Raw genomic sequence first — 72,089 nt, 5'->3', positions numbered from 1 at the left:
TAAATGAAATAATTTTTAGAATTAATTTTAAATTTTGAAATTGTTAGAGTTAAATAATTGTAATAAAACCCATGTATTAATAATGAATTATTGTCTGATAAATTTAATAGAATGTTTAAATTATTAATTTTAACGTACATAATTTAATTTCATATGACATCATCTTCATCGCGGAGTAGGGTTTTAAATCCTGACCTAGAGGATGGTTTATTATTGAGGTATTAGTCTGTTCATGTATCAAAGCATATTTGAGATGAACGTGACCACCTAATTCTAAAGGTGAGAAGAAGTCATTTCATACCGGCTGACATGGAAGAGGTTTCAGTGGAGATACTTCCTCATCTTACCTTAGCTGGATTTGTTGGGATAGCTCAGTTGGCATATTTTCCTATTGACCGACATCTTATTACAACCTTGGTAGAAAGATGGAGGCTAGAGACTCATACCTTCCACATGCCTCATGGAGAGTGTACTATAACTCTTCAGGACATTGCTATTCAAATAGGGCTTCGTATAGATGGAAAAACAGTCATTGCAGCTGTTGGAGGTAATAAGGCACAAATTATGGAGGACTTGCTTGGTATTAGGCCACATGATGATGCATTTGCAGGGGCAGTTTGAAGTTGAGTTGGTGAGACCAACAATTTACACATGTTGCAATGCATAATGATAATGAACTTCAGCTTACTCGTTTTGCTAGAACTTATATTCTGAGGTTAATAGGTGGTTTCATATTGACCGATCATTCCTCTAGTAGGGTCCCAGTTAGTTACCTTCCATTGCTTGAGGATTTTACTATCACAGGAGAGTACAATTGGGGAGTTGCAGCATTGGCATTTCTATACCGAGAGTTATGCATGTTGACCAATATTAAGCATTCTGGTATTGGAAGATTAACCCCACTACTTATGATGTGGGCATGGGATAGGTTTCCATTTTTACAGCCTAATAATCCTTTCCACACACGACTGGATCTTCCTTACGGTGCACGGTATATTTTGAATTATTGTATATGTAATTTATGAATTATTTTTCAAACATATGTTGTTGCTTTTGACTCCACCACAAAAAAAAATTGATGTTTCCTCATGGCATAATGTTTTATAGCCATTCTTACATCTTCTTTAGTATCAAATAGTTGTCCAACATATAATGCATCTCCTTCCTTCCATGATTGCACTTCATTCATTTCAAGAAAATCTAATTCTTGATTAGGGTATTCCCAATTAATATGACTGTAATGTGGGGTTATATTTCAAAAGGGTAATGTAGTTTCTGCATTACAACAATTCATTTGTCAAATTTATACCATTTATAACAATTTATACATTACTACAAATATAAGTTCTAAAAACATATCTTTAAAATCACTACCTAAAATCATACTTCCATGTTGTTGTTACGGTAAACTAACTCTTACAATACCCTCCATATTGATCATTGAATCATAATCATCATCTGTCTCAGTATCAGAAAAATCATTTAATGAAATATCTTCTTCATCTTCATCTTCATCTGTGCATTGTAAACTTATATTATTAATAGCATTTGCAGCATCAATTTTAAAAATTTTTAAATTATTAAATTCATATTACCTTCTCTTGGTGCATAATCATCATAATCATCACTTTCATGAAGTTGTGAGAATGATAAATTAACTTCTAATGGATGTGCCACAAAAGAAGATGTTTCACCTACCGCAACATCCACATATATCTCAACTACATTCCTAGGATGTGGTTGTTGACATGCACTTATTATGCAATCTATGTCTTCATTGTCACATACATCTAGAGTTGTATGATATCGACCATTTGTCCCAACTAAAATTCTAGAAATTAATCTAGAAATTATGTGACAACTTGACAATTTCAGTTTTGTGTGGATCTTCCGTTTAAACATCTCAAGTGTGATCCCACGTTCTCTATCTTAATCATCTTTTTTTTCCCTTCAAAAATTATACCCCCATTTCCTTTATATATTCTACCATTTGAATATAATATAACAATAATTTTATTCATCTTGCATTAAAAATAAGCCAAGCTTATTTATAAATTAATTTATAATATAACAATATATTTTTAAATTCATTTGTAATTACAAATATTTAAATATTTAATTTTTAACATTATATGTTATCTGCCTTTTTCCAACATAACAACAAAAATTAAATTACAACATTAACACTTAAAAGCCATTAAAAATATAAATTAAATATTATTATTCAAAATAAAATTTCTACATAACTATTAAAAATAAATTATATATTCATAATAGTTAAAATCTAACTTGATTACTCAATAGTTATTATTTCTTGTCCAACTCCACACTGTTATTCCTTCCCCAGTTCCACAGTGCTCTTCCTTCCCCAGTCACTTGTATTTCTTTGAGCTTCATCGTAGTATTTATATACACATTCTAATTTGGACAAAGGAATGTATCAAAATTTTTATCTACTGGTCGCATTAAAATCGTCTCTGTTATGGACGACATTTAAATCGTCCAAGATATAACGACACTAGTTCCTGGGACGACAAGTGTCACCATCACGTTAGTGTCGACTCAAACAGGGACGACACTGTCACATCAGCACATGTATCATCCCTCTTTTGGACGACTTTATTACTATCGGTTCATAACGAGACGACACTCTGCACCTGTGTCGTCCCTGTGCTAAACGACTCTACTGTCACGTGACCATCAAACTCCAGACATAGAATTGGTTTGCATGCATGCCTATTTTTGTATTTTGTTTTCAAATTAACCTCAAAAGGGCAAAAAAAACCCAAAATAACATGTATAGCTAACAAGAGTTTTAGAGGGGAGGAGCGAGGAGATTGTATTTTCAGTTTAAAGAAGTATATTTTAATTTTTAAAAATTTTAAATTAAAGATATAAAATGATAAGTTAGCATATATAATTTATTAGTTAATTATTTATCATCGTGACTATTATATAGTTTTGTTAATTTTAAATTAACAAATTATCTTATCCTCTCTTGGTCTCTAAAACTTGTCTCTCAATCTACCTCTTGTCAAAAGTTCTAGCAGGTAATTAATTTTAATTTATCAGTGTTAGATGTTATTAGATAGAATTAGACTTATAAAAGGCCTTTGTTGGCTAAAAGTAAGATTAAACCATATTAATATAGACAATTCAAGATGACAGTCTACGAAATTGTGAAGTGAGCACAAAGTCGCTCAATAACAATGTCAAGTACAAGACACATGCAATCTTTTGGTTACATAGGCTCAGTTAGGTAGGTATGTCTTGCACTCGAAGGTCGTAACAGGACAATAAAATGGGTTAAAAAAATATCTTTTAAAAATAAAATATTTTTTAAAAATCAGAAATTTTTTTATTAAAGTTTATTTTAAGAAAATTTTATTTTTTTTATAAAAATAATATGGTCTTTAAAATAAAAAATATGAGTTTAGAAGTCATTTACGTGTAGATAATATATTGACACTTTATAACGTCCATTCGAATAAAAGTTACCTTAAATTAATTATAAAAATTTATTTTAATTTTTAAAATATTTACTTTAATTACTACTTATTTTATTAATTTTTAGAAAAACAAAATTCATTTATTGAAATATTAAGTAGCAGCTTAAGAAAGAGAAAAGTTATTTTAAAAATTGTTTTGACTTGATAAGTCTGATTCTATGTAATGAAAAATTCAAAGTTACGTAGTTTTATCATAAAAATTATAAAATTAATTGATTAAAATTATATTTATTTTAAAATTAAAATTATTTTTTACAAGATTGTGACATTTAGAATATAATAAAATGTAGTTATATATGTATTCTACGATTAATAATATAGAAGGTAAAGAGAGATCACATAATTATATCATAAATTATTATAAAAAGAGTGTACTAGTTAAGGCGATGTATTTAATTTTATATAAAAAAATTTAAATATGTATTTTAAATTCAAATTTGATACTAAAGATATTTAAGAAAACATATACTATACATAAGTTTCTTACGACTTATTCGTTGGCAATGTAGATAGCACATCAATGTCACAAAATATTGTATGATAAAATAGAGAAATAAATTAAAGTAATCAAATACTTAGTTATTTAATTTATCAAAATTAAAAAATTTAATTTAAAAAGATTTAGTATAAAATTATTTGTCTAGCATGAAAAGAGAAATACTTAAAATATATATTTAAGTTAATTAGTACATATAATTATTTAATTAAAAAAAATAAAATATTATTGGATAAGTTTGTAATGCATAAGATCTAAAGTAATATTAATATACAAATGTCTTAACAATTTAAAAAGCGTAAAAGTAGAGAGACTACACATAATATCGTTACAAATTGTTACATTAAACTAATTCTTGTTTAATTCAACAAATCAATTAATAATTTGATAATTAAAGAAAAATATCTAAACAATCATATTTTGATTAGTTAAAAATATTTGTTTAATTAATTAAATTTGAAGTATAATAGATTTTATTATGTAAGATCTAGGTAATGAAGATACATGTATGTCTTGTTAATTTATAATACATAATGGTAAAAAAATTATGCGTTAATATTATAAATTAATGTAATATGATATTATTTATTTATTTAATATAAAAATATAATTTATTTGTTATCAATATTTTGAAATTATGCAATACAATAAAAGATAATTATGTTAAAAAAAACAAACAACACACAAATGAATAGAATGCAAACAATGAAATAACATAAAAATATAGCGAGAATAAATATAATACGATTGAAAGAATAAAAATTTATATTATGGTTAAATCAATTTTAATAATCTCTTATTATTATCATTTTAATAATTATTACTTAAAAAAATCAATAAATAAAATTCAAAGTTAGTGTATGACAATCTAGAAATTCAGTCTCTTGAGTGTCATGTCAAATAAAATAATATTATATTATTAAAAAAATATAACAAAATTGAGAAATTCTTTATTTCTTCTTTCAAAAGCAACTCTTTGTAAATTTTTCTTTTGTATCATTTACTATTCTAAACAAATATTTATTAGTGGACAAAGATAAGGCAAAAGAAATACCTAGAACAATAATGCATTTTTCTTTTCTTTTTTCTTCTCATTTTTTATATCTTTTCCTTCTCCTTTTCTTTTTCATTTTTCTATTCTCTTATTATACTCTTTCTCACTCACCTTCTTAGACATTTTTTGTATTTTTATCTTTTCCTTAGGTCTCTGATTCTTCAAAGTTTCCTTTCTTTTTCTTGCAAAGAAATTTTCTCCTCTTAGAATCTTGTTAATGCTTTTAAATTTTGTGTTTTTTCTTTGAATATGTCATTTCTCTATTTATGTTAGTCACATTTTCACATTTAGGATTTCATAGAAGGTCAAATTTTTGAGTTTTTTCTTCTTCTCATGTATGAAACCAACATAACTTTAAGAGTTTCTTTATCAACAATGTTTATTTTCTATTTCTTGAAATTAAATATGAGATTCCCTTGTTTATTTAGATTGAGTCTTTTAAAAAAAAAAACAAAATTGTTTTATTTTTCTTTTTGGTAAAATAGAATCAGAAGATACAAATATTTTTTGTGTTGGGGGAAGGGAAAAAATTTATTCACAATTGTCCTTCTTTATTCAATTCTTATCAAATAATATGCACGAATGAGTTTCATATTAGAATGATAAGAATTGAGTAAAGATGTAAATCAATTTTGTTTGAGAATGACAATATATGCAAAAACAAGCGTAGCAAACACTTAGTTGTGGAAAAGACAACATGAGAGGCTGTCAGAAGCTAGTTAGATTCTGAACTTTGAAAGAAGAGTGAGGGAGACCAGTTCGTTTATGTGTCTTTGACAATAAAATGAAAAGGAGCCCAGTAGGTTTTGGACCTTTGGTAAAACAATAGGGAGCCAGTTAGGTTCTAAACTTTTAACGATAAAATAAAAGGGCGAGATTGGTCAGGTTCTAGACTTTGATAGAAAAGTGAAATACGTTAGTTAAGTTCTAGACTTTGACAAAAAATGTAAATGTGTCAGTGTGGTTCTAGCCTTTGACAGAAAATGCAAAGAGATGTTGACAAGAAAGGTAAAGAAAGTCAGTTAGGTCCTAGACTTAACAGAAAATAAAAAGATATTTCAATTTCTAAATTTTGATAAAAGGTAAAGTAACGAGTTAGATCGTGAGTTTAGATTGAAAATAAAAGTTGTAAGGCAGATACTAATTTTAAATTAAACTTCAAATGGTGACCATAGGTAAAAATAATTGCATGCTAATGTAATGAGGTGATTGCACAAACTAAATGAATGTTAACACTTGGAATGAAGTTATTGCATGATGACATCAAATGCTGTGATGAAACTTATTAAATCAAAACAAATTTTTCTTTTTTATTTCAAAGACTCGAATTTCTAAATCTTTTAGAACAAACACATCAAGACTCATGAATGAGTAAGGTTTTGGTCTAGATGAATTCTTTTATGGAATTCAATCCATATCAAAACAAACACTTCACGACTACTGCTTATTTTTTAGTTGTCATGCGGGGTCAACTTTTTCTGGCATGCATTTATCAAGAAACTCATCAGACTTCTCGTAAATTTTTAAACTTATTATTGTAATTGTATTTTCTTATTATTATTTTAACAATTAACATATTTTTTAGTATATAATTACTAAAATGACAATAGAATAATTGGTTAATGCTATTGAATAGTTTTAGTGAATAAATTAGGAAGGTGGTGTACATACTGAATGAAAGGTAACAAAAGCCAAGAGACAACTATTTGAAAAAATGGGATCCCTATAATAGAGAAAACATGATTAATTTACAAATAAGACTTACGACATAAATAATGAAAAAAATAAATATATCCAACAAATGATTAGAATAACTACAAAAATAGTGAAGTATCATGCCACTTAAGTGATGCTTTCCAGATGAAAAATGCTACTTGATAAGCCTATATTTTGAAACGTTTTTATTATCCATATATTTATGTTTACCCTTTATTTTAATTGAGTTTTACGCCGATTCATATATATTGTCAAAACCAGGCAGTGACAACAGTATGACAAAAACGTTTTAGAAATTAGTAGAGTTGCCACCAAAGTTTATCAAAGAAAACTTTGGAAAAACTTAAAATTTTATCTTTGAAACAGAATGAGTTCAAAAGTCATTTATGTATAGAGAAGATATTGGCATCCTACAATGTTCGTTCAAATAATGATTACCTTAAATTCATTATGCAAATTTATTACAATTTTGAAAAGTATTTATTTAACCCTTAAAAAATAAACGTTACTATTTTTATTTCAAAGAAAGAAAATTTATTTATTTGGATATTAAGTTATATCTTAAAAAAGAAAAAAACTTAAAGTTATTTTGACTCGACATATATGATTCCGCTCCTACGTATCCAGGTGTAATAGAGAACTCAAAGTCACGCAATTTTATATAAAAAAATTATAGAATTATTTTATTAATTAGAGATTTATAAGGTTTTAAAAGAGTTTGTTTTAAAATTAGTTATATATTTTTTAAATAAGAAATAAAGACTATTTATATATTTTGGGATACAAGATAGTGTAGTTATATATGTTATCCTACGATAAACAATTCGAAAGGCGAAACAAAATCACACATTCATATTGTAAGTCGTTGTAAAAAGTGTGGTAATTAAGATCAAATATTTTAATTTACGAAAAATAATTTTTAATATATAATTTAATTAAAAAATTTAATATTGAAGAAATTTAATGCAGCGTAAGCTTTACATAAATATTTCATGACTTATTCGTCGACTAAAGGTAATGTAAATCGCACATTTATGTCGCAAAACATTATATAATAAAATGAAGTATACTTAAATAATCAAATTTTTGGTTATTTAATTTATTAAAGTTGGAAACATTATTTAAAAATTTTCAAATATGAAATTAGTTGTATTTAAATAAAAAAATATTTACAGATAACATATTAATATATTTAAATTGTTTAGTAAAGATAGATGTTTGATTAAAGGAAGTTGAAATATATTTTTAACAAGTTTGCATTGTGAGAGATTAAGATAGCATTTGGTTGCAAGACAGAGATACTGAGACAGAGACATGAAGACATGTATATTATGTTTCACTAGTGTCTTGCTGGAGAGACAAAGACACAAAGGACACGCGGGATACAAATTTGAAGGACACCAGTGTATCTCCTGAGAAAAGGGATACTGGTGTTTCTGTTCCAGAGACGCAGAAGGTAAACTTTTAAAATAAAAAATACCCGAATTTTTAAAAGTTGCATAATTTTTAAAAATTACATAGACTACCCTTATAATTTTCATATTCAAACACAATACAAGACGCAATACATCACATTCTGTTCTCACTTCCAAACATAGTACATAGACACAAATATTAGTGTCTTTGTCTTTCATTATCTCAGTTTCTCTGTCTCCAGCGTCTAGGGATGGTATCTAAATGCTACCTAAGATAACAGTATACGAAAGTCTCAACGATTTAAAACGTACAAAGATAGAGACGCTACACAATGACGTTATAGACATATGAATTAAATTAGTTAATAAATTAATTTTTTAATTATTTATTAATTAAGAGCAGAATTTTTTTAAAATATTTAGATTAATCAATGTATAAATTACTATATCAACAAGATTATTATTATCGTTAAATTAATTAATAAATCGATCATTAGGTTATTAAAATAAAAAGATTTGAAAGTATACAATTTAGAAAGGTAAAATATTTAGTAAAATATTATTTAACTTAATGAATTTTTATTGCATGAAGTTAATCGTAACGCGGGTATACATTAACTTTAATGATTTATAATACATAAAAGCAGATATGCTACACGTTAACATCATAAATCATTGCATTAATTAAATAAATCAATTTTAATTTTATAAGAATATGACATATTTTGATTAACTAATAAGATGAGATAAATAAAAGAAATAAAAAAATTTAATTGATTAACATATTATATAATTAAATAGACACGCATGTTGTTTTATTTTCAGAATAAATTTTTATATTATTTGATAATATGAGTGAAAAATATTTTCAGACATATATTAAATTAAATAAATATATAATTTATTAATTTTCGAAGTAAGATCTTTGTTTTAATACATTAATAGTGAAGACACATAAGATAACATATTTATACATATGTCTCGATAATCGATAACGAATAAAGGTAGAGTAGATATATAATAGTGTTATTAACTGCTGCATTAATAAAGTAATTTTAATTTAATTTAAAAATTAATATTTAAATAGAGAAATATTTTAGATTAATTAATAAAATAATTGCCTAGTTAATTAGAATTAAAACATGATAAATTATATTATTTGTGAAAGACCAATGGTAGTGTGGGTACATACAGATCTTGCCAATTTATAACATAAATGGATAGAGAAGTTATCGTCAATGTTATAAATTGATATAAATATTTTATTATCTACTTAATCATCTATCTATCATATATATAAAAAATTACTAAAGATGAAATACAAGAAAGTAAAACATGAACATAAAAATTAAAATATATCAACATTCTACAAAGATAATGATGCTGAAAAAATAAATAACCAAGATAAAAAAATAAAATAAAAAAACTAAGTACATACAATGCAATAACACAAGAATGAAAGTTACAATTTAATTTTAATGTTACTGCATAGTTTAATGAAAGAAATAAATTTTGTAAATAAAAATTAAAAGACAAATATAACGTGATTAAGATAATAATTACTAATATTAGGTTTTAATCAATTTTAATTTTTTTTTTGTTGATATCATCATTTATAAAGAAACAAATATAAAGATATTAACTAAATGATGTTTGAAAAAAATAAAAATAAAAACTAAATAAATAACTAAAAATAAAAAATGAAAATATCAAGATAAAATTTATATAAGAGTGAATGCATCATTTAATTTTAGTGGATTAATAAAATTTATTTATTTAAAATTCTTATTTTATATATATATATATATATATATATATATATAATTAGTTTAACAACATTCAAGATATAAAGATAAATTAAACAAAAAAAATGCAATCTTTTTTGTATCATTGGACTAGAGTAATGCAAAGCCCATAAACTAAACCTTTTTTTTTTTTATGTATATTTTGGATTGGGTACAGGAGCCCAATATAGCTTCCTATTATTTTTGAGGAAATTGACCTAGACTTTCTGAAAAATAAAGCAATAAATAGATGGTTTAAGAGCGGCGGTTGGGGCCTTGCAACGACAGGTGTCTGGTGATGGTAGCTCACCTGGGGTGTGGTGGTTGCAGTGGCGGTTTCCAATCTTTGTTGTTCTGGTGTCCCTCTCTGTTTTTAGGTTCCTCCCCTCTCTTGAGTGCTCTTTTTTTTTTTTATCTCCTTCTTTGTTTTGGTTTTGAATCATTTGTTTGTTTATTTTTTTGCCTTTGATTCATGCCCTTTCATCTCAGTTCATACACGATATTCCTTTTTTGTGTAACTTCAATCCTGGGTAGATGTTTGCAGGCGGTGTGGGCTTGCTTGCTCCTCATTTCATGGAGCCCCCTTTTCTTTTTGCATTATTTAATTAAAATAAGGAAGAAAAAAAATGTGTATTCACATTTGTCCCTCTTTACTTTGTTCTTATCAAGTAATATGTATGAACAAGTTCTTATTATTATTTTAACAATTAACATGTTTTTTTTAGTATATAATTACTGAAATGATAATAGAATAATTGGTTAATGCTATTGAATAGTTTGAGTAAACAAATTAGGGAGGTGGTGTACATACTAAATGAAAGGTAACAAAAGCCAAGAGACAAATATTTGAAAAAAATGGGATCACTAAAATAGAGAAAACATGATTAATTTACAAATAAGACTTACGACATAAGCAATAAAAAAAAAATATATCAAACAAATGATTAGAATAACTACAAAAATAGTGAAGTATCATGTCACTTAAGTGATGTCTTCCTGATGAAAAGTGCTTTTGATAAGCCTACATTTTGGAATATTTTTATAATCTATATATTTATGTTTATCCTTTATTTTAATTGAGTTTTACGATGATTCATATATATATATATATATATATATATATATATTGTGTAGTTTATCATAAAAAGGCCACAGTTGGATTTTTGGGTCTAAATTGGTTGAAAAATAAACCTTCGCAGCAGTTAGCACGCTCAGACCCTAACATCTAACATAGGGATGCTTTGAGCCTATGCACAACCATGTATATGGACTTACATGGTAGTGTTTACCTGCGGTTATCTCAACTTTTAAGGTTTTCAAACCCTATTAAAGGAGTCTCACGAATAGTAACTAAGGCACATTTGATTACATCTTTGAATACATTTTTCCATCTCATATTTCTCACATCTCTCTCAATTGAATCTTTGACATATTCTTGCGGAGTTTAGAATTTCAAGCGATCGTACTTGATGTGAATACCAATTTTTATATTTTCAGAATGGCTTCCAAATTTTTTTAATTTATAAAAATAAAATAAAATTATTTTACAGAAAAATGGAAAATTTTGAAAAAAAGGGAGAGACCAGTTCATGGAAATGGTATAGTGCAGTTTGAGACCCTAATTTCAAAACCGACTAAATGCATGAAAAAACAAAGGCTCAGATTTTGGCATTTTGTATAAACCCTAAAGGAACCCAGTATAAAATCTCAAGCAAGAGACCTGGTGAAGGGGTTTTTTTTTTTCTTTTGGAAGAAAGAAAGCCAAAGATTTCAGAAGAAGAGAAAAAAAGGAGATCGAAGCTGAGGAGAAAGGAGAACAAAACACTTAACTGAGAAGGAAGAGGGAAGAAGACGCACCGGCTATACATCATTCTCTGTTCTTGCTCGAAAATATTTTCCAACGGGTATATCAGGCAAGGTATTATGTCCATTCTTAACTCATGACCAGATGGTATGTTTCGAGTTTTTTTTTTTGCAATGTAAAACATGAATAGAAGGTGAATGACAGAAACAAAAGCTCACGGGTCCTTTATTATTATATAGTTTTTTATAAAAAAAGTTAGAAATGTTTAATGTATTTCAATATCCTAGGAGCATTTATGAAGGTCTTTAGTTTTACGTAATCGATTTCATTAAAGTTATGATTATTTTATTAGTTTAAATGGTTGATTGGAAGTGTTGATACGAAACGTGTTCAGATTCATGGTCTCTTGCTAGATTTGCAGAGTTATGGATTTTATAATCAAATCATTCCTTTTTTTTAATTTATTTTGTGCCTTTGTTTTTATTCCATTATTATTATATGTTTGTTTTGTGGTGCAGCAAACTAGCATTAGATTAGGAAAAGATATTTACATTAGGATAGTTGCTGGATTAGATCTGAACATTTTCTTTACTTTTTAATTATTTTTGTGTTCTATTTCTTCATTATTATTGTTATATTTATTTCTTTTATTACTTTGAAACATTGAATTCATCCAATTAAATCAAACAATAGGTAAATAAATTATTTATGTAAAATAAATAGGTAAAGTAATGTGAGAATAAAAATTCTCATAGTGATTTTTGTATTATTGCTTAAATTCATATATTCATGTATTTGTGAATTGTTTGTTTTTTAGTATTATTATATTAATATTAGAAGATAGATGTAACTTAATTTTGAATCAATATTTTGACCTCTTACTTCATATAAATAAATTACATCTTAAATTTATTTTACAATGAATGAATAAATAATATATGTTTGCATTAATTTATAACATTAGCGTGTAGCTTCTCTATCGTCGTATGTTATAAATTAATAAAGTCTATGTGTACCTACGTTACTGAGACTTTAGACAATATTAATTTATTATATGTTATTAAAATTTAATTATCTTAATAATCAATCAAAATCTATTCTCTATAATTACTATTTTACTAATCAATCAATTTAAATAGAATTTATTTTATTAATACAATGATTTATAATGCTAATGTGTAGCGACTCTACCTTTATGCATTATAAATTATTAGAACTTATGTGTACCAACGTTACCTTAGGTTCTATACAATATAAATTTATCAAACAAAGTTTTAATTTTTTTTTTATTAAATATTTTTTAATCAATTCAAATTTATTTATTTATTTCTTTAAATGAAATTAATTTCATATTTTAAAATTTCTTGAATCATATTTCTAATTTTGATAAATTAAATAACAAATCATTTATCCATTTTTATTATATTATATAATTTTTTATAACATCGATGTGTGATTTACATTACCTTCATTGTCCAAAAAATTATAAGAGATTAATGTATAGCTTACGCTATCTTTAATTCTCTTTCAACATTAATCATAATTAAAATTTAAATTCAAATATTTTATTTACGAATAAATTTTTTTTAACGATTTGCAATATAGTTGTGTGATCTTCCTTCCCTTTCTGTATTGTTTTCTCGTAGGGTACATGTATAACTGCATTATCTTGTATCCTAAACATTATAATTTTACGAAAATGATTTTAATTTTAAAATAAATTTTTCTTTTACTAAACTTAATTATAATCAACTAATTTTATAATTTTTAGATAGAACTACGTGGCTTTGAGTTTCTCATTGCACCTGGGATACGTAGGAGCGGGAACCGAACCCGTCAAGTCAAAATAATTTTTAAAATAACCTTAATAATATTTCAATAAATAATATTTCTTCTTCTAAAATAAAATAATTAATGTTTAGGGGTTAAATAAATATTTTTCAAAATTAGAATGAATTTGCACAATTGATTTTAGGTAACCGTTTTTTAAACAGACGTTGTAGGGTGCTAATACCTTCCCTACACGTAAATGACTCACGAACTCATTTTTGGTTTCAAAGATTGTATTATATTTAAGTTTTTCCAAGGTTTTTCTTAAAATAAACTTTGCTGGTGACTCCTCTGATATATTTAAAAAAGTTTTTCGCCGTACTGTTGCGACCGCCTGGTTGCGACACTTGACAATCAGAAACTTATCTCATCCCTAACACTCGGGAACATTCTAATTTGCTATTTCTTTTTAGCTGTGACTTTGTTCATGTTTGTTTTAGTTTTTTTTTCCTTTAGTATAAGTAACTAAGTTCATAACTAGGGCTATGAGAAATCTTGTTGATAAATTTATGAGATTTTAAAGTTTGAATCTAAGTTTGATTTCCGTTCGTGGTTAATGTTTATCCTATTGTGCATAAATAAATTATATGTTGTAAACTAACCACTCATAATGTAACCCTAATTAATTATATCGTTAGGCGACCGTACTTCGATTAGTTAATAGATCTATAGGATAAAATAAGACAAAGGATTAAGTGACCAAACCAATCTTTATCTTCCAATCATTATTAAATTAACAAGGTCATAGATGTTATTTCGAGTTTTCAACTCACCAGGTTGTTCTAACTTTTACTTAAGTCGCCCTTTTGAATTTTAAACTTAGTGAGCTATTTTCTTTTCTTTTTTTCTTTTTTTTTTCTTTTTTGTTTTAAGCATAATAATTTTTTTTACAGTTTCAGAATTGATAGGGTTTAGAGGAAGTTTTTTCACCATGTGCAGTAGTCCTTCATAATTTGGAGACCACTTATCATGATAATCTTTATGTATTAGTAAAATCTTTTTGAGCATCATGTCTCCTTCATTAAATTCTCATGGACAAACCTTTTTGTTAAAAGTCTTCTTGATCCTTCTTTAGTATAGATGACTATGACATAACACGTTTAACTATTTTTCTTTAATGAGATTTAATTGATTGAAACAAGATTGAATTCATTTTGCCTCCTTCAATTTATTCTCCATTAATACACCTAAAGAAAGAATTTCAACCTCAATATGAAGTATTGTTTCCATTTAACATACCAAAAAGTATGAAGTTGTCCTAGTTGAGGTAGAAATTGAAGTTTAATATCCGTGTAAGCAAATGGCAAAATTTAATGCCAATCCTTGAAAAGTTCCTCAGCATGATTCATGTGATTGGTGCATCTATTATCAATCAATCAAGATTTGTTTAAAACATTGCTTGAAAAATAGGTTGCAACAAAAAGTTGATCTTGCTCCTCTTCATTAGCAATTTGAGCATCTTCTTCTTGCTGACTTCAAAAGGTTACTTTTGGAACACCAATGGACATAAAATAGAGAAGAAAAGAAAATAAAGTAATTGATGATGCTCTTTTTCGAGGTGTTTAAAAGATTTGTCGTAAATCCTCATCAAAATTTAAACAAATTAATGTAATACTAGGGTAACCCTAGATTGTCTCCCATGAACATTGGTTATTAATCTTCATTAAACATGTTGAAGGCATAAATTAAACAAGCAATTAAAATGGGGGTTTTGTGGTTTCAAATCAAAATAAAGAGCAATGAGCAAATGAGTTTAATTAATTCAAATAATAGAAAACAGCAATCCTTAGTTCATCCACATAGATTCTATCCTCATTCCACTCAAGATTTAACATTCATCCTCTCTTCCATGAATTAGGTTAATTTAACAAGCGAAAATCAACCTTATGGTCCCAACGAAATTACGCAATTTGTTAGGCTCTAATCTCTCATCCCAAAATTACGCAACCTTAGAATTAAACCTAGGATTAAGCAACCCTTAGTTTAGAATCTCCTTAAAACGAAATTAGGGTTAATTGAGCAATATCCCCCTCATTCACCATTAATTCAATTCAAGAGACAAGGAAGAAATAATTCATGAAAGAAAGGAATAGTATTATCATTAAATTCAAGGAACTCAAGAACCCATGTGAATTCACTAAAGATTACACAAACTTAGCCCTCCATGGAAATGGGGGTCAAAAACGCAATTGGGAAATGCAGAAAACTCATTAACATTAATGTAAAAGCAAAAGAAATGAGAAACCAAACCTTAGGTTGGACCCTTGGCTGTCACCCAAGGTTGCCCTAAGCTCTGTAAAATATTCTAAATTGAGTAAAGAAGAGAAAAGGTTCAAAAAGTGTAAGAACTCCCTACCCTAATTTGGTAAAAATCTATTTATACTAAAGCTGGCGTCGTCCAAAGTAATTACTCTCATTCTTTCATAGTAACCACGCACAGCATCAGTTGGGTTTTTCCTCTCTGGAGTGATTACTATGAATATTCATAGTAGTTACGCGCAGCACTGGGACATTTTGGGTCTCTGGAGTGATTACTATGAATATTCATAGTAGTTACACGCAACACCTTCAATTTTTGCATGCTCTGGAGTGATTACTATGAATATTCATAGTAACCACGCGCAGGTTTGGTTGATTCTGGGCTGCTGTAGTTGTCACTTTAAGCTTTGGAAGTGATCACTTTGGTCCCTTTGCTGGAAGTGGCTTGTTGTAGTTGTCACTATCAATATTGAAAGTAGTTACTTTCACCTCAAAATCCTCAAAATCCAATAATTCTTCAAAATAAGCTTGGGGATTCCTGCCATATTATTCAAATGATCAAAATATGTAAAATAAACTATCTAAATTCATGTAAATTAACAAAAAAACTAAGAAACCTATATTATTTAGCCTAATTGGAATATTCATCTTATTTACACTATCTAAGTCTATTCTTTTCTATAAAAAGTAATAAATGATGTATAAAAATGTAGTAAAATATAGATTCATCAGTAATATATTTAACTTTAGTGTGGAAACGTAAGAATGGGTTTATTGTGTTCAAAAGAATTTACTTTTATAATATTGTATTGTTTATAAATCATAAAAAAGGAAAGACTAAATAAAGATAGAGTAAAGTTGTTATAAATGAGCCCTCGGGTGATAAAAGAATATGTCTGCATTTACATATTTAAATACTCATAGAAAAATTAAAAAAAAATGGATTCTATATTTTTCTTACATGTGCTGGATTGTGAAATATTGTCAGGATTTTATCTATTTTACATATTTAACTAGCAAATAAAAAAAATCAAACAAAAAGTAAAAAAAAAAAAAGTTAAAAGATTAACAGAAATGGAAAGAGAACCATATGAACCCTTGGTACACAAATTTGTACAATAGAGTAAAAATCTGACATGGTAGTCCACTCATCCACCTCTCTTGAATTGAAAAAATGAAATTACTATGTTTGTTATATCACATAAAAAAAAATAAAAATAGGGTTTGAAAAAAAAAATCCTTTTTTTATGTCTTATGTCTCTCCTCTCTCTCTCTCAAAGAATAAATTGAATAAAACACATAAATAATGAATAAAAAAAAGGAGATATAGGATACATAATTAGAGAGTTAAACATGCCCTTTGGGGATAGAGGGACTTGAACCCTCACGATTTTTAAAGTCGACGAATTTTTCTCTTACTATAAATTTCATTGTTGTCAGTATTGACATGTAGAATAAGGCTCTATCTTAATTCTCGTCTGATTAATAAGTTCTTCAAAGGATCTATCATCTATCAGACTATGATGGAGTGAATGATTTGATCAATTAATATTCCATTTTTTCTTCAAAGAGTCCAACCACAATGATCAAATTAATTATCTTCATGCATAAGAATACTAGATTATCTAATATAAAAGATTGAAAAATCATCGCAAGCTTCATACCCAATTTGGTTGCACTTAGTGCATTTAGTGTCAGGCCTTGAATAGAGGATGATCCATTTTGTTGCAATGGTTGCAAGGAGGACACTTTCCCTTTGAGCTTCCTACTTTGCTTTCATTTCTAACAGTACCTTCTCTATTTGGTTGTTGGTTCTTTTTGTTTTTCCCAACATCTTCATGTTTAGCAGAAAAGGCTTCATTAAGAAAGTTTTATTCTCTCATAGCCTTTTGTTGTTCTTGTGTTTGCAAGGAATTCAGCAACTTTGCCAAGGTGATCTTGGACAAATCCTTAGTATTTTTCAATATGGTTATGGTAGCCTTAAACCTTTCAGGCATAATAACCAAATTTTTTTCCACAATACGAGAGTCATTAAATTTGGAACCAAGCAATCTTATTCTATTTACTATGCTCAGGAGCCTTTTCGAGTACTCCTTGATAGTTTCTGATCCCCTCATCTTCTACAATTCAAAGTCTTTAATGAGATTCAACACATGCATGTCTTTGATTCAATCATCTTTATCTTATTCTTTTTTGAGATAATCTCATATGGCTTTAACTGACTTTAGAGACATGATTCAATTGAAAATTATTGGTAAAACTGCATCAAAGAGGCACACCTTTGCCTTAACTTTTCTGGTTTTTATGTCCTTATAATTCTTGATTGAGCCATTATTGAATTGCTAATTAGTGGAGAAATTTTTACAATGAAGATTGGTGGTGCTATTACTAAGAAACTTGAATATCCTTCCATACTTTTAGATTTTTCTCTCACAAATCCTTTAAGAATAAGGCGCTTTATACCAATTGTAAGTAATTATTTTTGTAAAACTCAAAGGTATAACAAAAGAAGAAAAAGGAACTAGCATATTTTGAAGAGGTGAAATAGAACATACATTACTCCTCTTCATAAACATTACAAATTAAAAAAAAAAAAAAAGACATAACAACCCTCACAACATTTCAAAAAAACTTAACTACTTCTTGGGACTAGACAATAAAACAACAATTGAAACAAAGATAAGAATAAAAAAATTAGTAGTAAAATCCTAAAGTACTTTTCAAACATGTGCAGGGTAGTGCCTTGTTCCAGAAGCAGGATAATGGCACCTGAACTTCTCATTCTCTCGTGTAGAAACTTTTCATAATTGGAAGGCCTCGGAATTAGTTCTCTTGAAACAGAGAGACCATAAACATTGGAAGCATCACAGTTAGAGTTACGACCCTAGCCATTATGGAATAGATATTAGTGTGGTTAAAATTAGACTAACCTGAAGTTAAGTTTCAAGAGGATTGTAAAGAGTAAATTTCAGCATTAGTAGAGTTAGAAGGGCGAGTGGTTGTTGAAGAAAGATCTTCAAGAGAATATATCAAATCTTGAAGCATTAGTTCCAACAATATTTATCTTTTTAATAATAAAAAAATATAACGTGATAAAATAAATTTAAATAGAAAATATATTTTTATTTAATTTTATTTTAAAAAATTATTTTTCATGTTATATTTTGAAAAAAAAAAAAAACCATATTAAGCAGAAAAGTTATAGTGGGAGGGTAAAAAAGTGTTCAATTAAAATATTATTTCCTTATATTATAAATAGATTGTTACATATCTTTAGTATTTATTGTAATGCATATGATATGCATAAATAAATTTATAGATTAAATATTTTATTTAGTTCTCCAAAAAAGTATAGGTTATATTAGTTTAATTTTTAAATAATTATTATATTAATCTCTTTAAATATTGAGAGATATAAAAAGAATTATATTTCAATTAATAACTTAATAAAATTACTTGTTTATTATCATTTGTGGGATTTATTTAATACCATAATAATTTTTATCCTCAAATTATATCAAATGCATTTTTTAAATACTTAATTAATAATTTTACATTTTAAAAGTAATTTTTAAAAATTTATTTGTTAAAATATAATCTACAAAAATAAAAAAAATAAAAAATTATTTATTTTATTGTAAATATATAATCATACAAAATTAAAATATTATTTATTTAAAAATATTTATTAATAAATATCCTAGATGCAAGCAAGTTGTCCAAATATTCATTGGATTTGGTCCTATCATCATTTATAATAACTAATAAGGCGAAGCAGATGAAAATAATAACAATAATAATATATTATTATTTTATATTTATATCTATTTCAGACTCGTAAAAGGGTGAAAATATTTTTACTCTGAAATAAACTGTAACTCCACCTTATTGTTACAGAGGTCTATATATAAACCATGCACGCTCTGTTTAACATAAGCATTAGGAAATAGCATGAATCTCTTTTCCATCATCTCTTTTCTTCTGCTCACTCGCCACCAACTCGTTCACGCCGAGTCGACTCAGCCTCCTTATGGCTGCGATTCCTCCTCCTCTAACTACGCATTCTGCAATCCCAACCTTCCCATCAGCCAGAGAGCCAAAGACCTCGTGTCACGACTCACACTGGACGAGAAACTCGCCCAACTCGTCAACTCGGCTCCTCCGATTCGGCGACTCGGCATTCCGAGTTACGAGTGGTGGAACGAAGCCTTGCACGGCGTTGCGGACGCTGGGCTTGGCATACGACTGAATGGCACTATCAAATCTGCAACTTCCTTCCCTCAAGTCATTCTCACAGCTTCTTCCTTCGACCAAAACCTTTGGTACCAAATCAGTCAGGTTTTGCCTATACACTTTGTTGTTGTTCAGTACATTTTACATAAATGTTGTTCATCATTAGTACATTTCATATTCCAGCGAATGCTTAACTTTTGGGTATAACTATAAACCTCACTCATTCCAATTTTCATTTTTACTTATACATAGTCAAGTAAGAAAAATGTTAATAATATATTTTTGACATTTTTCATTTGATTAAATTTATTTTATTTTATTTTATTTTATGTGACTCTAGGTAGTTTTAGTCCATGCAGTTGAATTTATATATCTAAAAAAGTAATAAATTTTTAAACTCAGCTTTAAAAATTAAAAGTTGAAGTTAATAAAATTGTGTAATAAATAAATAAAAACTGTTAAATAACGATGAAACTCATGATATTTGTTAAATGAGTACGGATATATAATGCAATAAATTTTTATTTCATTTAAACGTTTCTTTCTTTATTTTTCTCTTTTAAATTGTAAGAATTTTTCTTTTATCTAATAATAGATAGGTGTTTTGTTTAATGTTTGGATGTGGTTAAGGCGATTGGAAAGGAAGCAAGAGCAGTGTATAATGAGGGGCAAGCTATGGGATTGACGTTTTGGGCTCCGAACATAAACATATTCAGAGATCCAAGGTGGGGGAGAGGGCAAGAGACGGCAGGGGAAGACCCTTTGGTGAGTGCCAAATATGCTGTGGCTTATGTGAGAGGCCTTCAAGGGGATTCTTTTGAGGGAGGGAATCTAGGTCAGCATCTTCAAGCTTCAGCTTGTTGCAAGCACTTTACTGCCTATGATTTGGACCAATGGAAGGGCCTCGATCGCTTTGTCTTCAATGCTCGTGTAAGTGTTGCGTCATAAAATCAAGTGCTCAATATGATATTAAATTATAAAATATGGTACTTAAAATCTTGATATCTATAACTTAATAAACCAAGTCTTTTGAATTGGACAAAAGTCTCGTAAACGATAACATATCTGAACACTTTGTTTTATTTTACTAAACACGAGACTCGTGACCTTTGTTGTTTTATGCCGTCATGACTGCCTGCAACCTTGGATCCATAATGTCGTGTCGTGTTTTAATTGCACTGTTTTTGAGTTTGAAGCAATATTTATTGAGTTTCTTTAACATATTTGTAAATTGGATTATTTGATATTCAAGTAATTTATTGTTGCAGTACCGCTAATGCATTGTTTAGTTATAGAGAAGGAAAATGGGACAAGAATTTTTTTTTAAATTCTGAAAAGGAAACAACGAAAAAAAAAAAAGGTACAAATTTATAAAGTTAGGCTCATGATGTGATACCATAAGGTGTTACTATTGAATTACTTCTTTTTCTTTTTCAACGTTTCATTTAGTAGTCATTTTGAGAATACACCAAATCCTTTGTTTTTGTGATTTAGGTCACTTTGCAAGATTTGGCCGACACCTATCAGCCACCATTTCAGAGTTGTATACAGAAAGGTCGAGCCAGTGGGATAATGTGTGCTTATAACCGTGTCAATGGGGTTCCAAACTGTGCAGATTTCAATCTACTAACCAACATTGCAAGAAAGCAATGGAATTTCGATGGGTAAATTAGCTTGTCCCCTATTAAAGCTAAAGTATATATCACTAGTGAATGTGACTATGTGAGGGTACATAACTTGGTCTATCCTTTGGTGAAACTTCTTTTTCAATTGGGTTGGAATTGGAACGTTATAGTTTTCCCCCCTTTTTGAAGCAACGATTCCACCGGAATATGAGAGTGACACATCACTTTCTTCCTAATATAAACTTGTCTTTTGGTTGTAAAATATTAGGTATATTACTTCGGATTGTGGAGCAGTCTCTATCATACACGATAGGCAAGGTTATGCAAAAACAGCAGAGGACGCTATAGCCGATGTGTATAGGGCTGGTATAGTGGCACACTTCCCATTCCTCTATTATTTATCCATATATTTCTTTCATTTATTTATTTGATAATCATTATCACTATCTAATTATATCATGTACCCAATGCATGCCGTTCTTCTTCACTAATAAAAATGATAAATTCTGTGATAATCATTAAAAAATTTTGAATACTATAAAATATTTTTAACTAATAATAATTAGTACATATTTAAGTAATAATTTTATTTAATGATAAATGATATATAATAATATATATTTTTATAATTTATCATATGTTTTTTTATTGATATAATTTTTTGGATATAATACTTATAAAAAAATTGTAAAATACTACATTACACACCAATAAATATATGCACGATGTTTAATTTTCTATGCGTGTTTAATTTTCTCACTTACTGGACCATTTGTTTTATTTGCCAAATATTACTGGCAAAGTCACATGGTTTGGCCCACTCTTCTCCTTGGAATAATGTCATCCTCAGCCACCAAAAGTCCCCTCTGCTTGTAAACATAACGTTATTAATGGGATTTTTATTTTAATAAAATTGTGTATATAATTTTTTATTCAGAGCTTAAATATTTTTATATTTGTATAGATTATAATATAACACTCTTTTATAATTTTAAATTCTTTGGTTTATTTTTACATTTTTAAGAAGTCCAATAAAATATCAGAATTTATATATTAAATTATGTATGAAAATTATATATATATATATATATATATATTTATAATCTTAGATACAATAAATAAATTAGTAATAGTATTTTACAATTATATAAAAAAAAATAGTTGTTGAAGTTTAACTGGCCGTCAAAATTGGAAATGTTTGCTACCTTTAGTTCCATAATTGGATATAAAACTTGGAATTAAAAGGAAATTGTCTTGGACAAATTAAAAAGGCAATTGGAGATGCAAACTAAAATGTGAGGGAGTTTAGAAGCAGTGAAACGTGTAAAAAATTCAAAAAAGGAAAACACTTTTTTAGTTCAAGCAGAGAATCAATCATTGATGCTGGTGAGCCCTCAGTTCTAACTTAAATTTTTAACCTCCAAAAAGAAAAATAATACATCATCATACACAATAGTAAATAATTTTACGAGACTAAGTTTAGGAAACGTCTTACTCTTCAAAAACTCTAATTTAGAAATTAAACTTTTCATTGTAATCTCTAAAATTATACGTCTTTGTTATTTTAATTTATCTCTGACTTTATAACATCTTTACTTTAATTCATAATTTTGTAAAAGAATTATTTATTTTAGTTTTTTATTATACTTTTTATTATCATTTCATATTAAAAAATAGTAAAATGAAAATATTTTTTAAATTTAAAATCAAAATAAAATTTTTATATGATTAAAAAGATAAAGTGATTGATAATTATAGTATGAAAGAATAGGATTTACTCCAAATTTATATAGAGAGGGTTGGTTTAAATACCAACTCCAAAAAATCATTACTGGACTCCAGTTCTGCATCGAGGATTGGGCTATAAATTTATCACTGAGCCAATGGCCCCAACACAATCTAAAAAGTGAAAAGAAAGCACATTCTAAATTCAGTAAGAGTAATCCAGTGCACCGACACATATTGGGTTCCCTATACAAGGATTGGACCATGCACATCACCAAAGTGGTGTATGAGCAGCATCATTCTGTATTTAATAATTTTGTAACTTTGAAGGACCTTCATGGTTGATTGATTGAGGTATCAAATTTTGTAGGGATGGATGTGGAGTGTGGTAATTACATGACTATGCATGCTAAATCAGCAGTGTTGCAAAAGAAATTGCCCATTTCTCAAATCGACCGTGCCCTTCAAAATCTATTCTCTATGAGAATAAGGCTAGGCCTATTTGATGGAAACCCCTCCAAGCTCGCATTTGGCACCATTGGTCCCAATCAAGTATGTTCCAAACAACACCTTCAACTAGCTCTTGAAGCTGCAAGAGATGGCATTGTCCTATTGAAGAACACTGCCTCACTTCTTCCACTGCGAAAATCAAACCCAAGTGTTTCCCTTGCAGTGATAGGCCCCAATGCCAATGCTTCATCATTAGCTGTTCTAGGGAACTATTATGGTCGTCCTTGTAAACTGGTGACACTATTGCAAGGCTTTCAGGACTATGCCAAGAACACAATTTATCATCCTGGGTGTAATGATGGCCCGCAATGTGCTTCTGCTGAAATAGAAGAGGCAGTGGAAGTGGCTAAAAAGGTGGATTATGTGGTGCTTGTCATGGGATTGGATCAAAGTCAAGAGAGGGAATCACATGATCGTGAGTACCTAGACTTGCCAGGGAAGCAACAACAACTTATCAATAGTGTTGCCAAAGCTTCTAAGCGACCAGTTATTTTGGTAGTCATGTGTGGAGGCCCATTAGATATCACTTCAGCCAAGTCTGACAACAAAATTGGAGCCATCTTGTGGGCTGGTTATCCAGGGGAACTTGGAGGAGTGGCCCTGGCCCAGATTATCTTTGGTGACCATAACCCAGGTGAATTTTCTCCTTCCTTGAACAAATTAGACACACATTAATGGGTTGATAAATAAATAAATAAATTTAGAAGGATAAAATTTAGGTGCAATATTAAAAGTTATTTTTGTTTTATTTTTCAATAAATTTGAAGTTTTACTTTGGCAAACATGTCATAAAGGTCAGTGTTAAAGGTCCTTATCGAGACAAAATTAAAATTTTAATTAAAAGACACTAAGAATACATATAGTGTTGCTAACTTAAAATCACAGGTTATTCACTTACTTCCATGCATGTTACTAAACAACATTATAATCTTAGTATAACTTTTCTTAATAACTCAAATTGGACACACGCCTCAAATAATTTTAAAATTTATGTGTTATTTTATAGAGATTTTTTCTAATGATAACAGGACATAGATATTACAGGTCTTATATTTTCGTTGATGAATTATTATACGTACATTTTTATTAAATCTTAACATCAAATTTGCAGAATGGTACTTAAAATTTTCCATAAGACATGAATATATTTTAAATATGATGTTTTTTCAAAGATTATTTTTGTTTAAATTTTTAGTTAAAACATGCAGAAATCTTACACATTTAGTCTTGAGGAGGGATGCAAAATATACTATTTTTACTAAATTGCAATAAATAAAAACGAATAAATTTTATGAAAAATTAAAAATATAATTTTTATAGGAAAAAAAGACAAAATAGTATTTTAAAAGTGTGGATAATGTACAAATTAGTTCTTAAACTTCAAAAATATGTATTTGGATCCTTAGGGTTTTCAATATGTGCTGAATAAATCTTAATCTTGAAGTTTAAAGTATGTACAATCTAGTCTTTAACTTATTAAAAATTGTACATAATTTAAAGATTAAATTACACATAATTCAAATTTTATAGATTAAATCCCACGTAATATCACGTAATCTTTGCACATATTACTTTTAGAGACTAAGTGACACGTGACCCAAACTTCGAAGTGCTGATTTATAATTTTACCAATACTTTAACAACGTAAAACATCAAGCATTTTTCCCAAAACTAATATAACTCAAATGGACTACTTTCCTTTCTAAAACTATCATACCTCAAATGCAGGAGGAAGATTACCAATTACTTGGTACCCAAAAGATTTCATCGATGTACCAATGACAGACATGAGGATGAGACCTGATCCAGCATCAGGATATCCTGGGAGAACCTACAGATTTTACACCGGTCCAAAGGTGTATGAATTTGGCTATGGCCTAAGCTACACAAAATATTCCTATGAGTTCATTTCTGTTTCACAAAACAACCTTCACATCAACCAATCATCCAATCATTTTATGATTCAAAATTCTGAAACCATCCGTTATAAGCTAGTTTCAGAGTTGGGTAAAGAAACATGCCAAAGCATGTCAGTGTCAGTGACTTTGGGAGTGAAAAATAATGGTAACATGATGGGGAAGCATCCAGTGTTGCTATTTATGAGGCAAGGTAAACAGAGAAACGGAAACCCAATGAAACAATTGGTGGGTTTTCAAAGTGTGAAGCTAGATGCAGGAGAAAGGGCTCATGTGGGATTTGAGCTAAGCCCTTGTGAACATCTTAGCATAGCAAATGAGGCTGGTTCAATGGTGATAGAAGAAGGATCTTATTTATTGCTTGTGGGTGACCAAAAGTACCAAATAAATGTCACTGTTTGATGCAATAGATTTGAGTATTCAATCAGGTGAAGTGGTAAAGGAAATAAAACTAATTTGCAACTTCTTTAATGAAAATCAAATACTCGGCTTGCTCTGATGAAAGAATCATTGTCATTGGATACAGTATTTTGTGTTCGAATAGTGTTTTCAGTATGAAACATATATTCACAAAATAAGTTTGTATGGATGTATACGTGGCGATCAACAATTGAATGTTGGTAGTGGGGAGACTCAAAAGTGCATGTTTAACAATAGGTTAAAAAGCTTCTGTTACTACTCATTCATGTTTTGACTGAATGATGCATCTGACAAAGAAATTAATGAAAATCTTTGATTAAAAAGTCAAATAAATTATGTTGGATTTGCATACAAAGATGAAGAAATAAAAAGGGCTAGATTGAGGAAGTTATGAAGAGTGAATCCAAGGTTACCACAAATTGTCTAAGAAAATGATAGATTAATTTTGTGTACTCATGCATCATGTGTATATATGGCATGGATCAAAGGGGGGAATGAACATAGACCTAAGGGGTCACTAAAATTCTAGGAAAGGAATTGTTGGACGTGGGTAGGCTATGGATACATTGAGAGCATATACTAATTATGGGATTAAAAAAAAAGAGTGTCACTTAATGTCGAAATATCAGTAACACAAATTAGAATAAATTGAATACATTATTGTGTCTTAGTGAGAGTGTTGGCATTTTCGCTAATCCTGTGAGTAAGAGATATAAGGATATATCTAAGGAGTGGATGGGTTGTGGTTGTGGACTCCGAACATTTCACCCTCTGTACTAAATAGCGATAAAGGCCCTCATATACTAAATGATCTATTACAGTGATTTGTTTTGTAGAATTCATGATTTTGTAGGCTAATATGAGGTCAAGTTAAGACTTATCAAAATATTTAATGTTAATACTCAAGTTCGTAAAATATACTTCTAGAAGTAAATTTCTTTAGCAAATAAATATTAATAGAAGACTTATCTTCAAAAACAAATATGATTTTTATAATTAGATAGATAATTATTCTGACTCTATTTATTCATTAAGTATTGAAATTGAAGAGTTTGTAGAGGTATTAAATGGACTAGTCCTAACTAATTTAATCTTAATCTATGTAGATTAGGACAAAAAAGTTCATGGACTAAAAGTCTGTCATATAAAAAATTCATAGAAACAAAAAGTTTATAAGATTAAATGGAGCAGAATTAACACAGAGATTAATTACCTTTAAAAAATTATTATAATTTATTAAAAATATTTATTTTATATAACATATTTTTACTATAAACTTATAAATAAATAAAATTATTTAAAAAATAGATGAAGAACAATTAAATTTAAATAATATTAAATATTTAGAATAAATTATTATTAAATAATATTAAATAAAATATAATAATTTATCATTAAATTAAATTATATATTTATCTAAATTTTGTATGTGTTATTGATAATTATTAAATCTAGTAACATTTGTCATTCATATAATTTTATAAATAATTTCTTAACACATTATTTTATAATTTTATTTAAGTATTAACAATAAAAAATTTCATAATTTAATATTTGTATATTATTTATTATTTATTTTTTAAAAAATATCATATATTTAATAATATTTTTAAAGACACAATAAACACAAAATAATCAATAGAAAATAATGATAACTAAATTTATTAAATCATTTATTATTAAATATTTAAAATAATTTATTTAAATAAAATTTAATAAATTAAAAAAAACGTCATTATCATAGAAATAGTACACATATATTTTTAATACTACAAAATAATCTAATTATGAGACTCCGTAGACATAAATGCAAATCCAGGTCCACAAAATTCAAAGCTGGTGGGCAGGTTTCAAGTTCAAACTTTGAAATTTGCAATTTGACGTTGGCCGCAACTGATGAAACTGAAAATTTGTCAATTCCGAATTTCCGGTGACCAAATTTAGGATGTGAAAACGCTCAAACAAGCGTACTTTGTTTTTGTGGTCCAACTGAAATTCAGTTATATCGAGATTTGGACACCACAAATGACAAAGGATTCCGACGATGAATAACACCAACATTAAATTTATTTATTTAAATGAATTGCTTTCGATTCTGTGAGCTTAATCTTATTATTCACGTATAATTTGTGTATATAAATTATTTCAAGTATTATACTAACAGAAGTTAGTTTAGATAATACGTGCTTATGTTTTATTAAATAGTAATCATCGTTTAATTAAATAATTATAATTTTACTGTTATATTCTATATTTATCACTTGCTTTATTATATGTTTACTTTGTCCCTTAATATAAAAATGTGTATAAAATATTAAATTGATAAACTCAAATTAAATTAATAAAAATTTTGATAAAAAATAATTAAGTTACAAACAAGTAAATGTAGGCTCTTTGCTGCCTTTTTTTTATATGAAAAAAATTAAATATCAAAATATGGAATTTTAAAGAAAATCACGAGAAAATACAAAATTTTAAAAAATTCCCATTGATTATTTTTTGACAAAAATTGCCATGCCACTTTTTTATACTTTAATAAAATTATTATTAGCGAATTTTGACATTTTAATATTTTTTGAAATTTTTTATTAACAATTTCGCAATATTTTATCATTTTTAATTGTTTCATTTCTAGCAATTTTTAAATTTCATATTTTTATAATTTTTTTAAAATTTCATATTTTAGTAACTATTATTTTTAATTATCACATATAAAAAATAATCCCACTTCCGAGGGTTGTGAGTTTTAAATTTTTGACCTATAAGCACAATTTTAAATAAAATATGTTTGAATAAAATGAAATTAAATTAGTTTTAAAATAATTTTACATCAATTTTTTTAAATAGTTCCATGATCTATTTGGGGTGATTTTTAATTTATAAATTTTGAAAATTTTAAAAATGTAAACTACTTTATTTTATGATTTTCATTTTAATTATATATATATTTTATAATTTTAATATTAAATTTTAAAGTTAAATATACAAATAATTAATCTAAAATTATTTGTTGGGAGCATAATTCTGATGATAATAAAGATAAATAATTGAAAGGACTTGAATAACAATAATAATTATAATAGTAGTGACAGTGATAGTAATAACTATTTTAGTATAAAAATTGTAATAGAGATAGTAAAGATGACAACAAACAATATCAACAATTATAGTGATACATGATCATCGTAGTGCTAGAAGGAAAAATAATAAAGGTAGTTGTAACTAATAAAAATAGTCATGATTAATAATAATAGTGATGGTTATGTTAACATCAGTAATATTAGTGGATAGTTATAACGACATATAAAAATAACAAAGATAGTAACTAATGAAAGTGGTACCAATAAAAAAGGTAGTTAATGATAGTAGCAATGACAACATAATAATTATGATGGTAATAATAATAATAACAATGATACTTAAGCTTAAAAAATAATACTCAAGTTTGTCTAAAGCTTTTCTTTTTTCTATACACACACACATATATATATATATATATATATATATATATATTTTTTAGTTAAGCTAGTTCTAACTAATTTATTTAGACACACTGATTTTACTAACTCTAGTGGTAACAACAATAATGGTAATTAGTGATCATAGCAAATGAGGGATAGTAATAAAAATAATGATTAATAATGGTAGTTATAATAATAGTAATAATAACCATAATAACAAATAATTATGTTGTTAATTATAGTAGTAATAATGAAGATAGTTAGTCAGCGATAATAGAAATTATAGAGGTAATCAATGACATTAATAATAATAGTAATATTATTGTCAATAAGTGATGACATTATTAATAAAAGTAACATGTATATTTTTTAAGAAAAGCATAAAATTGAAGGAGTTATTTTTACAATTGAAAACTAAAATATCTTTTTAAAAAAAATCAAATTAAATTAGTTTCAAAACTAAAATAAAATCCAACTCAATTCATTTTAGTCAAATACATTCTGTTTTGAAAATTGTATTTAAAAACTAAAAACTTGTAACCACTCTAAACAAACTTTTAAGAAAATATTTTCTAATTGCAAAAAATAAATAATGTAATTATAATATCTTCTTAAAGACATAAAAAAAATATTATTACTTTTCATTGTCACTAGTCAATAATTATTATGAAAAAAGTGATAACAGTGGGAATAATTATTATTATCATTGTTTTTTTTTAAGTTTTGTTTAAGAGTTGGTTTAAAAAAAAAAGGAAAAGAAAAAGGAAGATTTATGTAATATTTAATCATATTTAAGAGTTTTTATTAACTCTTTTACTCCTCTTTTTCTTTCTTCTTTTTTATCTTTCAAACCTTTTCTTTCTCTCTCTTAAACCCCTAAAATAAAATATTATAATTATTTAGATATCCTTTTAAGGAGAATAAAGAAGAAGAAATAAATGTTTATTTATAATTAATCTTTGTTTTAAAATTAAAAAAAATGAAGAAAAGAGTTAAAGAGTTTTTTTTTAAATCATTCAAAGTCTCCTTAAATTTAATTTTTGCAGTTCTTTTAGAATAAAATTTTTCTTTATAAATTTTAAACATCTAAATAAAAGAGAAGTTTAACAATCTATTTTCTTTTCCTGTTTCTCTCCTCTTCTCTTCTCTCTTATCCTTGAGACCCTTTCATTTTTTCTTCCTCTAAACAAAATCTAATTTTTACTTTGATCACTCTAATCAAATCACTAATGACGCTAATGTTACTAATATTATAAATATTACCAATTATTTGATATCATTATAACTATTATTACTTACTACTATATTATGATTAATGTGAAATAAAAATTCATGAATATTAATAATTTTTAAAAAATAATATATACTTAATTATTTTTAAATAAAGTGTATAAACCAAAAATATAAAAAATAAAAGTTAATAAATGGATGATTTTTTTTCTTGAAAAATTGGTACCTTCATCATACTCAATTAATTCATCAAAGTAAAATTATACTAAATTCCTTAATATCTGTTCAAAGCTGAGCATAACAAGATATCTGTATCGTCAAAATAATTTTTTATTAATAAAACTAACTTTTGTAATATTTCAAAATTTAAAATATTCAAATGCCTTAGTTCTATTTTTAATTTATTTACTATAGTTAAATGTTTTAATTTATTTTAAACACTTTTAATGGATATTTTTATATTACCGATATATTTAATAAATAAATATAACAACAGGATAACGTCTAGGCTTGAAAAATATTAAAGTGTGACGATGCCGGTCACTACATTGGTTTTGGCTTTTGCAATTTTCTTTTGACGTGGGTGTTGTTAGAAGGAGCTAATATTTTTTTCAAATGGTAATATCCTGACAACACAAAATAAAATAATTTAGAAAAATATTTATAGATCTCAAGACCTTTGTCCTTTTGGCAATGATAATGCCGCCATTCATGACTATGGAAGATAGTGTGATTCCCCAAATTGAAAGACATCTAGAAATCTATGTTCTTCTGAGTCAGAAAAATAACTTTTATCAAAATTTAAATATTTAATATAAAAAATGACACGACATAATAAAAAAAAAATCAAAATAATTTTATTTAGAAATTAGGACTCATGTTTTTTCTTATCTACATGTGTTGAAGCAGTCAAAATTTATAAGTATGAAATAATTGAATACTTTTTTGAGAAAGAAAAAACGCTAATATATGTCACAAAAGTAAACATAAAAATCTTAAGTGATTCGAATTAATATATATATATATATATATATTTTTTTTTTTTTTCAAGTAAATGAATATAGTTAAATAATATCAAATAAATATTCTCATATGCTATAAATGATTAATGTGGAACATTGTACATTTGACACCCAAAACTCAACCTAAATCCAAGTCATACTATAATAATATTTTATAGGATCCGTATAATCGAATCTCAATTAAATTAACATCGAATAATATTTTATAGATATTCACATTTGACTAAATATCTACTTCTATCTATTTATTTTTATATATTAATTCAGAATTTTATTTTTAAATGAAAGTATTTTATGAACTATTAATTTTTTTTCACTATATTACGTAACTTCTCTTACATTTAATTTTTTTAATTTACTTTAAGTTTAAATAAATTTTTATAATTTATTTTTACATTTTTATAATTTAATCTTATTCAATTTACCCTTATATATAATTTGTGAGGACAAATTCTTAAATAAGAGTATTTTATCATGTTAATTGATTTATTGCATTAAACATTTATTTGTCAAATCATTATTAATTCCAATTTTTATTTTTATAATTTATATTTAATTTTAAATTTAATTTTTTATTTTATATAATAAAATATATATTATTAATAGTTACAATATTCACTCCCTTTTAAATTTATAACTTATTAAGTTTTAAAATATTTTTAAAAAATATTTTTGTTTATTCAATTAAAATTTTTATTTATTAATATTTTTAGAGTGTACATAAAAATTACCAGCATTATAAATATTTTTATAATAAAAAAAATATTTCACTTTAAATTTATAAAATTAAATAAATTTAAAATAAGTATATAATATATTTTTTAATTTAATAATGCACATTTAATACATAAAACAATTACCAGGTCGAAAATAAAAATCTTAACTACATATGTTTTTCATAGAAGGCAATCAGGTTTAAATGAAGAACATTTTTCCAAAAGAAATTTTCACACACAAAGTTCAAACTATTCAAAATAAGTTGTTAATGCTTTTAAAAAGAAACTAATAAAAAATAATATAAATTAATACTAACATAAAAGGAATTTTAGAATGAAATTATATATTTATATAATTTTAAATTTAAAGTACAAATTTGATAAATGTATTATTTTAGTTTAAGCTTATTCATATCTTTTACAAAAATAATTTTTTAATTTATTCATAAAAGATAGAAATTAAAATTATTAATACTATAATAAGACTATTTTTTGTTTTTGTCAAAGGCTTTTTCGTATACAAAATTTAAACTAATCTATTAAAAAAAATCAGATCTATACTATCTAATTTGGGCTCATTATAGATAAATTTTAAAAAAATAATAACATTTTTTATAAATTTATTCAAATTAAACTTTAATAAGATAATTCAAATTTGTGGATAAATCAAAATTACTGATTGGATAACGGTCTATGCCGGAGTTGGTAAGTTGGCCTTTAATTTACGTTCTACTACTTTCAGAACACATGCTTTGAAAAATAAAAATATTTTCTTATATATATATTATATTAAAAATAATAAGTATTTAAAATATTTGTCATGTGCTGATTAATGTAAAAAGATAATAAAGAGTTTGAAATGTGTCGTTGCTTTGGTGGGTTGTTTCCACGTGGGGCCATCACATGGATTCAGTTGAGGATCACACAGTGCGTGAGACCAAAAGAAATACCAGAATCAGCATCAGCATCAGCATCAGCATCGCTGTCTCCCAAACCACTTCTATTTCACCATTTCAATTCGTCGAGCATAGAGATAGAAACGGGGTTGACTTCTACCGTTTCCATGGTGTAACCCCGACACACACGCGCCAAACGTTGAATCAGTACCAGCCAGAGTCTCAGGTTAGCAACAACATTCGCAGCGCTGTTCTCTTCCCATTTTCATCCTCCTTGCTTTCTCCGAATTCCATTCTTTTTGTTATGTTCACTCTATTCTTTCCTGCCTATTCGAATCTACATTTGTTCCTTGGTTGTCTCTGCCTTTTGATTCCATTTTCTGATTATATTAATCCTCTATGGATTTCCAAATCTGAACCCTGGATATGACCCTATAATTAATTTTGATGATTATTTGTAATGGCTTGCTTCTATTTAACTCAAGAAAAAGATTGCTTTTGTTATGCGTGTGTGTGTTTCCACAATTATAGGTCTATTTATTTATTTTATTTGATGGATAAAACAGCTAGCTTGTTACTGTCTCAAACTCGTGTTTTAAGAATCGAACTGGGAAGTCCTTAGGGATTGGTTCGATTTATTCAACCTATTACATTTGTGGTTTAATCGTGATTGAACTAATACGAAGCATAGCTGGATCTAAGTCCAACTAGTTCATCCAGCTCTCAAAATTGGGAAAAAATTGGGTTTTAAGAAGTTTTCTAGCATTGGAAATATTAAACCTTGGAAGTGTACTACTTTTCGTTTTTACTTCAAAATATCTGCTGTACTGCGGGTATGTAAGACTTGATGATTCTCTTCTTTCGCCCATTGGATGATGTAAGCTTGCATTTTTTTTTTTTTCAATTCTGAAAGTAAGAACTATGTTCTCCACTTTACCCATGAAGTATATAGTTACAAAACATTATAAATTAAAGTAGTAAGTCATGGAATTTGTAACTATTTTTTTAATTTATAATGTTTTGTGATGAATTTTTTTTGTGAAATTATATATATCTTCTCTGTGTAACATGCCATACCCATATCCAAATTTTAAGGCATACTGTATTGCCATTCAATATTTGTATGTCATCATAAATTTACGATTCAGATACCCGTACCCATGCTTCATATGATTAAACTTTTTGAGGAGCTGTGATAATAGGCATTAAGTGGTAGTTTGTTCCTGAAGTTTTTTGTGCCTTCTGGTACTTAATTGTTTGGGCAAAAGCAAAAGTCTTGTCTTGTCAATCAAGGCCTCTCTTGAGCCTGCAGCAGATAACTTTTTGCCTTTATGAGCAACTGGCTTATGATGAAATATGAAGTAAAATATTGGTTAAGATTTTAGGAAGTAAAGCAGCAAACTGAACTAAAGGCATGTAATGGTAAGGAATTTAAGTTTGACAGAGTGGGTGGGGCTATTAGCCCCCTAGATTACTTAATAGTTAAAATCTTCACTTCACTTACTACTTTAAATTGCAATTTTCTAAATTTTCCTCAATACCAAAAGCAATTTGATTAATTATGACTTATGACTTGGCTAGTAGTGGGGACTGTGAATAGGAATAGGTAATTGGAGTGCCAGAAGTATCACCCTTAACTGATCTAAATTTTCTCAATGGGAAAGTTTAAATCCCATTGTTCTGTGTTTTGTGATATGAGGATGGTTCAATTTGCTTTATGTTGCATAGAATATATGTTTTGAATTGAAAATAAACAAACATTAACTGCTAGTGAAATGTAATCCATTTCAAATCATGTCAAATTGATTCTAACCTGTATGAACCAGTGTTACTCTATAATCCATTTTCATCCAAATTGGACTTTCATTTTTGCGGAAGAAAAATGGTATAGCTAGTACTTGAGGCATAACTAGCTATACCTCAAACCGCACTTAGTCACTAAAGTCATACTCATGCCGCATATACTTTTCTTAAAAAATTCATTTTGATAAGAACCCATGGGTATGCAATGTCTATTTGTTACCGGTACACACTGAGTATGAGTACTTTTGACTAAAATGAAATACCCATGCTTCAGACTTCAGAGCAAGATACACAATGAAGCTTTGGCTTTCTTATTTTGTTTTGTGGTGTCATTCTTCCTGGCACACGATTAGGAAAATTAATAATTAGTTAGGTTGCTTGCTAAAAAGGAATGCTGACATTTTAACAAATAAACCACAGTAAAACTATCTCCCATAAATTCACATTTGCCACATCGAAGTTTTGCTGGCATATTTGTATTGAACGGTATACATTTTGTTAATGTGAAGTTAGTTATTTTACAGCTTTAATTATACAAGAATGACAGCCTGTCAGCATACTGAGCTATGTGATGCAAAAGTAGATGTGTGTAGATCTCTGTTATATTGTAATTATATATAAGATGAGTGATTACTTAGATAAATTGGTGTTGACTTTTGCAGTATTCATTGTTGACTTATAGAGTCTCTAAAAGAACAACATGAATGTGGATCCAAAGAAAACTGCCTCTAATGGCCAGGAGAAAATGTTGACATCACAAGAACAGCAAGCATTGGTATGTACAGTTATTTTACTTTCTTGATGTATCTGTAACACTCTCACCTGTGGCATCTGTAAATATTAAAATGCAACGTTTTGAGCAAAGAGTATTGTAGCTCATAGTAAATTACTTCTTCTAGATCAATGAGGTGAGAAGGTTAATTGGGCCACTGTCTGGTAAGGCATCCATTTATTGTTCCGATGCATCAATAGCAAGGTATTTAAGGGCGCGAAATTGGAATGTCAAGAAGGCAACTAAAATGTTGAAGCAGACTCTGAAATGGAGAGAAGAATACAAACCAGAAGAGATCCGCTGGGTGAGTCGCTGCCTTTCTTCATTTTTTCTGTTGATTTTTGGATGTGTTGCATAGAAGGGATTTGGCTTTGGTATTGCTTTTTCTAATTGAAGATATTTTTATATAGCTTAGATAAGCTGAGAATATGTTGGGCATCTATTACCTTGTTCACACCTCTCTCTAAGAGGAGTTGAGTTGAGAATGAGGGTGGGCTTGACTAAACATTAGAGGTTCTTAACTGGATTCAATGGCCTTGTTTGGCTATGTCTGATCAATATTCTACCTGAACTACTTGCAACTATGTATCATATTGTCTTAATACTTATTAACTGACTTCTTTTGACCTATTTAATTACTGAATCATTCAGAATGTTTGTGATCTGAACAATTATGTAATTACGTCACACTTTCTGGAATTATCTTCTGATAAAAGTTTTTTTATGGGTATATTTTGTCGATGCAGGAAGATGTTGCTCATGAAGCAGAGACAGGAAAAATCTATAGAACAAATTATATTGACAAGCACGGGAGAACAGTCCTAGTAATGAGACCTGGTCGCCAGGTAACTTCTGATTATCACTTCTAACCTCTAGCATGTTGATCTAAGATGTCTAGAATGTGCTCAGAATAATTGAAAAATTAAAGAATGAGGATGAGAGATGTATTTGAACATATTCTTCCAGCTACCTTGTCAGGTTTATTTCTATCATTTTAACTCCTGGAAGGCACTCTTTTGCTCCCTGCTTTGACATTGTTGTGTGATTTGATAGATCTATGATATCTGCATAACTGGTTAAAATCCTATTTATTATTGATCTCGTAGAGGAATGTTATCCATGTTTCCAGTTTTTTTCTTCTTGTTTTTGAATGCAGAACTCAAAGTCAACAAAAGGACAAATTAAATATTTGGTATACTGCATGGAGAATGCTATTTTAAATCTTCCACCAGAACAGGAACAGATGGTCTGGCTGATTGACTTCCAGGGTTTCAATATGTCACATATTTCAATAAAGGTGACACGGGAAACTGCCCATGTCTTACAAGAACATTATCCTGAACGGCTGGGTCTGGCAGTATTGTATAATGCACCTAAGTTCTTCGAACCATTCTTCATGGTAACGAGAAAAAAACTTTTATCCTTCCTCACACTATGCTTCCTTATTTTTCTTTCTTTTTGCTTCTGTTTATCTGTATTGACTTTATGAAGTGTTAAATAAAGCTGAGTTTTGATGATGTGATGTGACTTTTTTATTCTAGACTAGAGTGAGTCCAAAAATTATTTTGGTTCTTAAGAAACTTTTGATGTTCCAGGCATAAGCCACTTGACTAGAGATCAAATTAGAGTGCACTTGGTCCAGAATTGAAGCACTGGAACCAAGCTTCTTTCTTCTTTTTCCCCCTTTGTGTGTTTGTGTCACGGGTGATCTGACCTGTTCCACCAACACGCCTCGACCCAATGGTAATTTTGATGGGTTTAAGTTCTTAAAATTAGACCCGGTGTATTTTGCGGAAGAGTTTCGGTTATGAAAGCGTTGTCTTAACCTGGTTGCGATGTCTCTTCTCTTTTAAAATTTTTACCTTTTTAAGCATTTATATATTAGTAATAATACTTCAAGACTTAATAGATAATATTTTGCATATTGTATTTATATTGATATTATTCATTTTAAAATATATAGTGTAAAATATACATTAATTTTATACTTCATTAAATCTATTGTTTAGTTTTACATAATATTAAGATTAAAATATTTTATTTTTAAGTTGGATTAATTCTGTCCTATCCTAATATTATTGGTCTTGATCGGGTAGAGTTCAGGTCTAGAAAATCAATCTTACGAAAATTTTAGGTCAAGTAGTGACAGAAATAAACGCCGTCCCACGAACTCCCCTCATGGACTGGATACAAGTTTTTTATTTTTCTTCATTTGAATTTTTATATTTCTAAACCTGTGTATTTACATGTAATGAGACAGTAAGGACACTTTAGTAGTTAAGTCAAAAGTACCCTATCATTTACTTACCACTTTGTCTCTTGAGTAGGTCTCTAAATCTGCATGACAATAAGTTTATGGTTTTTGCCTCCTAACTAGTGCGTTTATTTTTAGCTGCTAATAATTCTGAACATTAATCGTGTACCATTGTGTAATGACAAAATATGTATTGTTGCAGATGGTAAAGCCCCTATTAGAGCCTAAGACATACAACAAAGTCAAGTTCGGCTACTCTGATGATCAGAACACTAAGAAGATCATGGAGGATTTGTTTGATATAGACCATCTTGAATCTGCTTTCGGTGGGAATGATGATACAGGATTTGACATAAATAAATATGCTGAGAGAATGAGAGAGGATGATAAGAAGATTCCCTCTTTCTGGACAAGGGAAAACTCCCCATCATCCGTCCCAAACAATGTTCCTTCTTTAGATTCAATTAGGTTAGACTCAAATTCTGATGCTTCTGACAATGAGAAATTAGACTCTTCCCCTGACCCCAAGATGGATACAGGCATCATTAACCCTGAAGAGAATATATCTGTTAATGAAGGGGGGAAAAATGCCATTGAAGATATGCATTTGAATGAGAAATTAGATACCTCAGGCCTTTGAAATAACAATCTGGCTCTGAGCTAGCAAGATGCTGTGACATTTTTATTTTAAAGTTAGAATCTATAGACTTTTTGTTAACTTGATGTTGGATTTAAGACGACAGATGATTTTACCTTGTGGATTCAAGCTTTTAACCTTTAAAACGGGCATGGAATGCTTGCTTGTGCATCCAGCAGTATTTTGCTTCTGTTGTGGTTGACAGGTTTTTTGTTTTCCTTCCCCTTCATGGATGGAAGGATGGTATTTGTTAATAATTTTTACCAAGTTCATCTTACCCTCCACCCCCAACATCATACTTGCCTAGGGTAATAGGGTTCCAGTTTTTTTTTTTTTTTTTTTTTTTTATAATTATTATTTAAAGTAAACTGTAATAAATAGTCTATGCGATTTCCAGTGACCTAGATATTATAGTGCATTTGATTTATAGATATAGAACATCAGTGACGCACTCCCTTTTATTTTATTTCATTTATCTTTCAGTGTTTGGTGAGAGGGAAAATGGATTGGACGGAAGGAAAGAAGGGAGAGATCCGTATTAAGTTTTTCATGTTTGATTCATTATTTCAGAAGGATGGGGTAAGGGAGGAGGTTACAAATTCTCAATTAATTTTTTAGCTCTTCTTAAAAAATGGAAAGATTTGGAGGGAAGAGAAGCTTTTAAATTAATTGGACATAATTATTCTTAATTTATTAACTTTATTTGATCATCCTAAATTTACAATAATGAATTGATTTATTTATTTTTCTTTTCTTTTCCGTCTTTCTCCATGTAAATTTAGTTATAATAGTAGCACATACATTGTGAATTCAAATATTATTTACATCAATCAAATTCTTTATAAGAACTATTTGTATTGATGAACTTATAAAATGAGTATTTTTATCATAAAATATATTTATTATTCCTGATTTGCTCGACTTCAATTATTATTTAAATAAGTAAAGCCTTGGTTCTAGTGAGAATGCTAATTCTACTCTGCGTGTTCATGGATTTTTAAAGAATGAAAACCTCTAAGAAATCAACGTGACAGGAATATGATGAGCAAATTGCACTCCGTTGTATATATCTGGAGTCCGTGATGGAAAAGGACGGGGAAAAGCTTGAACTTCAATTCTCAGGGGATGAATATAAGTGCAATTGAAATTCTTGGAGTGGTATATATTTTTATACTGATAAAAGACCATTTAATATTTCTCCAAGTTGGATATCTTCCTTGGATGAACTATATAGCTAAAAGAAATCATAAACTATAATAGAAAAACCTGCCTTGCCCTAACTAAGTATTTTGTAGTAGTTTCATTAGATTTTACATTACTTTTGGTATACTGAGATAGTAAACAAGAGTATAAGCTGAAACATTTTAGTATTACAAGTATAATTATTAAGTTTAAATAGAATTTTAGTCCCTATACAAAATTCATGTTTTTGAATTGGTTGTTTTTTTAAATAAGTCTTGAATTTTTTTTTAACTGTACCTATCCTTAACTTTCATTATATTACTGTTATCTCATACTTAAATACTTTTTTTATTTTGATTTATATACATAATATATTTTTTAATGTGATTTTTTTACATAATATATTTTTTTATTTTAGTTTTTATACGAAAAATATTCAAATTATAAAGATCTATGCTTATTGCTAAACATGTTAAAGAGATAAATGAAAATATAAATACATCTGTTTTTTCATTGGAGGTTGGATCCATCGTTGGAAGAAGAATTGGGCAAAAACTTAGGATACATTATGTAAAAGTAAAGGAGACTTTCTTAAAAATAAAGTCATGTACATCTAACCAGGATTATAGAAACAATTTTTTGTGCAACTCCAAGTTCAGCTATGGCCACATTATTTACAAGTAGGGAACTGCTACAAATTTGATCATGAGAGGCAGAAAAAGAGCCATGGACCGCAAGAAGACATGCTCATAGGCGACGGTCCTATATTGCCAGTTATTTGCACTGTACAAAAACACCAGCTTTTATATCTAACAGAAACTTAAAATGACAATCTAATACTATTGTTGAAAAATTTTAAAAATTGAATGGGGATGTGTGTCCCCCTTTTATTCCATGCAAGTCCATCCCTCAACATCGAAGTTAAAGCTGAACACTACTGTTTATACTCATTCCGTTCAACCAAATTAAAAGCTGAGTATTAAATCATTTGTGCTCGTTCAATCAACTAAATAAAGAAGAAAGAGAAACATTTTAAACTAAAGAATGACTGTTTACTGAAAATGGTAAATCCTTTACATGTTTCAAGATTAATATATTATATAAATAGATGTGATATGAATGAATAACAAGAATGGCATTCGTTCTTTAGATAAAATTGTGTGGTCCTTGGAGTTGGAAAGCTAATCTTTGATGAAGTCAATCTCCGCTACCTGGATGCATCATGAGTTAAGTGTAAACAACCCAATGCAAAACACCCTTCATGCAACATGTTTTTTGAGGTCACGATGCAACATTTTATTACCCTCCAAATTGTATTTACCAAAAAAAAAAAATTAATACAAACTACTCTAAATCCCATCATCTCATGTATTTTTTGGGCTTCATTAATCATTGAATTTATAAGTTAACATTAACCACAAAATATGTAGATTTATATGATTATTCTAGTTATTTTAATATGAACACTGGAAGACAAAAACTCATTTAAATCTTCATTGTAAATGAAAGGAGGCTCATATAACAATTTGTCTATTCTGCAATAAGAAATATCTGATTTGTGTTATGTATTTGTGTTTGTTTAGTAATTTACTTATTTAAATCAAATGTGTGATTTAAAAGTGATAAATAAGAATATATAATTTTATTATAAATATTTAAAGTACCCAATCATCTAGTTGAGAATGCAGAACAACGAAATTTTGCATTAAACATATTCATTTTACCTGTTCCTTAATCTTGTAATGTCCAAGTCTGACATAATTTGTGACTTTATTTTTTTCAGTGAGCTCATAAATCTTTTCCCCCATGAAACACATGTATTAATCATAAACATGAAGCAATGATCAAGTTGAGATATTCCACCAAGTAAATTTTCATCAAAGGGCATTATCTATTCCTTGAAAATACACATAAAGCCAGCCACCAAATAGAACTCATTTCCATACGATTATCGTTCTTGTTGTCTTTGAAAAATAAGCTATGAATGAAATTGAGGTATGTCTTTTATGAAAAGTTTGATGTGATGAAAGGATAAAATTGGAATCTTGTGTGACAGAGGGAATGGCAATGAAGCTGTTAGTTTTTCATTTTCTTGGGTTGTACAAAATGAATTTTATATTCCAATAGCCAACATCCCATAAATAAATAACTGCTTTTCTATCTATTATCGCAGTTAGATCAACACTATACAACTGAGATTGATGAAATTCAATAATAGCATAGCAATGTAACGGATCTTGTGGTCTTAATGAACGCCAAATTTAAGGATTAATGTTTTATCACAGACTATTCCTGAATGTGAATAGCTGCAAATAAGCAGGGGGAATGCCCGAAAGTTTCAAATGCCTTTTCCTCCAAAATAGCACACAACCACGAGCTTCCATGTATTGTAGAATTTGTTGAAGTAGTAATGTCTTAAAGGATGTGTTTAACTTCACTTAGTCAAATTTTGACAAGCCAAAAGGACAGCTGCTAGGCCATTTGATGTTAAACCCTCCAAGTCAAAGATGGATATATGCTGCAAGCAGCTTATGCTAGCAAGTGCAATGAGACCCATATCTGTTACTGAGCAATATGACAACTTTATCTGCAATTCAAATAAATCATTGCTAGTTAGTTTTATATACACTTGATGGCATATTTGACATCGCATCAACATCAAGCACCAGTGTTATGATAATAAATACTGGCATACAAAATAATCTCCAAAAGTTTTGGACTACTACGAAGAGAGCCTTGACTGTTTTAGATTTTGAGAATGTTGAGCCAATTGAATAATTCCACTATCATTGATTTTATAGCACTTTTTGATGTCCAGCATCTCAAGATGCCTACACTTGACAGCAATATTTGAGAGACCTGCTGGTGAAATTTGTGGGCACCCTTGAATTTCCAGGGTTCTTGGATTCAGGCATTTTGAAAGAGACACTAGGGGAAGTATCTGTCACGTTACTGTTATAAGCAAGGTTAATAACCTCTAGTGATGGACAGCCAAGGAAAATTGCATTAACTCCCTCATCAGTTATTCTTGAGCTCCTGTGAAATCAACCACAGTAAACTTTTAATGGGAGAGAACAAAACGAAAATTGCCAAAAAATTATAACCAAGTAAGGTAGAACCACCATCTAAAGATTCTAAGAAATGGTCAACTTAAGATGATATTGTATAATATCTGTGACTATAAGCAACCAATACTACATGCATTGCAGTTTACATTTATTCATAAATAAGTTCCATGATGCCTTTTCACTCATCTCACTTCAATAATGAGGTAAGGCATGCTGGGAAATTTCTCCTATCAAAAATTAAATTGTGTTTAAATGTTACAAAGTTGAGAGATGAGAAACCTGTAGAGATCAAGATGTTTGAGGTCTAAACAACTGCTTGCAATATGCTTCAGTCCATTATCATTTATCTTCAAACATAAGCCCAACTTCAGGCTAGAAAGTTTGGTACATCTTGAGATAGACACAAGCCCTACACAAATCAAGAAGCATAAATCATGCACTGCAGGTAAACATTATATAAGGGAAATGTGAGGTTGAAAATGCACCTTCATCATTACTTTCAGTGTCTGTGACATCTAATTCCTCCAATAAGTGGCACTGTCCAATAAACAAAAAAGCATCTCTGTGGACCAAGCTACAAGACTTCATTCTAAGGGAAGTGAGCCTTGAACATGAATTTGTTAGGCTGTATATGGATGCATGTGAATCTTGAAACAGCATGTTATGTCTAACTTCTCTGGATCTCTGTGTCTTTGCACAAGGTATGAGAGACTATCGTCAGTGACTGCAACACATTTACTCAAGTTCAATTCTTTGAGTGAGGCACACAAATTACCAATGGCTTTTAACCCTGAACTTGTACCCACACAACAATCTAGTTTAACCAATTGCAGCCTTGGAAAAGTCTGCAGACATTTTGCAAGATCAGTAGTAAGTAGTAACCTGAATATAATAAAAATGATTGACATTCAGGATACGGCAAGGTCTTTAAAATGGTTACCACAAAAATAATTTAACAGATTCAAAACTTACAACGAGGCTGTATGATAGGATAAGCTTTTCTAAGTTGTGAGCATCATTTGTAAGAAAAGTTAAGCGAAAATGACTATTGTTCTGACATTTTGACAAGATAAGCATCTGTCTTTAACAGAGAGAAGAGTTTTAATGTTCATAGGAATCCCCTGTGACTCAAAGTGCATCAATCATCTCAATTCCCACCTGGCTTGGACAAAAAGAAAAAAAAAAAGAGTACGGAATCTAACTCCCAACAAACCAGTAACTGAACTGAACATGCTGCTAATAGAAATGAGTCTTTGTATTTGTCGCTAGCTCAATACAAACTCAAATAAAAATGAGTCTTGAACGCTCCATACAAAATAATTATAAAATTCAACAGAATCTATTAAAAGAAAAATATTTTCAATCATCAAGTCCCATAGAAACTATAAAAGCAACATCTTGTGGAGAAGCTATTTTTACAAAATAAAAAAAAAACTAATTTATAATTATTTATCAAGTCATAATATAGTTAATAATAACATGATAAAATTTCTTATTTTGTTCAAATTTTTCAAGCTTTTTATACTCATTTGAAAGTAACGCCGAAGAGTATCTCTTAAGCCAATCTTAGATGCAATAAGTGTTTCTACCATTTTAAGTGTTAAGGAGAGTGTGAAAATCGAGTATCTTTCCTCTAGTATTAAAGGAAGATTAAGAGATCACAATGTAGATAGGTAATGCCAATATCTCTCTTGCAATACTTACTTGGATTAGAAATTAACTTGAGTTTAATTTTCAAAAATTAGAGATATCAAAATTTTTTAAACTATCTAATGTTTCTTTCAAGTACTTACTCAATTCAAATTTCTTATTTCCATTTAATCCAAAAATTGACTTTAACCATAACGATCATCATTTAATATCATTTTGAGATCTTGCTTCCTTACCTTTGAATTTTTCAAAAAGAGACTCCAAACAAATTTTAATTTCTCATTCAATATTATTGTCTCACTAACACTAAAAGCTTGAAAAATCAATCATATTATAAACTGCAATTTGTATCTAAATCTAACACAATAAACAATATATTTAGATTGTTAGGATTCTTTAAGTATTTATCATTTTTTCCTTATTATTATAGCCATTTCTTTTATTTTTACGCCTTAAAATTGATGACACATTTGATTAATCTTCTTTTTAATTTCAAGAATTTTTAACATATATATGTTACCTACCACATAAGATGAACTAGAAATACATAAAGTAACTTATAAAAAATCTTAAAAAACAGTAAAATTGAACACATAATCTCAATCTTTACTTGTAAGAACTTTCTTTCCCTTGTTTAACTTTCAGTATACCCAGTGGATCACAGGTTCACACAAAGCTTACTCTACAACGAGTATACTTAGGATTTTCAGAACGATTTGTGAGAATGTTCCTCACAAGGTGACTTGGTTTTGTCTCAAATGTTTTTTCCATTCTAGAATATACATATATTGATTTTTCTTTAAAAAAAAAAAAAACTCAATTAAGTTAATAAACAGTACAAAGAGACAATCTGCTTCATTTCCTTAAATTGCAGCCAATCTTAACGAAGCAGACCTACAATCTTTATTTTCACAAACATTGTCCATTAAGACATCTTCAAAGTAAAAGAAAATCAAAATTCATTTGTCGATGTAATTTGTGCTGGAATATGCTCGAGGGTTTCAATATAAGGATTTCCATGTAAACAATTTACAATCCTGACAAAACTGGCCTAAGTATACACACAAGACTTCAATAATGAGATTATCAATTAACACCTCTAAAACACTGATTATCATCTTAAAATGAATAATCCTTCAAATCAGATTTTGAGTCGCCCAATCCCATGTCTGCCATGCACTCTTCCTCGGTAAGTGGTGGGAGTTGCCTTGTCTTACGCTTCATATTGTGCTTGTGCCACTCACTCTTGTGATGTTCCCTATACAGCTTGGAGTCTTCAAAAGAAACATTACATGTGTTGCACTTATTTTGCTTTTGTTGTTGTCCATCAGTAGGCCTACTCGTAGATGAAATTGTTTGCTTTTGAAGTTTCTCATTCAATTCATGCACAGAATCAGGAGTTTCTTTGGGCCATGATGCAGGCATATCCTCAATATCATTGTATTGCTCCACATGGGTATCCCCCTCCACATAAAGAGAGTGTGCAAGAACTTCAAATCTTCCATGCATCTTATTCATAACAAAATCATGACAATCCTTATATAGACCAGGCTCCAATTCAAAAATCTGCAATCCAATCAGAGATAATACGGTAATACCAATATCCCTCAACACATTAGCAGATTCAAGATTAACCGTATAAGTATAGTAGTATACGCATTATGTAGATACACCAAACCCACACAACTTTTGGAAAGGATTATATTTTCAATAGTTAACCATAAACAAGGAATATACAGTAACAGCATTTGAAACAGGAGAATTGCTGAACAGTTATAGAAATAGACTTCCCTTTTGAAATTTTTATGGGTTATTTGATTGTGTTGGGGGTGAGATGAGAATTCCAAAAATGAAGCTGATATTGCATTGGTTAACACTAGTCTTTATTTGAGCTTATGAAAGAGGCTTGTGACTTTCTAATACGTTCTACTCACCTTATTTCAACATGCTTTACATAGAAGCCTATCAAAACAAGATATTCTTAGTTTATTTCACTTAAGTTTTAAAGTGAAGCTTATGAATAAACTCCCATATGATAAACATGTATCAAAGAAGTGTTTAACTAAGCAGTTTACCCAAACACGCACAGATAATAAGAGGGGCTCCTAAAACTAGCAACCATCGCAATACTTTTAGTTTCGCTTTCAAGAAATACATACTATAGCAAGTACAAGCAATCAGAAAATCCAGTATAGCTAAATTGAAAATGAATACAACAAGAACTTACCACAGATAACTGAGCAGAAGATCCTTCTTTGGAAATAAGTGTGGCATCCCACACACTGAGCTTTTCTAAAAGTTGGGGCACTTGATCCTCGGGAGCAGCAGCTCGTATTCTCAACGGGCACCGTTTTATAGGGAAGTGCTTTTGAAGCTCTTGAATTAACTCCAAAGCCTGTATCATGATGATCATACATAAAAACAAATCCAACCAGCTTTGAAAAATTTGCATCATCATTACAAACATTGATTGAATTGTAACAGTTAAATGAATGAGAGACCTGTTTCTTGGAGTTGCTGTGAGGATCAACGGCAAAATGGATTTCGCGCATGAGGCGTTCGATCATGCTGATAGTGTAAGGGCGCTGAGTCTCAGGATTGTAAGTCTTATGCATCACTATGGTCGCAATGTCCCTAAACTGATTCGACAGAATCGATTCCCTCTCTTTACCAGCTACCTGAAGCTCCCCTTTCTTTAAAATCTGCACCCTCAAACCAAAACAATCATAAAAACGTTATCATAAAGTTCCGATGGTATGTGTGAGGCTTACATAATTATATTACATACCTCTAAGCATATTTTGGAGTGGTCATCGGTGCCAAAAGCTGCGGTTAAATCTTTGGACTTGGCAAGAACCCCTTTGGAGACGTTGGAGTAAACGGTGTGGGACTGCAGCACTTCATCGATGTCCTTTTCCCTGTTGTTATTATAATTTTAATTTAAATGAAGAATTGGAGATTTGAGTGGATAATAAAGAGAAAGGGGGGAAGAGAGAGGTTACACGCCGGAACGCCAAGAAAGAACGGTGTTAGGGTAGCAAGCAATCTCGAAGCGCATTCCGTGCTTCTTCAGACGCACCACTGCTACGTTCGTTAGCCTCTTTTGCCCTATCGGCTGCACCAACGTCCTCGACATCTCTCTCTCTCTCTCTCTCTCTCTCTCTCTTTTTCTTGTGTTCGTTTACCTGAATGACTAATCGACGAGGGAGAAAAGAATCAAAGAAATAAAGAGAAGCGGTGGGGTACAATACGACGACGTTTTGAATTTGGGTTTTGAGTTTTGATTTTTTAATCCACCATTCCCTTTGTAACTACCAGTTCGGCTCCACGTCTGTATTAAATGCAGAATAAGCTAGCAACTTGGTTGTGGGATGACACATGAGCTCTGTAATTTCGTAAAATATTTCTTATTTAGTTTTTGTGTTCTTTCTTTAAGTTAAGAAATTTAAAGAGAACATTTTTTTTATAAAATTATTGTTAATGCACATTTATCATGATTTTTAACGTGTTTTTAGGGTAATTTTTAATAAAAAATATATTTTAATTTCTTAATTGGTGTTCTTTGGATATCAATCAACAATATTCTTGTTTTTACTTATAGTAATAGAACTATCACCTTGTTTTTTTTTTGTCGTTTTTAAACATTTGTCTAAAAAGGTGAAAATTAAAAAATATTTTCACTGTTTGCTGTACAAATATTTAAAAATAAAAAATGAAATAACAGTTTAATAATTTTAAAAAATAAAAAATAAAAACTAAATAGCCCATAATATTCTTTGGTTAAATAATTTTACAGTTGTTTATAGTTTCATTGACTATATCTAAATGAGTTTTTATATATATATATATTCAATTAGTTAAAAAAACTCAAAAAACAACAAACCTATCTAATTAATCTGAGAAAATAAATTCTCATTACATTTTCTCTAACAAGATATTTAAGTTGGAAAAAGAGATACTCTAATAAAAAAATCACTTTTGGCCAATTAATAAGCTTAATTAACAAAAAATTTAGCACATCAATTAACTTCCATGTATACATAATATAAATTAAATATTCTACAAGATTAAATCAAGTTTCTAAACTTTTAAAACTTAAGAAATCTCAGTAAAAAGATTAAATATAAACAACCCAACGCGAGACACCCTTCATGCAACATTTTTTTTGGTCATGATGCAACATTTTATTACCCTCCAAATTGTATTTACCAAAAAAAAAAAAAGAAAATACAAACTATTCTAAATCCCATCATCTCATGTATTTTCTGTGCTTCATTAAATCATTGAATTTGTAAGTTAAGACTAATTACAAAATGGGTAAATTTATATTATTATATCTAGTTATTTTAATATGAATACTGGAAGACAAAATCTCATTTAAATCTTCGTTGTAAATGAAAAGAGGCTGTATAACAATTTGAGTACTCTGTGATGAGTAATAAGTTTCTATATATATTAAAATTACAACTCATTTACAATTGAAGTAATAGACATAAAAGTCTTTCTATAATATTCAATGGTTCATTTAGAATAGGCACACAGAAGCAATTACTCCTCCACCATTTGAGAACGATACTGCAGTGGAGCATGTATCCGCCAAACCCCCAAAAGACGCGCAGATTTTCATGCTATGTAACTTTAACAATGATAAAGTCTTTTATTTTTTTCCCCATATGTAACCCTACTGTATTGCTGATTAACACGTGACATATTAACTGAAACAAAAATAATAAAATGATAAAAAAACGAAAAAAAAAAATGAAAATGTACACTAAGAAATAAGCATAAACAGAACAAAGTGAGTGCATACCTATTACTAACCTTAAAAAACATTATTGGAACCTATCATCCAACTTCTGCCTGTAAAGGGCCAAACCCTGCAATCAAGTAATAACAGTGTCAGTGCCTTGAAACCTGGTTAACAAGTTTGACAAATGAAAAATGGAATTTCATATAATAACATAATATGGCACAAATCTAATTAGTAGAAAATTGCTTCTTAATAATAGATCACAGATCCCAGAGGATGTTTGGACTAATGGACTAATGGACTTCAACTATAAAACAATTTGTGTTCAGTTACCCCCTAGCAAAGTTCAGTGTTTAATAAATAAATGTCTTTTCTTTTCTGGTATGAGAAAAAGATGAATTTTAATCAAAATTGCTTCCATGCTTATTCAGTTATTAACATTTGTAGGATCAGGATCTCTATCCATGCCAACCAACCACACTGGCTGAATCCAAAGGAAATGTTTCAATTTGGGATGTTAGCTACTATGTGTAACAACTTTCTATGAGTATTGTACATATGTTTGAAAATTTAAGAACCGTGGAAAAAGAACATTTTAGCACAAAGAAAAAGTGCTTGACATGGAAGCACAACCTGGTATTACCATTATATAAGTAATCACTTCTCAAGAATAAGTCTGTAAATTTATGCAAAGACTGTCAAGAATAATGAAACCATTTTGAAGTTTTATTCTTTCTATCTATTTCTTGTTGACTGCAAGTCTCCTTTCATCTTTTCATCATAAATAAAAACTTGTAGAATGCTGAAAAAATCATCATCTAGGCAAAGCAGAATGAAATATAAAAGGGGTATAGTTGCAAACCCCAGTATAGGCATAAACTCCAGCTTCAGTTGGTCCTATTGGACTTCCCCTCCTAACGAATCTTCCTTCTTTGAAAATATAAAGCATAGGAATTCCAGTTGACAATTCTAAACTAATCACCTGTGAAAAGGAGAAACAATAATAATACAAAGAAGACTATTGATACTATGTGAACTTCGTAGTCATGAGAATTTTGAAATCTTCAATCACCTGTTGGGAAGTTAGTTTGTCAAGGTACATGATAATGGATCTCAGAGAATTCCCATGGGCTGCAATCATAACATTCTTTCCTGATAAAAGTTGAGGTTCAATCTGCAGCATTATGTCAATGGAATCACTTCCTCCTTCAAGAGTTTTGTGTTACTATTTACTAATCAAAAATCATATATTGAGCTACATACATACTTTCTCAGAAGCCTGAAGCTACATACCCCATTAAACATAAAATATATATAAAAAAATCACTGAACAAATAATATGGAGTTATGCAGTAGAGAAGACCATCTAATGATATAGGTGTCTCTGAATATCAATTTTAACACATAACACTGACATTAATTATTATAATGATAGAACGTGCAGAATATTATAGCATAAAAGGAGAAAATGAAAACAAAAGGAAGGTAATCAAATTACTAAGATGTTTTTTAATCTTTATAAAAATGAACCATGATACAAAAATCAAAGTAACCACATACTTGGTCTCTAAAATAGGCAACTGCCCTTTGAGCACACATTTCCAAACTTTCACCATTTGGGGGAGGTATGTCATAACTCCGGCGCCACTCATGGACTTGTTCTTTCCCATATTTGTCTGCCGTTTCTTGCTTATTGAGACCTTGTAGTTCTCCATACCTGAAATGATAACAAGTATGGCCAATAGATAATATATTACACACAAGATTGAAAAGCAGGATTTGCTAACACTGAAGGTACGAAAAAAGATTACTACATTCTTTCATTCAATTGCCAGGCTGCTATGACTGGAATGGATTGCCGTTTTGTATCTTCACTAAAAACTTGACTCCATTCCCTTGCTTGTTCACTCTCATTGTGCATTATGATAGGCACCTGCAGAAACGTTGATCACTAATAACATAGAAAATGGCATTGAATACTATATTGTAGAAAATGAATATCTTTCTTCAAATAGTATAAACTACAAACTACTACACTTTTTGTAGTCTTTTCTGGACTATGGTATACTAAGCAAAGAGTTCAATTCCACTGTGTTCACAATTAAGTACTAATGGTTTAGAGCATGTCATGATGCTTATAAATATGTCCCAAACTTTCTCAAGTAAAAATTAGTGCACATGTTATGTCTCTATTGACACCTGAAAATAGTTATCCATTCATGTTACCTTCTTACGACGATGATGTGTCATGGCAAGCATGGCTGTCATTTGTGCACGAATCAAAGCAGATGTAAATATGAGATCGACAGGAATACTGCTAATTCTTTTCCCAGCTTCAATTGCTTCATCTATGCCCTTCTTGCTCAGTGGCACATCAACACAACCTGTGAACAAGTTCTTCTCATTCCACAAGGACTCACCGTGTCGAATAAGGATCAAAGCAGCTTCATCTGAGTAGCAATAAGTTAAATATTGCAGTTAGACAACATCCATTGTATACAACTTTAACTTCTAGAATGTGGCAATCACCTAAGAGTGGTGAATCCAACTTCGAGAAGCAATCCTTTTGAACATGCTTTGACACAGAAATATGTTTGTCTTACTTGATTTCTTGTGAATGTCTCTGTCCCTAGTTTTGCTTCTTGAAGGGGATGACACTGTCTCAATCACTGATGTTTGAGAAGCTGAAGATTGAATTACACTACAAACCCGCCTTGAAAGGCAGTTACTGCTGATAAAATCCTTGGTCACCAGTTTTACTATATTGTTCTTCAGCTTTTTCTGATGATTAAAATTGTTCAAATAAGAATGGGATTGAAAAGCCCCATTAGCCTGGTAAGATATTCCAGCAGCCATTCTCTTAAGACTGAAAACAAACAATTGCATAAGAAAAAATCACTTATTGCTTGTGAATTCATAATCAAGACATGGGGTGCCTCATGCTTGTTGAGATTTATTTGTCCATTTAAGTATCAGGATATACCCTTAATGTTTGAACCAATGAAACAAGAAACTCATACAAGCGTAGAAGACATTGATAAATGATGCCAAGTAAGTAACAGGAAAAAAAAAACTTGGGAAAATTAAAACATTTCCTACTCTTAATAGAAATTGCAGATCTATGAAGATGAATACAAAAATCAAGATGAGCCCAGAAAAGACACATATTGGGAGAGGGAAAACAACAAAAAAGTTAAAAAAAAGCAATGAAAATATTATCTTCTTAAAATGAAAGTGATTCAGAGTACCTGTAGCAAATAGCCAAAGGAAACAACTAGACGAATATTACTATACTTTATGTGTGCATGTGAAAGTGAAAAGCGTATAATACTATATAGTTTATAAATAGGAAGAAATAATAGTAGGCGATGAAATCGAGGCAATGCAGAGTTTGTGATTAAAGAAGCTACTGTATGCACTCCAACCAACTAACTTTGGAAAGGATAATATGTCGATTAATGAGAGGTAAAAGGATTCAATATTAGTATTTTTTTAGTGTAACTCAAACTTGAATTGCAGAAGAGGCAATCTAATTCCTAAATGACACAGAACTAGCTGTATGATTTGTTTTTTGGTACTCAAATGTCACCTTTAAACAGCATACGACAATATATGTAGTTCGATAAAAACTAGGAATGCTGCCACAATTCGAAAGCACAATAATCCACGATTTATAACCACATTGCCAACCTACCAGTTCTGCTCCACGTCTGTATTAAATGCAGAATGGGCTACCAACTTGGTTGTGAGCTGTTTAGTTTGGTAAAATATTTATTACTATTGTTTTTGTTTTTATATTAAAAAAATGTTAAGAAATTTAAAGAGAATATTTTTTACAAAAATATTAGAAGAATACTAACAGTACACTCTTTATCATACTTTCAGAACGTTAGCACCGCACTTTCAATAACATAATCTTTATTGTTGACTAAAATTTATTAAAAATTTCATAAATTTTATTCTTTTTTACTTTTAGATTAATATTTTTTTATATTTTTATAATTTTTAATAAATTTTAATTAATAATAAGGAGTACATAGAGAGAATGTGTAGTTAATATTCTTTAAAATATTATTAATACACATTTATCATGATTTTTACCGTATTTTTATTATAATTTTAATAAAAATTTATCTTTTAATTTCTTAATAAGTGTTCTTAGGATATTAATTTACAATCCTATTGTTTTTACTTATAAAACTATTACCTTATTTTATTTTGTTTGTTGTTTCTAAAAATTTGTGTAAAAAGGTGAAAATAAAAAAATATTTTTTGTAAATATTTAAAAATAAAAAAAATTAAACAGCTCATAATATGCTATGGCTAAGTAATTTTGCAGTTGCTTATAGTTTTATTGACCATCCAAATGAGGTTTTAAAACTTAAGACATCTCAATAAAAATGTTATAATTACTAAAAGTTTGAAATATATATATATATATATATATATATATATATATATTTTAAAGGTGGAGCAAGAGAAATACAAATTTCTTCAACTTAAATACAATCAGAGTGAATAAAATATAATTATAAGGATTAGTTTTATAAATTGCAAATATAGAGGTTATAAAGTTTTTTTTTTTTAATTCTTTTATGTTTTTGGCTTGCCTCTTTATGTTTTAAATATTTAGCAAAACTTGAAAATATCATTTTAGAATGATATAATATTATTCTTTTGAAGGATGTCATTTTGCAAATGTAAATTTAAAAGGACGAGTCTTTTTCAACGATTACTTATCTTTACAAAGCTCAACGCACTTTAATTTTGAATTACCTATCATATAAATTATAAACTAAAACAAAAACTAATATGTTTGACTTTCTTGCAATCCTAATTATTTAAATCAACATCTGCTTATAATAACCGTAATGATAAGCTTTAATTATTTACAAACTTTACGTATTTCATTTCAATGAAATTAAAGTCACTATTGTAATAAAAAAAATTAAAGTCAGTAATACAAATTATACTAGTTGAGTTAATTTTTTTATCAAGATTTTTTTGAATCACAATGCCGATAATTTATTAAATGAGATTCAACATATATATATATATATATATATATATATATATATATATATATATATAAAATTCTTCTGCTATTTGATAGAGTAAGTATTAAATAAAAAAAGTATGTATTTTATCATCTTAAAAATTTTTAATAATTTTTTTATTTTTTAATTAGAAGAATTTGTAGAAATATAAATTAGAATGATTTATAATTGTTATCTTTCCTATACCACATGTATTGAAAGTAGTTTTGTTCAAACAGAACCAAATAGGAAACTAGTTGCATTCATTAAGACTTTAACTAAAGTCATATGTTAAATTAAAACAATCTCATGCTAGTTGATACACTTGTTTTGTGGTAGAATTATTATTCTTTAATACATTTTTAACATATTTTCTGTCATTAATTTATTTTTTAAAAAAGTAAAAATACTTATCTTGTAAATTGACATCTTTTTAAAGATTATTTTAAATTTTTCATAAATTAACAAATTATAAAAAAAAATATTGAAAAATATGTTTAAAAGAGTATATTACTAATATTTCTCTTCTTTTAAATTTTATATAGATACACAAATTTAGTTGATAGAATAGTAAAAAAATGTAGCACATTTACATCCTACCACACACTTGCTCTCATCCTTCATCTTCTTTCTTCGTCATATAACTTTATCTAAAGTCTTTATAACAAATAAAATTATATATATATGGTATGAAATTGTTTAGTTTAATTTTTGTAAAATTGTTAATTTAATTCTCATAAATTTGATTATTTTTAAATAATTGTCATCAACACTTAATAATAACCTGACATATATTTAAATATGAATCTAGCAACCTTTATGAGGTATTATATAACGTATATCATTAATATGAGAAAATAAGAGTCATTTAAAAAAAAAGTTGTAAGATTAAAATCAATAAAAAAAAATTGGTAAACAAAATAAACTTTTATCATATGATAAAAATATCAATCATCAACTTTTATATATAAATTATAAGTACTTAATTTTTAGACGAGAGCATTTTAAAAGTATTATCATACAAAATTATTTTTAAATATATTTTTTTATTATCATAATAAGTAATTTTTTTTCTATATTATGTATTTATTTTTTAATTTAATATTAATTTAACATTAACAATTTCATACTTTTAAAATTTCTTTAATATAATAGAATATTAATTATTATTTTTACAATATTTAATTTTTAATTTTATTTGAAAAATTAATTTAATTTAATGATATCCATTTAATACACGAAAAGATTAAAAGTTTTATCCATAAAATATATATAGTAAGTTTCGAATATGATAATAAACAAGAATTGTGCTGTTCTTATTTTATATTGATGCACTCTACTTAATCAAAAAATTATTTAGAGCAACCCTTCGTGATGTTTTAGGGGCACAAAGAGACGATGTGAAACGACCCATGAAAATTGTGGCCCCTTCCCTCTCTGTGCCTCTCCCTTATTCAACTCTCAATATTTTGTTAATTGGTTTTAATTTATTTTAAATTTCAATACTTAAAAGGATGGAAACAGTTATCATAATAAACGTTTTCAACTTTAACATCACTCATCAATGCCACCACCAGTTGGGTGACGCATAAAGGGCTACGTGCAAATCTGATGCTAAGTTCTTTCAAGTTCAAATCACTTTTCCACTCTCACTTAATTTTAACTCATTTTTTATACGTTTTATCAGTTTAAAATTATAAAATTTAATAATTTCCTTTACATATCTCTTTATTTTAGAGTAGTACTAACCTGCTTTAAAGGAGACAAAAATAAACCCTTATAACTATCATATCATACTAGATTTAGTTTTAAGTTATAAAATAAAACCAGTTTCTAACTTCATAAATTTAGGCTTGTTTATTTTCTGTTTTTTTTATAAAAAATTCTCTTTTTAAAAATTAAAAAAATAAAACTTATTTGTTAAGACGAGTTCTTAAAAATTATTTTTAATTTTTAATTTTTAAAACTCAAAAACAAGAATAACTTTAAGAAATTTTGAATTTTTTTTCATTTTCTCATCTTAAAAAATAATTTTAAAAATAGTGTGTTTGATTTCTATTTTAAAATAATTTTTTATTTTTTAAAATAAAATTTAGTACAAATTTATATTAGATTTTATTTTAAAAAATAGAAAATTAGTTCTAAAAGTGAAATCAAACATTTTCTAAGTATCTGTTTGATTTTAAGAAATATTTCATGTTTTTATTTTCTATTTTTATTTTTTAAAATAGTTTTTATTTTTAATTTTTAAGATTTAAAGAAATATTTTGTTTGACTTTTTATTATTCTGTTTCAAAAAACAGTAACAAAACAAATAAAAAAAAAATACATACCAAGCCTTGCAAAAATAATGAAAGTAAGAATTTTATTATTATGTTTCGTGAAAAAAAATATATGGGAGAAAATAAAAAAAAGGGAAGAAGAGAATGAACAAATGTGAAGTAAGGGAAAATTACCTGCAACAAGTACCAACTGAGCGAGAAAGAAAAAAAAATGCGCCTTAAATAAAAAAGACAAAATACAAAATATAACAAGAAGTATAAATTAGTCAACATAACAGAGTCTAATTAAAATTATATGATATTTATAATGATGATATCGTACATTCATTTTTCTTGTTTTTAAGCATTTTTATTTTCAAAAAATATTAAAAATAAGTTTTTTTTATTTTAAAATTTGAGCTAGATTTTAAAAATATTTTTAAGAAAAATATTTTTTAAAATTCAACTAAACATATTTTCTCTTCTCATTAAAAAAAATGAGCAAAGTAAATTTAGTCTAAACTAATAGACAAGTTTTATTTTTATTTTTTCCTAAAAATCAATTTTTAGAATTATTTTAAAATGTAATTTAAAAAAATTAAAAACTAAAACAAAAAAGCTCCAATTAATATCAAAGATCCAAATTTAAGTTCAAAATATATAAATCACTTGAAAATTACAAAAAAAAATTATATATATAAATCACTGATTACATATTTAAGTTTGTTTATAAAATAAAAGTTGAGAATCAGAAGAATAAGAATAAGTGAGTTTGATGAGAGCCCACAACTTGATCTATTTAACACTTGATTTATCCTGACTTGTTCATTGAAAAGCTAAATTTGAACCTTCTAAAAATCTTATTAAACTAAATAATCTAGATTTTAGGTTTTCAAAATAGACTACTAATCCTATTAGGTCGATTGATTACACATACACACAACTTTTAAACCCTAAAGCCTATCAAAATAGCGAACAAACCCATATAGAGAGTTTTTGTTTTCGGCTTGGTCTTTGATGTTTGAACAATTTGTATCCTAGAATAAAATAAGATTAACAAATTTAAAACCAGAATAGCTGGGTGTCCAATCCGTCGCCCTAAATATTAATGTAACACTCCAACAAGGCTGAATTAGGTACTTTAATTAGAAACATGATAAATTTCAGTAAAATTATTTCCCATAATGGAACTCTTGAGAGTGCCTAAAATCTTTGCGCAACCAGACGCAACCCTAGTCTTCATGAAACCCATATTATTGACAAATCTTTCATTGGTTGCAATACCATTGAAGCGATTGAGAATAATACGTGATTGGTCACGGCCTGGGGTGGCTTCTTTGCAGTCATGTAATGGGTTGCTTACAAGCCTAACGTCACAAATCTGATTTGCTTGTTTCTCGTCCACCAAGATCGAATATGATCCTGAAGAATCACTCTCAGCCTTCTTGTTGAATACAATTTCATTTGTGATCCTATCCTTGCATTGCAGATTAACCTCGGCACCTAGGGAGCAACATTAGAGAAAATGTGTCACAAGGAACTTAAAATTCACCATTTCCCTAAAATTGAGGATTAAACATGCCATGATATCTTGTAAATTTTCACTTTCATTTTCTAAAGGGAACTCCAATTTGATGCTAAATGTCAATTTACTGCGCACTTACAAGATGAATTAGTTGAAATGCACGTATTAATCAATAAATGATATTTTTTACATATAAAATTCATTACTAATTCTTCATAAATTATATTTTAAAATAAATTGTATTAAATAAGTAATTAAATAAATAAATATCTAAATTTACACTGCATAATAGATCACTTAATATCTACAATTATATAACTAGTATAGGTTAAGCATAAAATATATTTTGTTACATGCGACAGCCAAACCAAATATTTAGGAATGAAATTCAAATTAAAAAAAAAGCATTTTATTTAAAGAAGTAGATCTGATATTTGGCAACAAATAACCCTACAATTTCTTTTCCCATTTTTGAGGTGTAATTTAAAAGTGAATTAAGGTTTTGTATTCATCACCGCAATTGCAATCGTAATATAATAAAGTTTATGAACTTTCAACAACATTGAAATGAATGTTAGAAAGGAAGTGAATGGAAAGGAAATGTGACAAGAGCGTGCAGTGAGTTACTAATATTAACAAGATCGAAGGGCATTTACCAGCAATGTAGGTGGTGGCAGGAGTCTCAAAACCAACACGACAAGGATCACAATACACGCGACCTTTAACATTGAAAGGGTTCTTAATAGGGCGTATTGCTGAAACAATCGTCGAATGAATACATAGAACTAATAAAATGGCTATTTTGACGATCATCTTCTTAATCTTGAAGATAAACACAAAAGATTTATGTTAAAATGAAAAATGGCAAACAAGAACTGTAATGAATGTCAATGTAAGAGAGTTGGGGTATGTATGTGTAAGAATGTTGGGGCTTGAGGGGTGTGTGATCAACACTAAACTATGTATGTATTGAGCGCCGAGAGTCGCATATCCTCAGCAAACATCACGCAACTTTATACTCATTTGAGCGTACCAAGAGCATGTTGAATGCGAAATTCAAACTTGCCACGTCACGATAATAACTTGAATGCATGCATGGCCAAATCAAAACTGTTATTATTCTCCGAATTTATATGTATTTTTCGACAAGGTGTGTGTGAGTTGTATCTAGGCTTGGTCATGGTTTAAGCATAAAAACTGAACTAAATATATGGTTTGACTGAATTGAACTAAATTTCTTTTAATTTGCTTGAATTGGGCCAAATCAATTCTTTAACTAGTTTGGTTCAAGAAATTGATTTTAAAGTGAGACTAGAAACTTTATCATAAAAGGCATTATTATAATATGAAAAAAATGATTAAATGACTTTCATTTTCTCTCTTTTTATTCTGTTTACACAATTTAAACAATAGTATTATATATATTTAAATTTAAATATAAATTACAAACAAAAATTAAATAAGAATTATAAGTACAAAAGATTATATAAAAGAATTCATTACATAAATTTATCTGAGTTATAAGTACGTTTGCACTAGAAAAGTGTGATGGCTAAATCTAGTCTTCAAATTTAAACTGAATAAAAATATTTACCATAAATTTGTTGTAATTTTTCAATTGAATTTGCAAGAAACAAATTATTGTAAATATAACTACTAAAAAATAAAAATTTTACTGTATGATGAATTTCCAGACTTAGTAGTCTCAGTATACAATATCATAAAGTAATAGTCGAAGGACCCATTACACTAACTTAATCTAAAGAAGATATCTGGCAGTGGTGCTCAAATTCAAGGATTTATGTTGACTTTCTATTCTGTAAAATAAAGTACAACATAAATAGAGAGGCACACAACAGGAGGGGGTGTGATTCCATTTATTATTTAAAGGAGACTAGTGATAATAATTAAGTTGACCGCGAATATTTTAACAAATAGAACATACTATTCAATTTTGACAGTAGTTCAAATAAATTTTATATATATATATATATATATGCAATAAATACATGCAGGATCTAACTTTTTAAAATAATGATCCATAGATTAGTGAATAAATGGAAGTTCAAAATTGAAGTTTTACCTATCTCCACTTTTATGTCATATTCGATGAAAATAACCTTTTACATATCTAAATAAATGTAGAATAAAAATATCATGTAATCTAATAATCGACTTACTGAAAAATTTGGACTTAGCTCACTCCAAAAATGTATAAAAAAAAAGATTATCTTAATTCTTATAAAAAAAATATTTTGGTTAATATGGAAAATTTTAACACAGACCTCTCACACAAATATTTAGTGTATAAAATTTATAGGACTAAACATATGCACTGGTTATCCAAAGGACTGAATATCTATGGTAATCCAACATTTAAATTGGATAAACTTCAAGATTATGTTAAAAAATTTGAGTATAATTTACTTTCAAACTGTATAGTTCTCTTTTACAATAAAGTGTAATTCACATGTAAACATAAATTGGTATAATAAAATTTGATTATTATTAATTTTTAAAATTTGAAAATAATTTTAAAGTTATCATTTTTTAAAAAACTTATATCATATTATTTTCAATTAAAAATAAAAAGCAGCCAAGTTGAAATATATAATTACTAAACTCAGCATGTGATTTGTTAGAGCTGCCGGATTTTGATTCCACTTCTCCGTTTTCTAGACGGTTTTGTACAAATCCACACAGGTTTGAATTTATGAATATTTTTATCACTTATTAATTATATCTTTAAATATGTATTATAAGGATATTTTCTGTTCATTTTAGCGAAATTTTATTATTATTATCTTATGTTATAAAAATAATATAAAAATTAGATTGAAAATTTTTACACAAATAATAACAAATCTTATTATAATTATTTTATAACTTTTTTCTTCTTGTAACCCGGCCGACATTAAAAGGTTATTTTTAACTTAAGGCAATTGAAATCTATTTCCGATATACAAAAATGCTGGTGACACATCGGTCAATAACTTTTTATAATTGATTGTTTTATTTTTTTCAAAAGTTAAATATTTATTTTTTAAATTTAATTATTTTTTTAAAAAATTAATTATAAAAATATATTAAAGAGTACGTTTTCTAAAAAAATTATGGTAAATATTTCTGGTCCTATATATGCTTTGCTTGGTTCGCATTTCAAAGGGAGCTAGAGAGGTGAGGACAAAACTGGTGAAGATCTAACCCAGTAACCATGAGGAGCTTTATGGACCTCAAAATATGGCTACTTAAATTGGTTACCTTGTCAAGTTTGCTCTGCTTGTCCCATGGAAGACCAAATCATGAGTTCCGAGTAAGAGCTGTTAATCTTGGTGGTTGGTTGGTTACTGAAGGTTGGATTAAACCTTCTCTCTTCGATGGCATTCCAAATAAGGATTTCTTGGTAAGTAAATATATTAATAATTGCATTACTTACTCTTTAGTTTTTTTAATACTCTTTATGTCTCCATTCATGATAATGAAAAATTTTTCCTTTTAATTTTTGAGGATGGAACTGGCCTTCAATTCAAGTCCGTGACTACAAGGAAATACCTCAGTGCAGAGTATGGAGGAGGAAATATCATAGTTGCAAACCGCACAGATGCTTCGAATTGGGAAACATTCACGGTGAGTAAGCTATTCCATATGCATTTAGAGAAATGTTATTCAATATATATTTTAAATTTATAAAAAATATCATACGAGTCCCACTTTTTAATTTAATATGTTGTACTCGTATTTGTGTATGTATATCATTCATTAATCAATTAGAAGCACTAAATTGGATTATAATTTAAAATGTGATGTTGGATGTTACATTTTGATGGTGTTATATTGTGTTTAGTTGTGGAGGATAAACGAGGATACTTTCAGATTGAGGGTGTTCAACAAACAGTTTGTGGGCTTAAATGGGATTAACGTTGTTGCTGTTATCGATGTTCCCTCTCATTCTGAGACGTTTGATATTGTAAAGGAAAGTGGCAATTCAAGCCGTGTTCGAATCAGAGCATCTAGTGGATACTTCTTGCAGGTAATCAATCCCCTGCTGTTGAGTATTTGATTAAGAAAAATAATCATTTGAGCCCATTAAATGAGCGTAAAATGAGCAAAGAGAAGACAAAAATAAAATGAATAATGTAATAATGAAAGAAGAGGGAAAAAAAAAGGTATAACGATTGAATTAATGAGCAAAGCAGTAGGAAAATGACAGAATGCTTTAAGTTTTGTGCCATATAAGATTTACCTCATTTCAATTCCTGCACTGTACAGAAGCAACAAAGGAAAACGACCTTGAGAAAACAAAAATGTTTTATTGACAATTTTACCAGATAATTATAGCTTATTTCTTATTTGATAGTTTTAATTTTCAGATGTATGTATAAAAAAGATAAAAATAAAAAATAAAAATAATTATTATTATACACACCATATTTTTTGGTTATTTGAATAACAGAAGTGTTTGAAAAACACACAAAGACATTTCAAGACAGAAGAGTGTTTCAGTATCGTCACTATCCCATCACGAAGTCGCCGCATGGATCTTTAAATTTAAAATAAAAAGAATTTATCTTTCTCCTTTTTCTTCTTTAATAGCTCTACCCCAAACAACACTTAAAGAGCAGCCAGTTGATATGCCATCAGTTTCCTTCATTCGCTCATTTTAGAATGAATTTTCTTCTTAACAATAAAGATAGGATAACGAAATATAGAGATATATATGTGTATAAAAGATAAAATTAAACTAATTTTATATACTATTAAATATAATATTAGTTATTTAATATTTAAATAACTAAATTATATATATAAAAAGGAATTTGCATGCATCCTGTCCCCTCCTCGGATCTACCACCCAACTTGGGGGAATTAGATTAATGTAATAAATAAACAACTTTTCTAAAGTATTTAAGGAATAAGCAATAAAAACTAATGTATGATAATTTTCATTAAAAATACTAAGATATAGTAGAATTCAATACATAATAATATTTAATGTTACATTTTTTAATAAAAACTTGTAAATTTTTTATTTCTTAACATTTTTATTGACTACATATTAAAAACATTAATAAATAAATTAAATTTACATATTATTTTTGTTCAGTACGTAGTTCCTTTCCATTGCTTTACAATTTTAATGTGGGTCCATTTTTTATATTTAATCTGTATTCTTAAAATATTGATTCACGTTTTCCTTATTTTAATCTTATAAAAGTACCACAAGTTTATACTGGTATTAACGTTGTACGCTACAAAACATAAAAATATAACCTGGTTGACTTGCAGGCAAAGACAGAGGAGTTGGTGACTGCCGATGTTTCAAAGGTGAGGGGATGGAGAAACGATGACCCAACCGTATTTGTGATGACAATTGCTACAAGGTTGCAAGGTGAATTCCAAGTAACAAATGGTTATGGACCCACAAAAGCTCCACAAGTTATGAAGGTAAACATTGATACGAATTAAAATAAAGAATTCGCCAATGGTGTCTAAGGATAAGTTGCGTTAATTTACTTATAATTTAAAATTATATATATATATATATATATATATATATATACGTGTGAGTAAGATTTTTTCATACTATTACAGGTCTAAAAACGTTTAAAATTGATTTAAATTTTTTATTTAATTTACATATAATAATAATAATAAAATAATAAATTGTAACTTGATAGATATAAGTTAAATAAAAAGTTTAAATTAAATATAAATTTTTTTAAATTTATACTAATATAAAAAAATCTGTCCCATATATATATATATATATATATATATATATATATTATTACAAGTTGTATGCATATATTAAATTTAAAATAATATAATTCCGGAATAAATAAATAGATGGCACGTGGTGCTGAAAATTTTATAGACAATTGTCATTGACCTCTTACAACTATTGATTTATTGTTGCATGGAAACTCCCCCTTCACATGGGATGTTCCAGTGAAGAACTTAAATACTCTAGTATGTTGAATACATGTATGGTTATGTAGAAAGACGAAGGGATAATTTCTATCAAATAAAGAATTATCAAACAAATATTTTTTTGCACAATTATATTATATTAATTAATAATACGAGAGAATTTAAATTTTTCTTGGGACTAGAAATGACAATGGGTAAAGTACCCGACAGACACCCGCAAAATTTACCTACAATGGGTAGGGTATTTACTCGCCATATGGGTACGGATATGAGTGTGGGTAAAAACCTTCAAATTTTAATGGGGATGGGTATTTAAGTACCCACCCTGCCCCATACCCGCATATATATATATATATATATATATATATATATATGTTTGAACTTTATTCTACAATTATGTATTCAATTTTTGTATTATTATATTACTCATGTGAAGTTATATAAGATTAATGTAAAAATATATTTAATAATAAAGTAAACCAAAAATTTATTTTAGTTTATATTTTTAATAGAAAAATTTATTTACTATTTTATATCATTTAATTAGACTAATACAATTTAATTATTATATAGTTAATATGAGATTAACTTTTTTTTAAAAATATTATTTATATATGACACACATAAAATATTTTTCACACAAATATTTTTGTTAATAAAATCATATTAATGTTTAAATCATAAAGTGAATGATAAATAATAAATATATTATAAATATTTTATAAATTTTACAATCACCTACTATTATCGTAAATTTATTATTTATTAATAATATTTAAATTTTATTTTTTATATTTTAATTTAAAATAATATTTTTCTATACAACATATGTATTACAAGCACAACTATAATCTATTGAATCTAAATAATATTATTCTTACTATTTATTCACGTTCAAAAAAGTTTTTGAAAAGATACTTTCGTATAGTATATGAGTTAAAAATACTAAGATTAATATATATATATATATATATATATAATATTATATTATATTATTTTAATTAAATTTATTATTTTTCTTACAATTTCAAATTCAAAAGTTAAAAAAAATATTTTATGTATTCATTTTCTGTTGTTAGTATTGAACTTCTCTACTCTAACTCTATTCTCATTCTCAATGTTTGTCTCATTAAAACTTAACAACTATGAAACGGTATTCATTAGAGTTAGTTGTCAATACCGTCATAAGAGGTCACCAAGTGATCCCACACGAAGGAACAACCATTGTGCAGATCTATTTCATTGTCGCTCTTACATTGTTAATCGATTAAATCTCACACAAGATAAGGTTATAACTGACAAGTAACTTGTGTGTTTAGTTTCGCTTATTATTTCTAAAAATTTTAATTTAGAAAATTATTATACTAAGATACATTTAGTATTTATGATCTTTGAATATTTATTTTTTATCTATGTTTGTACATTTTTCGACAATTACATATTGAATTTTTGTATTATTATGCTATTTATGTGAAGTTATATAAACATATTTTTCTTTATAAATATTTTTTTCTCAAACAAACGCGGGTAATGGATTCAAGATGAGTATGCAGGTACCTAAAGAGTACGGATACGAGGATTAATGTTCATACTCATACAGATATGGGACCGGGTACTTACCCATACCCTACCCATTGTCATCCCTACTTGGGACTTATATTAACTGGGTATCTAAATTTCTTAATATCTATGTTACTGTTGTGTAATTGTGGTTAAAAACCATGTATTATGTGGACATCTTTAAATTTTTACGAAATAAATTTAGAGATATTAATAAAATAAAAGAATAGAAATAAAAATAATTATTTCTTTTGTTTAATGTATTATTAATTGGATAATTTTATTTGAATTTTCAAATGGCATCTACGTAATTGTTGCAAGAATAAAATTAAAGTGAAATTAGAAAATAACTTAACTTGATAGATAATAATGTAAATAATTACTTAAGAGAGCTAAATGATAATATTGATGAGAAAAGTAAAGTAGATTTCTCATGACACTTACTGATAAAACACAAATGTAAAAAAAATTAAAAAAAAATCAATTTCAAGGAAACGGAAAAATACTAAAAATTGTTAATGAGTGTAACATTTGTAAAATATGATTGTTCAAATTGTTAACAGCAGAAGAAATAAGTGAAAGAAAAATGCTTCGAGAAATTCAACGAAATTATTGATGTATCGAAGAATTAAGTTAATTAGCTGATTGAGATCTCATTATTATAATTTGCCTCTTAACTTTTGAACATTATAATATATAATAAATAAGTAAATGGTTGAGGGTGTGTGTTCTCACAGGAACACTGGAACACTTTTATTGTTGAAGATGATTTCAAGTTCATAGCCAATAACGGATTGAACACTGTTAGAATTCCAGTTGGCTGGTGGATAGCAAGTGATCCAACACCACCCAAACCTTACGTGGGAGGTTCCTTGCACGCACTAGACAACGCCTTCTTGTGGGCACAGTAAGTCCACAAACTAATTGATAAACAACTTTTTGATAGTTATATGGCTTTAGCTAGATTCTTAAATGAAATGTTTTAGTTAATTGTCACTTGAGATTAATGATCCACATGCAGGAAATATGGATTGAAAGTGATCATTGACCTACATGCTGCACCCGGTTCTCAAAGTGGCTACGAGCACAGCTCTTCAAGAGATGGCTCACAAGATTGGGGAAAATCAGATGAAACAATCCACCAAACAGTTCAAGTTATAGACTTCTTGACTGCAAGGTTTATATTCTCTTACTTTGTTTATCAAACATGTTATAAAAGTAATAATTTTTATTAAGAACATAATTTATTAAGTCAAGTATAGCAAATGTTTATATTTTTAATAAAAAAAAATACGGCTTTTATATGAAATTAGTCTTTCCTGTTAATGTTTACAAAATTTATAATCAATAATATAGCATGCCATTTTCATCCAAGATGCATAAGTGAGTTTCAAGTTGTTGTGCCTCGCAGATATGCAAAAAGCCCAAACCTTTATGCAGTTGAGCTTTTGAATGAGCCTCGTGCACCTGGTGCCACGGTAGAGATGTTGAGCAAGTACTACAAAGCTGGTTATGAAGTAGTGCGCAAGCACTCTTCCACAGCCTATGTGGTGTTGTCAAACAGGCTAGGACCCTCAGACCCCAAGGAATTCTTACCTCTTGCGAGTGGCCTTAAGCGATCTGTGATTGATGTTCACTATTATAGCGTCCTTAATGACACATTTACCAACTTTACTGTCCAAGAACACATTGATTTCATCAAAACTAACCGCGCATCAGAGTTGAATTTGGTTACAGCCTCAAATGGTCCTCTTAGTTTTGTCGGTAAGTCTTCAAAATCATCCTTCATTTACAAAGAAATTGAGTTTACATTTTACTCGATCTTTTTAGCATCACTTTCAAATGTTTCAATGGCAATTTAAATCTAATCAATAAAACAACCTAATTTTTGTGAGTCTTCAAAAATTTGTTAAAGTAACATTTAGCTTATACCTATATCAATAATTTTATCACATTTTTATTCTTTCCCTTTTAAAAACAGTATACATAAGTTAAATCTCTCTTTTCATGTAATTTTAATATTATATTAATAAAATATTACATATATTTTTTTGTAGTTTTTTAATACATTCCAGATAATTTTATTAAACAACTATAATTTAATTAGTTACTTATAAAATTATAAACAAGCTAATTTTAACAAACAAAACCTAATTATAAAATTAGTTATCACCAACTACTTCAATATTTTTAAAAATAATAATTTGGTGAAACTAATTTATTCTATTATAATAATTGATAAAATTAATATTTTTTTAAATGTGCATACTTGTATTAAATGACATCTAATATGAGAAGAATGAAGCAGATAATAGTTTAAATGTATCAATTTTTTTAAAATCGGTCAACATGCACGAAATAAGAAGTTATATATAATAAATTTTTATTTTTAAAATTTAATATAATTAAATACCTTGATATTATTAAATGTTATAATTTTTAATAAAAAATTATTATATATAACTTATTTTATTGCACATGTTAAAAAATTGTAAAAGTATTTAAATGTTTTAATTTATGAAATCATATAATTTGTTATTTTATATTATTGCTTATTTTTGTTCAATAGCAAATAATCAAATGGTAACTCTTTATTTTATTTTAGACTTCGTGTTATTTAAGTTTTGAATTCGCTCTATACTAATTTTGATTCAAGGTGAATGGGTTGCTGAGTGGGAAGTTATTGGAGCTACAAAAAGGGACTACCAAAGATTTGCCAAGGCCCAAATAAATGTTTATCGACGAGCAACATTTGGTTGGGGTTATTGGACTTTAAAGAATGTCAGAAACCACTGGAGTCTAGAGTGGATGATCAAGAATGGTTATATAAAGCTAACTTAGAGAGTTTTCTCCAAGGGGCAGCACTTCCCTCTACTAGTCATATTTTCTTATGTGAACCCGTCATAATAATTACCTTTGCATGTCCTTACGTCAACGGCGAAGAAAGGGCGCAAAACATTGTAACCTTTTTATTAGCAAATAATATAAAAAATAATGGAATATTGATGGGCTAAAAAGAAAGGATAAAACTCCTACAAAATATGTTTAAATCTAAAGTGAATTTTGAGTTAACAAAAGTATACTATATCAAAGTTATGGATAGATAGTTTTACTCGATCTATCCGAATTTAAAATACTCGAAGCAATTGAAACTAAAATTGTGTGGATAAAAACATGTCAAGTAAAAGAAAATATAATTTAACAGATTGAATTGAGTTCATGGGAGTTGCTTAAATTCAATCCAATAGTATTTGACATGTATAAGAATATATATAAAAGAGAGATTTTTTTTTAGAAACTCTAATCTCTTCTCTTCCTATATCTTCCTATATCTTGTAACATCATTATTTCTTATCTAATATAAATAGTAGTTTATATTGATGAATAAAAATTAAATAAATTTCTTGTTATATTTATAATTAAAAGAATTAAAAAAGAGTAAAACTTGTATTTTTATTATTAAATTCATGAAAATTCAAAGATATTCAAAGTCTTTGAAATGAAATAGTTTTGAAAATTTTGATTTATCAATACACAAAAAACTATAATTTTTATGTAAACAATTTACTTACTTCATATTATATATACATATAAACTTAAAACATAAACAACATTACTTCTTAAGAAGTAAATTTCTAAATGAAACTTAAATGTAAATTAAAAGCAAAATAATTAGCTATTAATATTACAAATACTTCAAATTAATGGTTACAACAAAATTTACCAGAGTGTTAGAAATTTTAAATTTGATATTAAAATAATTATAACATTATTAATTTAAAATAGAAGCTTAATAAAATATTATAAATTTTAAATAATTCAAATCTTACATAGCAGTCTTTCTTCATAATATTATTAGAGTATGATCCTAGAACGAGCCAACCTTCTTTTAATTCTCTTCGATTTTGTCTACTGAAAATAGTTAGTAAAGGTGAATATTCTCTGCCCCATTAAACCCTTTATTTTATAAATAAATCATATAACACAAAAATATTATACAATACAATGTGCACTAAGATAATACTAACTCATATATTGTATTCATAAATTTTACAGCAGATCAAACATAATAATAATAATCATATGATTAGTATTTTCAAATATATATTAGACTCATATCATTTCATATATCCTTACATTGAGTAGTATGTAATAATCAAATTAATCAATGCATTACAATACATATATTATAATTAAATCCGTTGATGTATTACGATACTTATATTTTAATCACACTAATTAATCCGTTATGACTCACTTATTACAATCACACATCTCACAACTCTACATTCATTGCCCCTAGATCCCTTGAGGCCTTCCATAAATATATAGTTACTAGTTAGCTGCAGTAACACAGATACAACGTATGTCGACCAGTCTCCTTTTAGCAAAAGTATAGTCAAGAAATGAGTGTGTGACCTATGATGCTTTCACTTTCAACAAATCATTATGCACTCACTTAAAAATAGTAATCACCATTCTCATTTCTCTAAGATTTTTTAAATCGTCTCCAAACTCTATCTTCTCAGTGTATTTTTGTAATTATCTATACACACTCTCAACATTTCTCATGATATTAACTTTCTTAGCATTTTCACATGACACATAATGTATAAGCATTTCTCTTTCCACTTTGATAATATAAATAACTTTAATTTTTCATGCATTTTCATTTACATCAACCCTCTATTCATGAGTTTTTACTAATAAAACATTTTATCATCTGATGGTGTGAATACATATTTTTTTATTATTTTAATAATGCAAAAACAAAAAAAAGAGAAAAAGAAAGGGGATATTAAAAAGGGAAAGAGAGCATTTTGGAGGGCAAAAAAAAAGGGATTGAAAAGAAAGTCGAAGAGAAATAATAATAATAAAAAAAGACATAGAGAAGCATTAGAAGCAGAAAAAAAGAAAGCAAAGATTTTGACCCATACTCACATATACTTATTCTCCTCCAATCACGACTATCAAGAGTTTAACTTCTGTCGAGGTGAGTATTTGTTAGGTCTAAATCTTCTTGTCTTATGCAAAGTGTTCCATTTCTTGTTTGAAATTGCTCGAGACATTTTAGAATTATTTTTTTATGTATTTCATATATTTTATTTTGTTATTAACTTTTAACATCTTATTCTTTTTATTTTATTTTATTTATTTATTTTTTAATTTTCTTTAATTCTTTTTTATCTTTATAAATAATTATATTAATAATGGTAGAATGAATAAGAATAATGTTGAAAATTAAATTCCTTATTTTATGTTATATAATTGCCTTTTTCTTAGTGATTTATTTATTAGTCTCGCTTAATTGTTCATTAATATTACTTTCATTATTAAGTTAGTATAATTTGTCTTGAGTTTATATTGTCTTTTATTTTATGATTGAGAAGTTATATTTAATTTCAGAATCATAATAAACAAATAAAATTAATTCAACAATTTATAATACTAATGTGTAGTAACTCTACTTTTATGCATTATTAATTCAAAACCTATAAGTACCAACGTTACCATAGGTTTTACACAACATCAATATATTGAAAATTTTATTCGATTTCTAAAAGAAATCCATTATTATTCTTTTAGTTAAAATCAATCATCTATGTTTTTTTTTTTCATCATATTAATGCGACAATTTACAGTATTATTGTATAGCATCTCTACCTTTATACACTTTAAATCATTAAAATTTTTGTGTACCAACATTACCTTAGGTCCTATGCAATATAAATTTATTAAATAAAGTTATAATTTTTTTATTAAATAACAATCTTCATTAATCAATTCAAATATATTTTATTCTTTAAATTAATTAATTTCATATTTTAATTTTTTAAGTCATATTTCAAATTTTAATAAATTAAATAACCAATCATTTCTTTATTTTATTATACAAATTTTTACAATATCGATGTGTGATTTACATTACCTTTGATTATCCAATAAATTATAAAAGATTTATGTATAGTTTACGCTATCTTAATTTTTTTTTAACATTAATCATAATTAAAATTTAAATTTAAATACTTCATTTGTGAA

At 27.9% G+C, this 72,089-nt stretch overlaps 6 protein-coding genes across 9 annotated transcripts; 3 read left to right on the top strand and 3 right to left on the bottom strand.

Moving 5' to 3' along the window:
- The first annotated feature begins 19,818 nt into the window (after positions 1-19,818).
- Positions 19,819-26,278, top strand: LOC113874352 (probable beta-D-xylosidase 7). Its single transcript, XM_027512579.1, has 6 exons — positions 19,819-20,205; positions 20,731-21,030; positions 21,595-21,764; positions 21,994-22,091; positions 23,821-24,594; positions 25,689-26,278. Exons 1-6 carry the CDS (start codon positions 19,819-19,821, stop codon positions 26,276-26,278), a joined length of 2,319 nt encoding a protein of 772 aa, XP_027368380.1.
- A 7,439-nt stretch (positions 26,279-33,717) lies between these two features.
- Positions 33,718-39,349, top strand: LOC113847249 (phosphatidylinositol transfer protein 3). 3 transcript variants are annotated; one of them, XM_027476232.1, is made up of 6 exons: positions 33,718-33,847; positions 36,087-36,199; positions 36,324-36,500; positions 36,943-37,041; positions 37,353-37,595; positions 38,653-39,349. In XM_027476232.1, the coding sequence occupies exons 2-6, from the start codon at positions 36,125-36,127 to the stop codon at positions 39,088-39,090; spliced, it is 1,032 nt and encodes a 343-aa protein (XP_027332033.1). In that variant the 5' UTR covers positions 33,718-33,847; positions 36,087-36,124; the 3' UTR covers positions 39,091-39,349. The 3 variants fall into 3 exon arrangements, with proteins under 3 accessions (XP_027332033.1, XP_027332035.1, XP_027332034.1); XM_027476234.1 differs by having other exon boundaries at positions 33,727-33,847; positions 36,119-36,199; positions 38,653-39,256; XM_027476233.1 differs by lacking the exon at positions 33,718-33,847 and adding an exon at positions 33,860-33,922 and having other exon boundaries at positions 38,653-39,256.
- Positions 39,350-45,932: 6,583 nt separating this feature from the next.
- On the bottom strand, positions 45,933-48,188 carry LOC113847383 (ribosome maturation protein SBDS-like). The gene is made up of 5 exons (XM_027476465.1): positions 47,990-48,188; positions 47,776-47,905; positions 47,489-47,689; positions 47,215-47,382; positions 45,933-46,553 (listed from the first exon to the last, which is right to left on the bottom strand). Exons 1-5 carry the CDS (start codon positions 48,121-48,123, stop codon positions 46,107-46,109), a joined length of 1,080 nt encoding a protein of 359 aa, XP_027332266.1. The 5' UTR covers positions 48,124-48,188; the 3' UTR covers positions 45,933-46,106.
- Positions 48,189-49,588: 1,400 nt separating this feature from the next.
- LOC113848116 (2,3-bisphosphoglycerate-dependent phosphoglycerate mutase-like) lies at positions 49,589-53,042 on the bottom strand. 2 transcript variants are annotated; one of them, XM_027477503.1, is made up of 9 exons: positions 52,986-53,042; positions 52,341-52,603; positions 51,964-52,187; positions 51,552-51,670; positions 51,298-51,454; positions 50,810-50,911; positions 50,600-50,719; positions 49,809-49,864; positions 49,589-49,702 (listed from the first exon to the last, which is right to left on the bottom strand). In XM_027477503.1, the coding sequence occupies exons 2-8, from the start codon at positions 52,591-52,593 to the stop codon at positions 49,820-49,822; spliced, it is 1,020 nt and encodes a 339-aa protein (XP_027333304.1). In that variant the 5' UTR covers positions 52,594-52,603; positions 52,986-53,042; the 3' UTR covers positions 49,589-49,702; positions 49,809-49,819. The 2 variants fall into 2 exon arrangements, with proteins under 2 accessions (XP_027333304.1, XP_027333305.1); XM_027477504.1 differs by lacking the exon at positions 52,986-53,042 and having other exon boundaries at positions 49,612-49,702; positions 50,596-50,719; positions 52,341-52,598.
- Positions 53,043-58,175: 5,133 nt separating this feature from the next.
- On the bottom strand, positions 58,176-59,372 carry LOC113874351 (protein DOWNSTREAM OF FLC-like). Its single transcript, XM_027512578.1, has 2 exons — positions 59,216-59,372; positions 58,176-58,537 (listed from the first exon to the last, which is right to left on the bottom strand). The coding sequence occupies exons 1-2, from the start codon at positions 59,370-59,372 to the stop codon at positions 58,176-58,178; spliced, it is 519 nt and encodes a 172-aa protein (XP_027368379.1).
- Positions 59,373-61,773: 2,401 nt separating this feature from the next.
- LOC113874350 (probable glucan 1,3-beta-glucosidase A) lies at positions 61,774-68,891 on the top strand. The gene is made up of 8 exons (XM_027512577.1): positions 61,774-61,962; positions 62,067-62,186; positions 62,404-62,589; positions 63,846-64,004; positions 66,788-66,957; positions 67,072-67,227; positions 67,462-67,814; positions 68,707-68,891. Exons 1-8 carry the CDS (start codon positions 61,774-61,776, stop codon positions 68,889-68,891), a joined length of 1,518 nt encoding a protein of 505 aa, XP_027368378.1.
- Positions 68,892-72,089: the final 3,198 nt, after the last annotated feature.

This window comes from Abrus precatorius, unplaced genomic scaffold (assembly GCF_003935025.1).
Source record: "Abrus precatorius isolate BTA unplaced genomic scaffold, Abrus_2018 Scaffold8, whole genome shotgun sequence".
Classification (NCBI taxonomy): domain Eukaryota; kingdom Viridiplantae; phylum Streptophyta; class Magnoliopsida; order Fabales; family Fabaceae; genus Abrus; species Abrus precatorius.
The sequence above is the reverse complement of the archived record's forward strand: the minus strand, read 5'-3'. Positions and strand labels throughout refer to the sequence as shown.

What these genes read in the sequence shown, in the direction of transcription:
- LOC113874352 (XM_027512579.1), top strand. Translation starts at nt 19,819, where the DNA reads ATGAATCTCTTTTCCATCATCTCTTTTCTTCTGCTCACTCGCCACCAA. An exon ending in GCTTTGTCTTCAATGCTCGT is followed by an intron (nt 21,031 to 21,594) that starts GTAAGTGTTGCG and finishes TTTGTGATTTAG; the next exon opens with GTCACTTTGCAAGATTTGGC. An exon ending in AGCCGATGTGTATAGGGCTG is followed by an intron (nt 22,092 to 23,820) that starts GTATAGTGGCAC and finishes CAAATTTTGTAG; the next exon opens with GGATGGATGTGGAGTGTGGT.
- LOC113847249 (XM_027476232.1), top strand. Translation starts at nt 36,125, where the DNA reads ATGAATGTGGATCCAAAGAAAACTGCCTCTAATGGCCAGGAGAAAATG. An exon ending in CACAAGAACAGCAAGCATTG is followed by an intron (nt 36,200 to 36,323) that starts GTATGTACAGTT and finishes TACTTCTTCTAG; the next exon opens with ATCAATGAGGTGAGAAGGTT. An exon ending in TCTTCGAACCATTCTTCATG is followed by an intron (nt 37,596 to 38,652) that starts GTAACGAGAAAA and finishes GTATTGTTGCAG; the next exon opens with ATGGTAAAGCCCCTATTAGA.
- LOC113847383 (XM_027476465.1), bottom strand. Translation starts at nt 48,123, where the DNA reads ATGTCGAGGACGTTGGTGCAGCCGATAGGGCAAAAGAGGCTAACGAAC. An exon ending in CTTTCTTGGCGTTCCGGCGT is followed by an intron (nt 47,906 to 47,989) that starts GTAACCTCTCTC and finishes TAATAACAACAG; the next exon opens with GGAAAAGGACATCGATGAAG. An exon ending in ACTCCAAAATATGCTTAGAG is followed by an intron (nt 47,690 to 47,775) that starts GTATGTAATATA and finishes TTGAGGGTGCAG; the next exon opens with ATTTTAAAGAAAGGGGAGCT.
- LOC113848116 (XM_027477503.1), bottom strand. Translation starts at nt 52,593, where the DNA reads ATGGCTGCTGGAATATCTTACCAGGCTAATGGGGCTTTTCAATCCCAT. An exon ending in AGACATTCACAAGAAATCAA is followed by an intron (nt 52,188 to 52,340) that starts GTAAGACAAACA and finishes ATTGCTACTCAG; the next exon opens with ATGAAGCTGCTTTGATCCTT. An exon ending in TTGCCTATTTTAGAGACCAA is followed by an intron (nt 50,912 to 51,297) that starts GTATGTGGTTAC and finishes ATAATGCTGCAG; the next exon opens with ATTGAACCTCAACTTTTATC.
- LOC113874351 (XM_027512578.1), bottom strand. Translation starts at nt 59,372, where the DNA reads ATGATCGTCAAAATAGCCATTTTATTAGTTCTATGTATTCATTCGACG. An exon ending in TGCCACCACCTACATTGCTG is followed by an intron (nt 58,538 to 59,215) that starts GTAAATGCCCTT and finishes GTTGCTCCCTAG; the next exon opens with GTGCCGAGGTTAATCTGCAA.
- LOC113874350 (XM_027512577.1), top strand. Translation starts at nt 61,774, where the DNA reads ATGAGGAGCTTTATGGACCTCAAAATATGGCTACTTAAATTGGTTACC. An exon ending in TTCCAAATAAGGATTTCTTG is followed by an intron (nt 61,963 to 62,066) that starts GTAAGTAAATAT and finishes TTAATTTTTGAG; the next exon opens with GATGGAACTGGCCTTCAATT. An exon ending in AACGCCTTCTTGTGGGCACA is followed by an intron (nt 66,958 to 67,071) that starts GTAAGTCCACAA and finishes ATCCACATGCAG; the next exon opens with GAAATATGGATTGAAAGTGA.